The sequence below is a fragment of the Petromyzon marinus genome, chromosome 28, assembly GCF_048934315.1.
Source record: "Petromyzon marinus isolate PM22_M1 ecotype Great Lakes invasive population chromosome 28, UKy_Petmar_22M1.pri1.0, whole genome shotgun sequence".
Lineage (NCBI taxonomy): Eukaryota > Metazoa > Chordata > Hyperoartia > Petromyzontiformes > Petromyzontidae > Petromyzon > Petromyzon marinus.
In genome coordinates, this window is record NC_133694.1 from 4,977,327 (window position 1) to 5,049,415 (window position 72,089).

The following is a 72,089-nucleotide window of genomic DNA, read 5'->3' on the forward strand; positions in this document are numbered from 1 at the left end:
TTTATAATATCCCATTATCAGTCTCTATCTGAACAAAATGGTTCTGCTGTTTAGATACTCTGAAAGCCTAAATTAACCACGTGCATATAATTTCGATACACTGAGGCTCAATATGTGATTCCGGACTGTATGTCCGGAATCACATACAGTACCCTGGTGTCTACAAACTAAGTTGCCTCTGTGGCAGTAGTTACATTGGAGAAACCAAACGACATGTTTCGGACCACATTCGTGAACACAAAGCAGACCTTAAACACGGAAGGACCAACACCTCGGCCGTGGCAGATCACTGCTATAATTCAGTGGGTTCACATGACATTGACTTCTCCAAGACAGCGGCTCTTTGCAAGCCATCGGGCTACCATGAGAGTTACGTTCATGAGGCTATCCACATATACAAACACAGAGACAATTTCAACCGAGAAGATGGATTCTGGCTTAGCAATCATTGGAAGGATTTGATCAACCATTTCGGGTCTAAATTGATTGTTCACGCTTACGGTGGCTTTCAGACAGCATACATTAAATTTTCGTCTCCCCCCTCCTATTTTCCGAACATAGATGGACTCGTCCTTCTAAACAAACTATCAAATCGCTATCCATGGTGCCAACGCTTAAAAATCAATAAATGCAAACACCGTTTAAAAATAAATAAATACAAAACGCCACTTCTTTCAAATGTTTCTTGCCGTTGTTTTTTCACACCTGATGATGACTGTTTGTGTTACAGTCGAAACGTCGTGAGAATTTTATTGTTTTATATAAATTTTATTATTTTATTGTTTCCCTTCAACGTGACTTTACCGAAAGAACCAAGAATATGATGTGGTTGAATTTTGGTTGTACTGTATTTGTTTTGTGCCAGACCATACAACGTCCGTTGCCTCACCGAAAATAAATCGATCACGAATCATAACATCGACTGTGAAATCAGAATCGCGTGTTAAACAAACAACATTGTGGGGGAAAGACAAGAAAACATATCGAAAAATGCTCATTCATTCTTTTCTTTCAAAACCCGAATCAGAATATTTATTTATACTGCAGGAGGAATCTGATGAGCTATAAAGCTCTTTATCACATGTCCAGTTAGGGGCGGGTCAGAACGTTGCAACAACAAACAATACAAACACGTGATAAGGGTGCACAGTATAGGAAAGGCGAAGAAATCGAATTAAATATACAAATAAAACGAAATGTGTGATTTTTTTTCATCTTACCAGGTAAAGCGCAATGAGGTATTAACTTATCTTTCACAAGCGACCTGGCGATCACAAATAATAGCTCAACAAAGCGGCTCATCGCGTGGACATTTGTCGCAGGAAAAAATCATCTAAACAGATCTCAATGCATGGGTATAATCAACCACACGCAGATTCCCAGACGCAAGCTGCATCCCTGTAAGCCAGACGAGGAGAGCCGTAACCCCAACAGCGCGGCGCAGAGAAAACACGATTCCTGCCGCAAAAAGAAAAAAAAAACACCCCCCCCCCCAAAAAAAAAGCCTCATTCTTGTCCCGACGAGTGTTCCTCCCGAGGCCAAAGAAGGAGGAAGGCATTTTGCAATTCGACTCCAGCTGCACACCTGAGCGCGAGAGGCAGACCACCGCAAGGAGACCTCGAGGCGGGGATGGTAGTGGTGGTGGAGCGGGGGGGGGTGATGAAGACAAAGAACAACACACTTCACCATCCAGCGAGACAAAAGGCTGCTTAACATCTTCCCCCCCCCCCGGTTTTGGAATTTTTTTGAGGGTGTAAATGATCGTTCTGCTGAGTAACACATCCGGCTGTGGAGGATGCCGTCTGGGGATGGCGCGCTGGGGGGGGTGGGGGGAGGGAGAGAGAAGCCCTCCCCGGCGGAACCAGATGTCTCACCTGGGGCAGGGTTGCTATTAAGGGATCGCATTGCCCAGACAGCCCCCCGTGTTTGCCAGCAAACACGGGCAGATTTGCTCAGCCGGGGCCACCGTTAATGTCGAGCATAAAGCTCGTGATCAGCGCCGAGAAATGTCGTGCAAAATTCCAAAGTCACCTAATACCTGTGCGCGTGTGTGTGTGTGTCTTTGTGCCCGGGCGTGGTGCTGGCCACCCACTCCCTGGTGTGCCGTGCTGGGCTTCATAGGTGCTCGCTAACAGCACTTGCCCCAACAATCTAGTAAAGGCGATACGGGGGCTCTTTGTCATTGTCCGCGTGTATCTGTGTGGCAATGCGTTACTGGTATGTGTCAGTGCTTGCGAACAACACTACGGAGAGAGGTCTTTGTTATTCTCGTTGTCTGTGTGTGTACATGTCTCTGTGTATGTGCTGGTGTGTGTCTGTGATAATTACACTTGCCCCAACAGCCTGTTAAGGCTACATGGGGGATATTTGTCTTTGTGTTTGTCATTCTGTGTGCTGGTGTGTGTCAATGTGTGACAGTGTGGAGTGGTAGTGTAGCGGCGTGCTGCGCTACGAACCTGGCGAAGCGAGTTCGATTCCCGCTCACGGCCAACATCAGTGACGATTATCTGAACCGGTCCTGGGCCTCTCCTAGGTCGACTCAGCCTCAAATGAGTACCTGCTTGCGGTGCGTTAAAACATTGCCCCTCGGGAGACAAAGGCGACTGGGCGTGGTGCTGGCCACCCACCCCTTCGTGTGCCATTCTGGTCTTCATAGGTACTCGCTAACAGCACTTACCCCAACAATATGTGAAGGCTATACGGGGGACCTTTGTTTATTTCGTCTTTGTGAATGCGTGTCAGCGTGTAGCCGGTGTGTGTGTGCGCGCGTGTCAGTGACGAGGAAGCGGAAGCACAGCGAGAAGCGCACCTCGCCACAAACCTGCCCCCCCCCCTCCCCGAGTTCAATCCCCGCTTCGCGACGAACGTCAGCGACATCTATCCGAACCAGAGGCGGGCTCGCCCCTTCGTCGACTCATGAACATCGCCACTGGGGAGACAGGGGCGGCCAGGCGTGGGTTTCCGCTCACGCCACCGTCCTTAAGCGGTGCTCGCAAAAAAACAGCACTTGTCCCGACAAACCAACGGGAGCTGTACGGGGAAATCTCCGTCTTTTTTGAGAGTGTGTGTGTGTGCGCGTGTGCGCGTGTGTGTGCGTGTGTGTGTGTTTCCTGATCGTATTTCTTGTCAACGTATCACGACGCGCGACTTGGCAGCGCGGGCGCATTAAATGACACCGGGAAACAACGTTGTTTCCCTCGCATTCTGTGCTCGGGAATGAAAGTTCCTTGCCACAGTTGCATTGGCAGAGCAGGCTGTCGCGTGGCAATCCGGAGTCAGGGAGAACAAACTGCTGCCCTGTGCCTTGGCGAATTCCTGTCATATTGCCATAACCCCCCCCCCCCCGCCCCCTACCCCCCTTCCTGCTTCGCCTACGCCTTCAACTTGCAACAGAATCTCTGCCTTCGCATTCCTCGGGAACCGATAGCGGCCCGTGCGCCAGAGGAGGCAGGCTACGAGCCACGGGGAGATGATGGGACGCTGGCTGATATGAGCAGGAAACGTCCACGTCCGTCTTCAGTCGTCTTCGTTTCTCGCCGTCCGAGCGGGCGTCACGTGGCCGTCAGGGAAGTTACAAAAAACGACTCCTGATGCATGCCCCAGGGGCGCCACGGTTGGCGAGATGTTAACTACCTCGCCTCGTATGCAGTAGGTCCATGGGTTCAATGGCGGAGGCAGGATTTTCAAATAGGGGGGGGGGGAGGTGGGGGGCAACCCCTCCAGCAATGAAAAATGATAGAGGAGTTGTAAGTGAGTAAGGAGTTGTTAGTGAGTAAGGAGTTGTTAGTAAGTAAGGAGTTGTTAGTAAGTAAGGACTTGTCCCTTGCTTTTGATTCGACGCGTGTGCGGCGATGGAACAGCCATCGATCGAGGGTCGAATTCGAACCGCGTTGTGTGATCAGCACCGCGCTCACTGAAGGTGTTGATGCCTTCAGGGAAGTCGTGTACTGTATACGCAACTGCGCATAATTCTGTGAGTCACTTATAACTGTTTTGCCATTACTTATTGCCAAATTTGGACTCAGACTATTGTCCTATCATCTCATAGAGTCCCTGGCACGTAACAATATGCTACACAGTGGCAGTGGGGGTCGCAACATGCCGATATATTACTAATACACCCCAATGATCCGATCGAAATTAGGGATTTCGATTGGGGGGGGCACGTGCCACCCCCCCCCCCAACTGGCTCCGCCAGTGCATGGGATCGATTCCGACTGTGACGTCTGTATATTTGGAGGTTGCGTGGATTTTTCTCCAGGGTCCTCCGGTTTTTCCTTCCACAATTAGAATCAACGTTCATTTGTGGTCAGATCGCTTCTGAAAAAAAAGCAATATAGCTCAGTGGGTCTTACGTGGCAAAATGAAAACAATTTAGTTTAGTTATAATGGTTTCGTTCACTGGACCTGCAATCCAGTGTCGCCGGTTCGATTCCCGTCTCTCCAGAGCGATGGTTTAAAGAATTTGGGCAAGTTTAATAATAACAATAATAATAAAAAAACAAACCCCACCGCCTCCATCCGTGCTCCAGCATAAACAGGTCGTTCTGTCGAGCTGCAGGTCGTTGGGTTAAAGTGTGGGCACGCCTACCTATGTCTGGACAGTCGTCACTCTTGCAAATGAGACTCCACGCAGGTGTCCTGAGTTTTCAACTGGTTAAAACGAAATAAACCTGAAGCGGGAAACGGCGTGCAAGAGAAGGTCAACTATCCCCCAGAAGCGACCTATTCAACTCCCTCTAAACCAGCGTTCTTCATTGCAAGGCCCTCGGGCTACAGGCAGTCCCTGGTGGCCTTTAGTGCGGCCCCCGGCAATACCCAAATGTGGAAACACCCCACTTTATGCTGCTGTTAAACCCCAATGGTTTCAAATGTGTGGCAGCTCTCACACTGATGCTGTCTGATAGGGGAAAGTGCACCCCCCCCCCAACCCCCTCTGAAAATCAGTGAAGAGCACTGCTCTAAGTGGAGGCCCTTCCACCAGCAGTGACGGATGTAGTTGCTGGGCTGCGCCTTTACCTTTCACAAAGCTCGTAAACCACTCACCATGAAACTTACAGTCAATGTCCATCCTTGGAGCATTCCTGCTCGAGATCAACAAGGGAATTTTGGACCCGAAAAAGAATGTGAATTAGTTATCGTCTATTATAACTCGTTGTGCTTCTGCGTACCCAGTACCTAACGCTTGTGTCCCTCTGTGTGTGCGTTTGCGAGTGTTCGCGGGCGTGCGTTTCTCTGCGACGTTGAACGCACTGCCGGAGTGGAGGCTCGCTTAAAGGACTCTCTCGCCAACTTGTTCGTAAGAAAACGTTCCCCCCCCCACTGGGAGACTGGTGTGATGAAGACCCTTGTCCAAAACCCTAACGGGGAAAAAAAAACTTTTTTTTATATATATATAAAGAGACATCCAGCGGTGTTTGCAATAGATGCATATTCTCACTTTTCAATGTAACAAAAAAAACTAAAAGAAAAAAAATAAGCACAAGCTCGGAGTGAATTCGATCATTTCCTTCGGGTGCCGGTTTCTGGCGAGCCCAGACAGTGATGGGTGGGATTGGCTTAAGCTGTGCGCGTTTAGCAGGCTTATGCCGTTCTCGGAGCAATGACATCTTGACAATTATTTTGAGCTCTGAACGGTGTGGTAATGGCCAGCATTTCAGGGCAACGCACCAGCACTTTGATTTGCGGCTTGCACGAGCTGCCTTGTTAAGCCCAAGCGAATTCGTTCCGTCGTTCCTCGTCCTTTGCGCGTTTCTTGCTATCGCATTTTGTCATCTCCAGCTGCCCGGCGAGCCAGGTCACTGAGATGCCAGGGATCACCAAGTCGTTGGCCGGCTCTCCGGCCAGTTGGCGTGCCTTCAGTAGCATCACTCGGGTGGGGGGCGTGAGGGGGTGCCTTTCTCCCCTAACTCCCCCCCCACCCCGCCACTGCTGGCCAAATCTATGAGTTGTGTGCCTCCCCTTGACAAGCACCATGAAAAATGTTTTCAACAACAGTGTATTTACGCGATCTAACCCAAAAAACCTCTATTATGGAGTGTAAAAAGAGCCAAAAAACGCGGTTTTAATTTTTTAAAATAAAAAATTCCGCGCTTCAAGTTCCATGTTTTATTTTGCATGTAATTAGAGCAGTACGTTCATGAGGCTATCCACATATACAAGCACAGAGACAATTTCAACCGAGAAGATGGATTCTATCTTAGCAATCATTGGAAAGATTTGATAAACCATTTCAGTTCGTAATTGATTGTTCACGCTTACATTGGCTTTCAGACAGCATACATTATAAAAAATTTCGTCTCCCCCCTCCTCTTTTCAAAATATAGATGGACTAGTCCTGGGTAAACTGCCAAATCGCTGCGCGTGACGCCAACGTTTTTTATAAATAAATAAATGCGCCGTTTAAAAATAAATTTATGCAAACCAACACACCTGAAGATGACCGTTCGAGTTATGGTCGAAACGTCGTGAGAATTTTTATTGTTTTATATATATTTTATTATTTTGTTGTTTCTCTTCAACGTGACTTTACCGAAAAAACTAAGAATATAGAGCAGTACCGTTTGGTTTCCGCAAATTGCGCAAATCAAATATTGGGGGCTCCCCACCTGAACGATTGCCGTAACCCCACGAAGCTGAACATGTAGTTTACTACGCCACTGAGTGCCTCGCTTACATTCTGAATTAACTTAAAAAATTAAATATACACTTTCACATTTGCACAAATACAATTCAGGGCAGCCGCGTGGGGTCGTGGTGACACTTGGTCGCTCACAGATCTAAAAAAATGTGCGTTCGATTCCCGATCAGGTCACCTTTCTGCATGGCGCTTGTACGTTTTCTCCCCTAGCTTTCTCAACTTTCTCTCGTGTCCTCCCGTAGATTGCGAAAAAAACATAACCCTACATAGCAATCGGTATTGGCGAAAACATCACAATCCTTAAAAACTTCCTGGAATTCCACATGGCAGTAACATTGCCCCCCCCCCACCACTGCATATATTTGACAGGACCCTCTTAGAGTACGAGCCTTGAGACTCAGTGGGGATATCCTGGGTAAAAAATAAATATAATAACATTATAGTCACACCATCATTGGCCATTTGGTACTGATAAAGACTTAAACAAAAAACCCTTTCCAAAAAAATGCTTTTATCTTGCTGGTACAAGTTCAGTGGCCTGATCATAACTGCTCGCCAGTTTAGGACATAAAACAAATATATGGTAGACACATGCTGGAAGGAGATACATGCTGACACACATACGTTTTAGATAATGATACCAACATATGTAAAAGGAGTGTACGTCCAGAGAGAATTCACTTACATAAGGCTATGTTTTGCCAGTGTGGTGTTCGTTATTAAGAATAGTACATATGTAATCTATGTTTTATTTAATAATTTTATCATGACCCTAGCAATACTAACGTTTGCCAAAGTCATAATTTACGTGGGATATTGTTTTTCATCGTTTGGATTTCATTTTAAAAAATCAAGTCAATTAAAGAAAAAAAATCTCCAAGTCTATGTTATATAACACATTGTACAAAAGAGGCAATACATTGTAAAACAAGAATACAGTTTATTTATTTAAAATTGTATTACACGCTGCACAATATAAATACTGCGCAGTAAAAACAATGGAAACGTGGGAGATATTAAGATCAAGATCTCCCCTTCAAAAATCCATCTCCAGGCAAAGCTTTAATCTCCTCGTTCATCCAGCTATTAATTTTGGTCCTTGTACTATATTACATTCTTTAAAAGTGTATATTATGATACGGATTTTTATTTTACCTTGTAAAAGTCTTCCTGTGCACTACTGCTCACGCTAGGCTCAAACCATGCCTTCATTTTGACTCGCCCCACGACCATAATAATACATTTTAAGTTACGAGCAGTGGCTTCGAAAGCCACTGCGAAACACAAGTCACTCTATACTTCAAGGGTCACTTTCCTTCTCAAGTCACTCTCCTTCTGGAGTCACTCTCCTTCTAAAGCCACTGCGAAACACAACCGTCGCTCTCCTTTCTTCAGGATGAAGGCCTGTTGGTGGAAAGCTCCAACAAAGACCTTCAGGTGTGCTGGCATAATGTTCCCGACGAACTCACTCTGAACCCCTTAGAAAGATGGAGAGAGAGACAAAACAAAACAAAGATCCCCCATATAGCCTTAACAGACTGTAGGGGCAAGTGCTGTTAGCGAGCACCTTTGAAGGCTGGAACGGTACACGAGGGGGTGGGTGGCCAGCACCACGCCCGACCGCCTTTGTCTCCCTAGTGGCAATGTTTACACACCGCACCAGGTACTCATTTTAAGCTGAGTCGACCTAGGGGAGGCCCGGGACCGGTTCAGATAATCGTCACTGGTGTTGGCCGTGAGCGGGAATCGAACCCGGGTCGCCAGGTTCATAGCTCAGCACGCTAACCGCTACACTACCGCTCCCCAGAGAGAGACACACACACACTCAGATCTACGGTTCAAACCTTGAACTCAGTGTATTTGTGTTTAGTTTGTTGTCCTTCCCTCAACACCTTCGATGAGCATGGTTGGATACGTACGGTGCACAAGAAGCCCAACATACATGTACACACATACATTTGACACGAGCATTATGTACCCCTGAGAGAGAGACAGAGTGGCAGTGGTAGTTATCGCAGTGTCTTTGACGTAGACATCATGGACATTCTGCGTAATCACCAACATTAACGACATTATATATTTGCATACAGTTTGTAGATATGCAATAGTAGAATAGAGAAGAGGGGCAGTGGTTAGTGCACTGAACCACCGCATCCTGAGTTTCTGGCCATGCCTAACGTCAACGGTCAGTGAAGCAGTCCTTGCTCTGAACTGACCAGTATGATGAAGTATGGTCAAATAACCCCCATGACCGACACGGAATCGGGAAGGCCTTTATCCAGCAAAGGATTGGCAAGTAGCTGAAAATTCGTATTGTTATTATTATTATTATATACTGTACTCCATAACTCTCACTTCAAAATATATTCCATGCATAGCGTGTCGGCATTCGTTTGTCCATGCACAAGGCCGTCTTTATACCACAACAGAACCACGGAGTCCCAAAGTGCCACCTGAATGCGTTGGCCAGAACTAGCCGCGCAGCTGCGCATTCCTGACACAAAATAAACGGGGCAATTCGTCTTCGGAGTTTAAGGGCAACATTTTTGTTTTATACTTTTGGGGAAATTTGAATAATCTTCAGGAGAGAAGAAAAAAATATCTACACGAAACCGAGTGCTGGATGCCAAAAGAAGATGCAGGTATATATCATTTGCCGAGACCGTGGTGAGTTTATTCTTCTTATTATTTCACGAGCATGAAACTATGAGGATCCGATCATGCTCGTGTTAAAATGTTGTTCAGTATTTTCTCGCTCAGTCAGCTGAGGGCTGTGAGACACTGCATAGGAGCTAAATGAAGATGACATGTGACTCAAAATTCTCGATCACAGACACAATCAAACTTAAGCCCCAGCTCAAATTGATATACTTTTTTGTACGTGTTTACACACACACATATACATATATTATGATCATATTCTATTCTTCTGTATGGAAAATATGTACAGGAGCTGAATTCCAATGTTGAGATCCGCTGGCCACGACGAGAGGGCTTCAGGAGAGAGCTCCTGGAAGTGGTTTTGCTGTTCCTCTTCTTCCGTTGAAGGAGCACAGACTCCAGTAGTTTACCATGTGGTCATATGAAAGGAAAATATATATACTGTGTATAATATGATCTTATACTGAAGTCATACAAGCACCGGGAATTATGGCTCTCCGATGCCCACCCTTTGGGAGCTCCTTCAGCAAAAATTCAGTTCCTGAAGAAGCTCCCAGCACGCACAGCGTAAACGTCGGACATCGTGCCAAACAACGCGTGGCTCAACCCGAAAACAGGGAGCCGTACAGTGCAACCGCTAAAACCTAAAAAAAACTGTGTATGCACAGTAGTATATATTGTGTATTGGGGCGCAGCGGTGGTGAATTGTTAACTACCTCGGCTGGTATAGAGCAGGTCGTGGGTTTGATCCCGACCCTGAACGCCTGCTGCATATTTGGAGTTTGCGTGTCTCTCCCCATGGTCGCGTGGATTTTTCTCCGGGTGCTCTGGTTTTCCCCTTCACATTTAGAATCAACGTGCGTTTAGAGGATGTAGCTGCTCTACATTTCCCCATGATAAGCCACTTCGTTGAGCTATCATTTTGGTCCAGGTTTGCTTCTGAAAAAGAGCTATATAGCTAAGCGGGCCTTGCCTACTAAAAATAAATATATGTGTTAGTGCATATACGTGTATATTGTTCACAGCTGTGTTAGGCTTCCATTTAGAATTGTATAGATCACGACTGATGACCAGGTTTTGACTTTCAGGGTCTCACAAACAGTCAGACCCGTTAAGCAAATGCTGCTGCTGACGAAATAAAAAAAAAACACTCTTAAGTCTGGAAAGCCCATGGGCTGCCAAACTAAAATAACTGTAATTTGTATGTGGATGTTAGTTTATATTATTTATTTAACCACAGTACCCATTAAGGGCAGCATAGGGTAGTGTCGGAAAAATAATCCATTGTTGTACGGTACTTCTGCGCTCCCACGTCTACTCCCTGTCCTTCACCAACCCCGGACTAATCGAGCGCGGTGAAATATGGTCAACTAGTCCCCACGAGCCCACGCCACTGTGGATAGCTCCCCCTACCACTTCATCCAGTAGTGAATTTAGATAAGGGGCCGTACACGTCTAGCGGTCCGTTTACAGCGGGCACAATTTAGCGTTATAAGGTCAGCTTAACAACACGTGCTCACGGAAGCAATCCGATACAACCACTGCACTGTGCATGCCCCCCCCCTCACTCGCCTAGAAATGGCACCCACAAGACCATAAGCAAGAACAAACGTGGAGCAGCACACAAATTAAAGAAGCATTTGTCGCAAAGAGATGATAATTACGGGGGTCCAGACACAGGAGGAGGTGGAAGAGCAAAAGGGGGGGTGGGCGTGTCTCTGGGCTACGGGAGCGAAGGCTCGAAATCACGAGCCAGATGAAGGGAGGCTGGCACCAAACAAAAGATCTGGCATGAAAAAAAGAGAGAAGCCGGGACATCAGGTGAGGCGTGACCCTAATTGCCAGGTAGCCGAGTCGTCAATTTTTGTCACTCTGGAGCTACGGGGCGGAGAGGGCACCTTGGGATTAGCTGCGGCCCGAGCACGGCGCAAATTGCGAGCCTCAGATCCCCCCCGAAGGGGTTCTCAATCAAACGTGGGCCTCGGACCAATAAACAACACCGAGGTCGCTGTGCGGAGCGCGGAGTTCAGCCCCACAGCATTGGAGTCGGAGGAGGCTGGAGGGGGATGGCGGGGGGGGGGCAGTGCCCCCTCGTCCCCCGCCGTCGCCCCTCTCCACCCACCCCACCGCCAAAGGCAAACCCGCCTTGGACAAGGTTGTCCGGATGTCTTGTGACCCCCATTTCATTATCTAAAATGTAATACGATTTCTTTTTTTGTAAAGTAAGTTGTTTTCAAAACGTAAATTAGCATGCACAGAGGAAAACAATGTTCGGTGTCAATTCATTTTGGCCGGCGGGGGGGGGGGGGGTCACACGACATTTGGAGCACCCTGTACATTCAAACAGTTGCTCCGCACACTATGATGACTTCTCGCGCACACTGCTCACGGGCCTGCTGCTCTATCCTCTTAATCCGCAAACCTTCGCGAGACGCGCGAACTGTTTGCAGCGGCTGGAGTGGGCTGGGCAAAATCCAAACAATAAACACAGCTAAGCGATGAGCGTAGCAGCAGCCTCGTCTCTTACATACACAAGAGGTTGATAGAGCCAGAGCAAAATGCACAATAGACAAAAGTAGATCACACCATTACTCATTGTGTTAGCGGTTAACTTTGTCAGGCTTGCTTCACATTATTATTATAAATAAAAAACACAAAAATATAATAAATTTGTAACGCTGCACCGCTGCCAGGGAGTATTTTCAATTGCTCTCAAAGAGAGAGAGAGAGAGGAACCACTTGGGGACGCGCAGAAGAACCACAGGCGAGCGGAACGTCAGAGGCGACGGTGAACCGGTGTCAAATTCCCTCCAAGCTCTGTGGTCCTCTACATGTGCCAATACACCGGGTGGGCAGGGGGGGGTCGGCAAACCTGCGCACTCCGCAGCGGCGTGCTCCTGTTTAAGGACTGCATCGCGACGTCGTGTAGCAAGGACCCAACGCCGTGCCTCGTATTCACCCACCGTTGCATTGTGCGGCTTCTGAAATATTGAGGTGGGGTTTTTTCGTTTGTTTTACCGACTTAGAACAAAAAAAAGAACGTCTCGTCTTGTTATGTTTGGTTCGCCGACCTCCTGTTCTCCACATTGATTAAGTCGTGCTCCCCTCTAGCGTGTGTGTGCCCCACCCACACCACCTTAGTTCAATAAGGTCACGCGAGAGGGCCCCCAGAAGGGCTGAAGACGGTTGCTGCTCGATCGAGACCTCGACACTACAGCTGCTTCCTGGGTGTTGCTCTTCTCTCTGCTTCAAACCAAAAAACAAACAAAAAAATACAAGCCTACGGAGACATCTTTCGGACATCCTCATCATTAGCCATGATCCATCCGCTGCTGGATAAAGACCTCCCCAAGCCGGCGCCACTACTCGCGTTGCTGCTGCTGCGTAGGGGTACACCTGGGCACGCGCGCGAGATGATTTCGGCGCTCCATCTCCGCGGCCGGTCACTTTCTCTCGAAAGAGTTTCAATTTGTCGGCCGCCGGTCCGCCGTCATTCCTGAACCGTGGGCCGTCAACCCTTCAAAGGACGTGGCCTGCCCAAGCCTGGGACCAGTTCCGATATCACACATCACTCACGTGATCCCGTGGCTTATGGGTTTGTAGCGCACTGCTCTGACCACTGCTCTACCACTCCCCAATGTTGTCATACAGAGACTCCGCTTCGCCCGTATAACCTTAAGCGACTGTTGTGGCGAGTGCTGTTACAGTGAGCACATTTGAAAGACCGGCACGTAATAAAAAAAACAGTCCTGCGAGTGCGCATCCATACAGATGAAAGGAAGCTCTTCATGTGCACAATGATCAACAGTGGCACTTGTTAGCTCGTCCTAAGAGCCTCTGGCCTCGAGCAAGACACCCCTCATGACAATGCTTCGTGGCGCGAATTAAACATAATCAAGGGGGCCCTTTATTCGAATGTGCGCTCACACGCAGGCCCGCTCAACGCCAGAGATCCCATGACACCCCACCGTTGATGAAGAAAAAAAAGCAGCCTTTTGTGGGGTGGTGCCGCGTGACCAAGATTTAACTAGCGGGAATAATTGCGCGGCACAGTCCCTCCCCCCCCCCCCCACCCCGAGTGAAATGGGGCACTTGATGCCACGGAGAGACGGCCGCGAGACGCGAGCGGCTCGATGCAGCTGACACACAGAGCACGTGGGCGGGGAGGGGGTGGGCGCTCCGACCCCCCAGACCCTCCCTGGACACTCAACCACAATGGCCAGAGTGGTGATGTCTGCTTCGGGCAACCGTCACGGCGCGACCGACGTTTCCCCCGATGAGGCCTCCCTCCTCCTCCTGTGGATTGACAACGGGCCATACGTTAATACGTCAAAGTTGTTTAGCTTAAATATGAATGTAACTTTTTTTTTTGCCGAACTGCCCGCCGGCCAAATTGCTCTGAATGTGCCCGACTGTCATCGTATGTTCAAAGCTCAGCAGGTACAATTAGCCTGGGTTAGTGTTTTACGGTGGGACGCATAACCTACAAATACCGGGTGTGTGTTTTCGGCTTGGGCTCTGCTGCAATGTATTCTTGAATATATATATGTGTGTGTGTGTGCGAAGCTTTTAGTTGTATCCCCGAATTTCCTGTGGGTTTTATATAGATTCCACAGTTATTAATTTATTCGGAGATAACATCCTCACGTACGTGGGTGTGGGTTCACTCCGGTTACTCCAGATTCTTCCCCACGTGCCAAATCGCTCATGAGCGGAATTGGCCAAACATCTCAATGCAGGACCCTCTTCAAAAATAATCTTGAGACACAAGATTGAGCCGTTTCACGTACGTATGAAGCGCACTCGATTATTAGAATTATTATCATCATGCCTTGGCTGTAAAATAAGCATCGCAATCGTGCTGTTCTTAGCCTTCTTAACGGTTGCAGCTGTGAAATCTGTAAATAACGGCGTGCTATGAATACATATATACGTAACAAAAAACTTGACGGCGACTTCGGCCTATCGTTCCGTTAATTTTTTAAAATAAATTTTAATTGTTTAAGTCGTGCAATCCGCCTCGGGCACACACACGCGCGCACAAAAAAAACACAGCGCATGTCACGGACGGATAATCCGAAACGGAACCATTGGGTAGTAATAATAATAAATAAAAACTAAAGTCCCACGTGCTCTCCCGTACGATGCTTAGGGCCGCAATGCACGTGCGTGCGTGCGTGCTCGCTCTCTGCATCCCGGAACGCAACCTCGGATAAAGTGACCTCTGACCCCCGAGGAGAGCTTTGTTGAGTCTACTCGTCGGAATTTTCTTTTGTGCGTGGGGTTAGTTGGTTGGCCACGGGGAACTCGCGTGTCGGTTCACATTTTGTCGTCGTCCTCGTAGTTGTCGTTGTTGTCTCGATTGGTGCCTCGCGCGTCCAGCGATCGATCGACCGACCGACCGCGCGCCCAGTCACCAAGTTTGACGGAAACGTAACGAAAGTTTGTTTTGCCAATTTACTCAATTGGGATTACCCCCCCCCCCCCACACACACACTACGGGAAAATGAATGCTCAGATCAATCTTGCAAATTAGACTCTCTCGTGGTCTCTTGAATTCTCGCCTGGTTCAACTAAATAATGTTGACATTTGAAACGGATTCAGTCTATAACGTTGTGAAGGGCTTTTGGTCTCGTGCTCAACACAACAGTAATTTGTCGGCCGTGTAGATTTCTAGGCTAAAGAAAATGTATCCTGTTTCTGGCTACTCTACTGACACTATAAAATAAATTTTAAAATACTTTAGGAAGCTCTGGCAATCGCAAATGCCGTATAATAAAGTCACAAAAGTCCTTGGCTGCTCATCGAATCATAATTAAACAAGGTCCCTGTAATGTAACTACTGAAAGCCAGTAAATGATTTACCTGGTGCGTCTGTATTTTGTGTTTTGTGTTCGGCTCTGTATATACTGTACGTGTGTTTGGAATGGTGTGGAGTGATCGTGGCGATATTGGTGCGCTGTGCTGTGAACCTGGTGGCCTGAGTTCGATTTTGTGTTTTGTGTTCGGCTCTGTATATACTGTACGTGTGTTTGGAATGGTGTGGAGTGATCGTGGCGATATTGGTGCGCTGTGCTGTGAACCTGGTGGCCTGAGTTCGATTCCTGGACACAATTAACATGTACTGGCGAGTGACGTCTGGTCTTGGACCCTCCACCTTCACCTACCCACAGTGACCAGAGTGGGAAAGTATGGTTAATCAAACCTTCATATATGACAGGGCATTTAGGAATCCTTAAAGTACTTATATATATTATTTATACAAATTATAAGCCATTGATTTGTCCATTTACATGTAGGCTAATCGACCAAACACAACTGTACAAATGAGATACAAGTAAGTGAGAAAAATATAACGAGAGAAAAAACTAGACAACACGTTGTCGATTCTTATTTTTTTTACTCCAAATTCATCGAATCGCTCCTCAGCTGAACAATAAAACATGGTATCAAAAGCTGCTTACGTACTAATGTAACATTACCACTATGCTCGACAAGTTTATTTTGTTTAAGCAGTTGGATACATGGGGAGAAACCAGGGTACGGCACACTTGCAAGAGTGGCATGTGACATTTTTCTGCCTGCTGCTGCTGCTGCTACTGCTGCTGCTACTGCTGCTACTACTGCTGCTGCTGCTGCTACTGCTGCTCCTGCTGCTACTGCTGCTGCTGCTAGTTGCTGCTACTGCTACTGCTGCTACTGCTGCTACTGGTGCTGCTACTGCTGCTACTACTACTGCTGCTACTGCTGCTACTGCTGCTGCTGCGTGTAAATATTTCAGTTGAGTCACTTGCGGTGCCATTTTTCGAATTGAGAAAACTATGTGGACACTAACGACGCGGAACACAATGGCCTACTCCTGGGAACAACGTCAGGGCATCTTTAACGTCCACTGTGTAGTTCTGTATCGTTATTTTTTCATGATTACACCCGTAGTAATATCCGGGGCGGCCGCTTGGAGTCGAACCGTTAACCTCTGCAACAAAGCGCTAAGCCCCAAGGGTCGGAGCTGCATGCGGCTCTTGGGCTGCCCCTTTGCGGGCAGCTGTTTCTTAATGAAACAAACTTACATCTTAAAACATAATTAAACTCTTAGTGACAGCAACATGTACAACAGCCAAACTAAATTGTTGAAGAATAACTAAGTGGTACAACGAACTAAAATTCCATCACCTATGTTGTTCATTTAAGTCAGAAATGTTTGTCATCTGCTGTCAAACCTATTCCTAATTTGTTTCCATACCTGCTGCTGTGTTTGGCGCACAAACAGCTCCGTGTGCGATACGAATAATTTTGGTCAGAGAGAGAAGAAAAAAAATACATAAGTGTGTCTCTTCTTCTTTCAAAGGTTGTCGACCCACCCCCCATCCCCCTGCGCTAGGTCACGTGTCAACGTTTGGGGACGCTGGGAAACTCTCGCAATGTAACGCGATGCTGTGCGCTGAACAAACAATTGTACGTGGATGCGCACGTCAATGGCAAGAGCAATCACTCCGAAGGAGGCATGAAGGGGAAACATTGCCGGGACAGCTGAAAGTCCTTCACGGGGAGAGTTCTATCCATAAGCAAAGATTTGAAGAAGAAGAAGAAGAAGAAGAAGAAAAAAGTCTCCCGTGTAGCCTTCACAGACTGTTGGGGACAAGCGCTGTTAGCGAGTAGCACCTATGAAGGCCGGAACGGCACACGATGGGGTGGGTGGTCAGCTCCACGCACGGCCGCCTTTGTCTCCCTAGCGGCAATGGGTTTTTTTTTTTACACATCGCACTAGGTACTCATTTGAGACCGAGTCGACCTAGGGAAGGAGGCCCAGGAACCGATTCAGATCATCGTCACTGGCGTTGGCTGTGAGCGGCAATCGACATCGGGTCACCGGGGTTTTGTAACGCAGCTCGCTGGCCGCTACACCGCCTAATCACGCGCGCGCGCACACACGATGCTGTTTATTTATTTGCTTAGTCCCATCTCTGCGGACTGCTGCCACACACGCACACACACTGGTTCGTGCTGTTGCCCAACCGAGCGTAATCTCACCCTCTCCCGCCCCCCACCCGAGGATTCGATGTTTGTAACGCACTAAAAGCCCCCTCCTTCCAAAGCGCGTGTTTGTGTTTGGCGAGAAGCCGTGGGTGTGCGTCGGGTTTGCCCGGAGATTGCTGAGGTCAGACTCACGTGGTTGGCAGCGGTGTTTGGTTGGGTGGTGGTGGTGGTGGTGAGGACAAAGACAAAAGTTCCCCCCGTATAGCCTACACAGACTGTTGAGGTAAGTGCCGTGAGTACTTATTAAAGCCTACAGGGCGCGCACGAACGGGTGGAGTGAGAAGTACCGTGGCTGGACAGGTTTGTTTCGTCAGTTGCGATGGGGTTTCTTTTTATTTTTACACATTTGCGCCAGACGCACGTTTAAGGCCGAGTCGGCCATGGGGAAGTCCCTGGACCGGTTCACTCGCGACTGACGTTAACCGCAGACGGGAATCAACATCCAGGTCGTCAGGTTCGCAGTGCAGTGCGCGAACCATTGCGTCAAGAGGCAAAGACAAAGATCCCCCCGTATATCATTGACACACTTTTGGAGCAAGTGCTGTTAGCGAGCAGCACCCTATGAACGCTGGCACGGCACACGAGTCGGTGGGTGGCTAACACCACGCCCGGCCGCCTTTGTCTCCCGAGTGGCGATGTTTACTCATCGCGCCAGGTACTTGTTTGAGGCTGAGTCGACCTAGGGGAGGCCCGGAACCGGTTCAGATAATCGTCGTTGCTGTTGCGCCGTGAGCGGGGATCGAACTGAAGTCGCCGGGTTCGTAGCGCAGCGCGCTTACTCCAGCGCCCACCGCTGCACGCAAACACACAACCTGTGATTTCTTCCCAGTCGTCTTGACATATATATTATATGTGGAGAGCATGCACACACACACACACAACAAAACATGGCATTCGCTACTAAGTGACGAAGACGTCACCACAGCGCTTGTACCAGGCTAGGTTCACTGCGAAGCCAAGGGATGTGTCGTTAATGGTTCGCTGGCAGGAGGCAAGTTACAGAACCAACCCGAGGTGACATCGTAATAATAATAATAATAACTTAAACTCGTTTAATTCTCCTCTCCCAGAGAGCATGAAACACTCAGATGCGCGAGGAACCACAGACCACAGATTTATTGGCACAAATAACAAAAACCCTGCAACTCCACAAGTCAAAAACCCCTGGCCGATGAAACCAAAAAAGTAAAGAAACAATACGTGCCGTTCCCTCCGCTCTGGTGGAAGGGCCATTGCCCAAAATATCAACTATTGCACGTTAGTTCCTGTTTTAGGGGGCAGCTTTATTGCGAACGTGGGGAGTCGTTTCGTTTTCATTTGTGCTCGCCACTGCTCACCCAGCAGCAGCAGCCAGCAGCATCGCCAAATAATTCGTTCCCGTACTCGGTGACCGCGCCAACACACACACAAAGACAAAGATTCCACCCCCCCACTATAGCCTTGACATACTGTTGGGGCAAGTGCTGTTCGCGAGCAACTATGAAGGCAGGGACGGTACACGAGGGAGTGGGTGGCCAGCACCACGCCCGGCCGCCTTTGTCTCCCCAGTGGCGATGTTTACACACCGCACCAGGTACTCGTTTGAGGCTGAGTCGACCGAAGGGAGGCCCGGGACCCGTTCGGATAATCGTCACGTGGTGTTGACCATGAGCGTGAATCGAACTCGGGAAACGCCGGGGTCGCTGCGCTACCGCTCCCCGCGCCAACGCACTCACGCGCGCGGCACGGCACGGTTCGGTGTTCCGCTGGGATCACAAAGGGCGAGGAGGCGACACGCTCCTCGCGGCGTTGCGCAAACACGGGCGCACGCCGGGGCAAGCTCGGGCTTGACGGAGACGCGACCCCCGCCGAGCCCATCACCCAACCCCTGCCACCCCCCTCCCCTGCCCGCCCCCCCCACTGTGGACCTTGGCACAATAGAAGCTCGCAGGGAAGAAGCGAGCCGTCTCGGCCCCGTCTCGCTACGCGCCGGAGTTCCCGTTTGCTCGCTCGGTGCTTAGCGATAAAACCGTAGCCACCACCACAACAGCAGCATGGTTACCAAGCAGTAACTACACCGCGTTTCATAAACTCCGCATACGCACGTGCACATCGTACTGGGGGTGGGTGGGGGGGAACACTCCACGTGGACAGTTCGTCCGTCAGTGATCGCCAGCACCCGAGTAACAAAATGTTGTGCGTACAAAGACCCCAAAAATGCATAATCAATTACTCAATGGATACGTGCGAGAATGTATCAAATCGCTGGCAAGCGGAGCCGTGACATCCATTGTGTAAAGCTAGCGCGTACTCGAATGAGGTATTTAAGGAATAGCCACAGTGCGATTGTGGCCACGCACCCCAAATGATTGGCAATACGGTAAACCATTGTAGTCTGTGCTCCTTTAACGGAGGAGGAATTGCAAAAAAAGGAAGTACCACTAAATCGATCCTGAAGCCCTCTCTCTCTCGCATGGCTCGCAGACCTTGACACCGTCATTTAGCTGCGTGTTGTACTCAGCTAAGTTGTCCACCTGTGAGTGAGCGTGATGGTCACGGAACTTACTTGAGCAATTTTCGTCACGCGTCCTTTTTTGGACTAAATCAAAGAACCAGGGGGTATGTTTTATTTAACACAGTTGCTGAGCACAGGCCCGAAAACCAAAAACACTTCCAAAGGACCAGGTGGAATTAGCTTTATTCAACACACATTAATTGTGCAATATATAGATTAGGATTGGAACAATTTACATCTCCAGAGATTCGACGAATTTTCGTGATTTAGGGCCACAACCCGATTCAATGACCAATTCATAATAAAATATAATGATGATGACCAATTCATGTTTTGACGTTAGAGGGAATGGTACTGCCTAAAGCGCCTGCAGGGATGATATGAAACTGTGGCATAAAACATATACATAACAAATAATATTCTTACATACGAAGTTGAATGCGTGAATAATGCAGTGGAAAATCAATATCAATCGATTAATCGATGCACCCTTAATATATGCTTACATCTTACTGTTTTAAACTGCATGATTTAAGAAATGCCTCGCATTATACCAACATGAAAGTCTTCCTATTGTTTTTTACTATTATAAATTATTTTTACCATAATACGCAAACACCAAAACTTACCTGTGAGCCACATGGCCTTCGTCGCTGATCGAGCCTTACGAGGGAAGAGAGAGAGACGCGGAATGAGCAAAGGCTGAGCTCATCGAAGAGACAACAAAGGGAGGAACGATGCACGCGGTTGTTTGATTTGTGTTGCGGGTCACCTCTCATGCCTCTCAACAGCATTCTCGAGGCGTTCACGTTTCATGGGTCAGAACGTGCGACTGCGAGCGTTCTTTTTGTGAGTCACTGCCAAGCCGTCTGGGAGGGCGATGTTTAGGATTGCTCCCTGGCATCCCGTTACAGTCCCATTAGCCTTGCCACAGGGCGCGGCAAAACCCCCTAAGCGTGAGTCATATTTGATTTCACCGGTGGAAGAAGACGCGCGGCTCGGAAGCCTTCTTAGAGAGATGGAGGCTACGGTTGTGAGAGAGGGAATGAACGTGGTCCAGGGTGCAGCCCTGAAATAACGCGTTCACGCCACTGTTGGTGGAATGGCCTCTCTCAGCAGGGGGAGTTCTAGAGATTACCCCCTCTAAAGCATATTTTGGCCTACTCCTCCATGCTGGCCAGGCGTCTTGGAAAGGTGAGAGTGTCCACACTTTACCCCACTGCGCGTGACCTGCCGATCGACTGCCTGTGCTGAACCCATTCATATCGCTGGGTGGACAGAGGCGTAGGAGGGGGATTAAAACTGTCACGCCGGGAGATTGAGCCGAACCGGCGGCCTCTGGGCTGCAGGGTCCAGTGCGCTGACCGTCACATCGCGGCAGCATCCCAGAATCAGAATCTGTATTTATTCCTGGAGCAATCCGATGAGCTGTGAAGCTCTTTTTTCACAGATGTCTAGTAGGGGCGGGTTACAAAGTTACAAACAACAAAGAACACAAAAAACCGATAGGTGTTGCGACGCATAGGATGCACAAGCAAGCCACTAAAAAATTAAAAAAATAAAATATGGGTATATATTGCAGAAGTATATCAATTCCTGTCGATTTTTTTTAAACATCAAATGCAAGCTTGGGCATGGCAGCAGCAACAAAAACAAACCCATTCCCAGACCGCAGCAAGAAAAGCACAGTGTCTGAATAAAATTGCACATTGCTCCGTCAAAAAGAAAATGTTTGCACGTCTCCCAAGAGAGGGTAGAGAGAAGAAACGTCGACAAAGGAGAGTAGCGAGTGCAAGAGAGACAAAGAGGCGAGAGACGTCACGCCGAGGGGCTCGGGGGGGGGGGGGGGCGTTCTCCAGCGTCTGAATCAAAACTAAAAGAGAAACCATCCTCGAGCCATGCACTCTATTTGCTTGGATACCACAGGCCCGATTTAGGACCAAAAATCTCTCTAACACCCGGAGTGTTCTTGCCGTGAATGATGTGGTGGGTTTGCTTTGGGGATGCTTTCAGTTTCATCTTACATTCAAAAGTATCTAGAACGAAAAAAAAATCCACAAGGTATTGGGCCTAACACACACACACACACGGATTCTCATGAAAAATAAATACGTTCCCGAAACTCAGTCAGGATTTCTTGGCTATACAAATAAGGGGCAGGCACTGTTGAGTACGCTTGTATGTCATCCAGCAATGTGGAGACAATTCATGGTGGATCTCGCACGCACACACAGACACACATAGTTGTTAAACGCCCCAAACGCCACTCGGGCCCCAAGGTGACCGAGAGATGGCAGTACTGCAAGCAGGTTGAGTTTTTATCTCGCACATGCATGGGTTCATTCTGGGTGCTCCGGTTTCCTCCCACACATAGCAAAAAAAAACATCCGCTAATGAAAATAGGCCAAACATCCCAATGCAGGACCCTCCTACATAGGATTATTTAAAGGTCAGTGAGGGTTTTCATGGATAAGTTAAGGTCATTCGTATTGCAACTGTGGACTTATGCGCACCAAAATTGTTTCTCTCCTTTAAGTTATTTGCAGCAGACCGTATTCATTATTCTAACGGCAACAATAACATTTGTTAATAAAGATTTGGCAACGTTGCCATTGTATTGATACATTTCATGCTTTTTGTTCGCTCCTTCTTCGATTGTGTCCATAATTGCCTTGGAACATCATTTCTCGTTTTGGAGAGAATATTTGGAGACTAACAATTCACTCGCCTGGCAGGATGTTATTAGGAAGTGTTCACAGCACCAGCGGATATCCTTTGTTAGCTAAACAAGACATTGTTCAATTCTAACAATAATTATATTTTTGTTCTTTTATAATTTCAGCTACAAGGCACGTTCATGCTGTGCGGGCGATTTCCAAGAAAGGGCAAGACAGGGCCTTGATTCACAAACACTGCGGTACTGTGCCATATTTAATTCTATTGCATTGTACGTCGTTTTTAGTTGAATGGGTGGGCACGGAACACAGAAACCCATACTGCTGTCCCAAGGCCCCGGCAATCTTTTGTTCGGCCGTACACTCAACAATTACCCCACACGCCGCAAACAACCTCACGGAAATAATAATAAAAAAAATATATAATAACGCGCCAGACCTCCCAGCAGTTACAACGTGTTGGGGCTTGTACGTACGCGCACATTTTGAATCATTATAATAACGAGGGACAATGTCGCAGCTGGTGATGGCCTAAAACATTTTCACGAGCTCGGAGCTCGAAGCGCAACACACAACATAGGCGACTTAATTTTGTTGCTTTTGTTGTTGTCTTTGCGTTCTCGGAGCTCGAAGCGTGACACGCGAGTTTTCCCAGAAACTCCGCCGACCGCCACTCGCGCCGTGCGTTTTGTTTTTCGTCCACGAAGCTCCGTCGCGGTCAGTTTGGCCATCTTAACGGCGATTGAATCAGAATGTTCCTTCGTATTTCTGCTTTGGCTGGGGGCGGGAGGGGTTGCGGTGGCGAGATGTTAACTACATCGTCTGGTGTACAGGAGGTCGTGAGTTCGATCCCGACCCTGACGCCTGCTGTACATTTGGAGTTTGCGTGTCTCTCTCTTATCACCACGGTGGCTAGGAGATGTTAACTACATCGCCTGGTATACAGGAGGTCGTGGGTTCATGATTTCAGCCACCTATGAATAAATACGTTCTGAAGAGTAGCGAGTCTTTGGTGAAATTCCATTTCTGGAGAATTGATGTTTGTTGGTTTTACTGCGAAGTGATGAACAATTGCCTGTGACTGGGCATCGGGAATAGCGCTCCACCCAGTATATGTAAATAAAACAAACACGATGTTACTTCAACAAACGAACATCAGAAGCATTTCACAGGCCGTTCTCGAACACCTTAAAGTGACGCACTGTGCTATTTGAGTTCTAAATGGAGACTGTGTTTGATGACGTTATGGTAACACCATAATATAAATAAAATTGCGAAAAGGACCACAAAAATGTAAAAGCAAGTTCCACAATGACAAGTCAAACTCATGCTTATCACAAGAGGTGAAAGGATAATGGAATTTTTAAAAAAACAGGCACGCACAGAGCAAGCATTTTCTTCTATTACACATTTAATTTTAATATTGGAGCTGGAAACAAATTATGATAACTTTATGATAATTATCATAACTATCATACAATTATCATAATTCTCTATTTCGCCCACAGAATAATTTTCGGGAATTTTCTCTCCATTTTTTTCTGAAGGTTCTTCATACTCGTGGCCAGGGTGCTCACCACAAAACCAGCACCGTTCGTGGCCTCAAAACTTGTCATTAATATGCATCATAGGGGTGAGATGTTAACTCAGTTGCCTAGTATAGAGGAGGTCGTGGGTTCGATCCAGACCCTGACGCTTGCATATTTGGAGTTTGCATGTTTCTCCAAGTGGCAGTGTGTTTAAAAACATGTCTATGCCCCTGCCCCCTATTTTTTCCTCGTGAGCTTCGAGTATTCATATTCGCAGATGTAATATACGCGCCGTTCCCCAGGAACGTACCACCCGCGAATATTCAGGGTTTACTGGAGTGCCATTTGCTTCATATACGATTATTCCTACAATAGTTAGTAAGAGGTGGATGCTAAAAAAAACACGGATGCATTATCCATCGTTCGTAAGAATCGCCAATTGTTTGGAAGCAGTGGCCCAAATTATGCCTAAGTTTACTATGACCCACAATGACTCATTAGCTAAAATATATATATATATTCCCACTCAAAGAGTTGACTTTATTTCTCCATAAGCAGAATTTCGGAGTTCACTGGATCTCTCCGTTCAAGTTAGCCTGAAAAATATATACATGAATGCATAGAAGAACACATTTATCTACCGAAAGAGCAAATTAACTGTTCACTTATTTAAAGTAACTGATTCTACCAATTGACAACGTAGCAGTGGGTAGGTATAATGCAACGGATACATTTTTACGACCAGAATTACTTTTGAAGCCGAGGCATAACAAGGAGGGTGTTGACGTTCGAACTGATGATAACGTAGCCATTCTCGATCCCGAGAAAGCCTCACCGAGTCTCAAGACAATTTTTTTTTAATGAAGGGATCCTTCTTGAAGACGTGTGGCCCATTCCATCGCCGAGCTATTGGGGACAAGGCGCCTGACAACCCACGCACAAAAAAAACAAACACACACACACAAAAGGGGGTTCACGACTTCCACTCATTTTCTACGCAACAAAGAAAAACCCTGCATATTTACACCGCGTGCGCGCTTGTGAGTTCGGACGAACGTATACACTACGCATCGATATATATAGAAATACACATATTTAGAAAGGCACTTTTTTTGTTTTAAAACCACGCCTTTAGAGGCACGTAAACGTGCAGAGTTACAGACGGTTAACTTCACTTAGCTCAAGGCCGTGGTCGGGCAGAGGTAATGCTCGGTTATGCATCATTCCTCCCCACGACACCGCCGCCTTGCGTGGCCTAACCCCCCCACCCTCCTGCCCCCTACCCCACCGCAATACTCGAGTTATTCACAGCCCCCTAACGAACAAAAACCGCTGCGTGCTGATTGCTCGGGGGATCTGGGAGGTGGTAAAGGCTTTGGTCAAGCCGTGACGGCCCCCATGATGTAAACAAAGTCTGAAAACATCACCACCGCAACAAACAACACCACCCTCCTCTCCATTACTGGCCGGGCGCCCAGTGAGCTCGCGATCTGTCTGAGCCAGAGCCAAAAAATGAATGTATAATATATACGTGTGTGTATACAAACAAGTGCAGAGATCTCAACTATTTGGTGTGATTATAAGTGTCGTGTTATGTGCCGAGCGATTGTGCAGTGTGATTTTAATCGTACATTATAATGAGTTGCAGACATTGCACGTATGTATGTTGAACTTCTTTTGCACCGTACGCCGTCAACAGTGCTAATCGGAGGTGCGGAGGAAGGACAACAAACTACACGCAAAAAGCAGTTCTAAAGAAATACAATTTCAATATATAGCTCCAGTGGCTTCCTAACATCGGAAGGGAAGAGCGTTCCAGACGGGCGCAGAAGCGCATCTTTGCTCGATGGCGAGCAGCCAAACGTCGCCGCCGCTGCAGCTGCGGGGATGAAGATCGGAGATCTCGCGATGATTTACGCTCCTTGACGAGGTCAGCAAGGTAATCGCCAGCTCACACCCTGTTCTTCTTGATTTACCTCGGTGGTGACTCTTGATTAAAGTTTGCCGCCACCATCTCCAATCTTGAGCCTCGTGTTAATTGCATCGTACGGGGGCACCTGCTGCCTCGCTTGAAGTCACCACGCGGCTTCCTGTAGTTCTACTTCATGGCAATTTCCCCCAGCATTCATCCTTGTGTAGCAAGCCCTCATCCCTCTGACAATATGCCTACGACAGATCTCTTCCTGCCTTCTACGAATTGGTCCAATTAGACGTCTCTCCTTGTCAACCCATTCCCTATTTTCTCGCTATGAACCCACTCTGTATTATCTCCTTGTGAACCCACTCTGCATTATCTCCTTGTGAACCTACTCTGCATTATCTCTACGTGAACCCACTCTGTATTATCTCCACGTGAACCCGTGAACCCACTCTGTATTATCTCCACGTGAACCCACTCTCTATTCCCCACTCTATATTCCCTCCACGTGAACCCACTCTGTATTATCTCCTTGTGAACCCACTCTGTATTATATCCACGTGAACCCACTCTCTATTCCCCACTCTGTATTCTCTCCACGTGAACCCACTCTGTATTATCTCCACGTGAACCCACTCTCTATTCCCCACTCTATATTCCCTCCACATGAACCCACTCTGTATTATCTCCTTGTGAACCCACTCTCCATTCCCCACTCTGTATTCTCTCCACGTGAACCCACTCTGTATTATCTCCTTGTGAACCCACTCTCCATTCCCCACTCTGTATTCTCTCCACGTGAACCCACTCTGCATTATCTCCACGTGAACCCACTTTGTATTATCTCCTTGTGAACCCACTCTGCATTATCTCATTGTGAACCCACTCTGCATTATCTTCACGTGAACCCACTCTGTATTTCCCACTCTATATTCCCTCCACTCTGTATTATCTCCACGTGAACCCACTCTGTATTATCTCCTTGTAAACCCACTTTGCATTATCTCTACGTGAACCCACTCTCTATTCCCCACTCTATATTCCCCTCCGCCTCTGTATTATCTCCACGTGAACCCACTCTGTATTCCCCACTCTATATTATCTCATCATGAACCCACTCTGCATTATCTCCACGTGAACCCACACTACACACCCCTGCTGCGAGGATGACGACCGTGGTTCTCGTGATGGTCCAATGCTCCTTGCCGACGTCGGCGAGCTGTCGTGGCTCCCGTGTGCCAAGCACTTTGTGTGTGCAACAAGCGCCACCTTAGGACGCACGCGTTCGGCGACCGGAAGCCAATGCTGCCCGGCGAGCAGCCGAAGAACCACGCTGGATGAAGGCCTCCCCCTGCTACTTTAGCCATGAGGGTTGTTTGACCATATTTCACCGTAGTGGTCGGCAGGATGCAGAGCGGGGGCACGGGGGGGGGGGTGAGAGGGCCTTCAGAATTGATTTCAGACGCCACTTGCCACTGGCCGGCTTGCATTTTAGAACTCCCTGGAAAGGGCGCTTTGTAAATCCCAAATAGAATGGACCGTTAGCTGTGATCGAACTCACGTCGGTGGCAGCAGGGTTTGTAGTGTCCTGTCACGTGATAAACATTGCGTTCCCACTCCACATTACTGCAATAATACGATGTATCCAGGAAAGCTGAATTTTTTTTTATATTTAAGCAGGGATGTTTGGCCAATTCCTTTAATGAACGTTTGGCTTCGTGTGGGATGAAAGCAGAGTGGTCACATAAATGTATGTACGTCGAACATCTTTATGCACCGTAAGTAACCGACAGTTCTGTTTAAAGGTGCGGGGGAATGGCAACAAGCTAGACACCAAAAGCAGTTCTCAAGAAATTAGGTCGTGTGATCCTACGCATACGCAGGAATATTTACTCCAAATAACAGGACGACTGTGTCGTTATATCTAATCAATTTGTGTTCTTACAATTATAACTACCCGAGGTGCATATTCTTTGATTTGTTTCCCAGTTGTCCCTCAAAACAAATAATACCTTCATTTGATTTAAAGCTTTCGTGACTGCAGTAATTCATATTCTTAGTTCTTTCGGTAAAGTCACGTTGAAGGGAAACAATAAAAGAATAAAATATATATAAAACAATAAAAAAATTCTGAAGACGACCATTTGTGTTATGGTCGAAACGTCGTGAGATTTTTTATTGTTTTTATATATTTTTTTATTTAATTGTTTCCCTTCAACGTGACTTTACCGAAAGAACTAAGATTATAATACCTTCATTTGTCAAACTGGCGTTCTCTCTCTCTCTGTGGCCTTTCTCAAAGACGTTGGCTATCATGGCATTTATTCCATTGAGCCCTGCGAATGATATTTACTCAAAATCTTTCCATCCGATGCTCCTCCCTGTTGCATCCAATTGTTAAAATTGCTCGCGTAATTTAACTCGCCGTCTTCCCCAGATTCCTATTGTAACTATAACTTTCCCCGTCGAAATATTAAAGTCAGTCTCCGGTTTTCTCATTACATGTCCAAGAAATATAACTCTCCGCCTTTCCCTAATAATTCTCATTAATGTTCTGGTTGTGTGCCCAACTGCTCTCCGTGATACATTCATGTTGTTTATCTATGTCTGTCCATTAACTTTTTGACATCCTTAAAAAGCACATGTCTGTTGCTTCTAGCTTGTTTTGTAATGTCCTTTGTAATTGTCCGGCTTTCACATCCATAGAGGAGAACGGACCATATATAACAATGCAGTATTCTAAGTCAGAGAGAGAGATAGTGGTATTTAAATCGGTAAGGCAATGCCCTAAACTCGAACGTGTTCGACCCTTATTAAGCCGGTCTATGCAAGTGGCAATAATGAATAAACCCCTTTTGCTTCCAGATAACACCTGGCATCGTACCGTAACTCTGCCAAGCAGTGGACGCGTGACCTCCCCTCGCCAGAGAGCTCGCCAAACCCTGAAAGAAGCCGCAAATTTACTGCGCGGGGGTGGGGCGACAGAGAGGGAAGGGATTGAGTGAGATGGTGGCGGGGGGGGTAGATGGAGAAGGAGGAAAGAGTTCGCCATTCGGTCCTTTCGCAAAAGGGGGTCATGCCCTGCCTGGGTCAACTCGGGGGATTGGAGGGCGAGGGGCGGGCGGGCGGGGGGGGGGTCAAACAAACACGACAACAACAAAACATTGCGATCGAGGCGCCCGCGACCTTCGGCGGCGATAAACTGTCCCAGGGTGGGGCACCGCGAGGCATATGGGATGCGCGCGCGGGACAGGGTAAGCGTGGCGGCATTGTTGCAGCGTGACAGCGGTAATAGGGTCGCCCAAACAGCGCAGGCGGCCCCCATCTACAGAGTGTGCGGCCCGTTCGCTCGCTCGCACGCTCGCACGCGCGTGCGGTCCGCGAAAGCAGGAAGCCGAAAGGCAAACGTGACCCCCGCGGCTTAACCCCTTATCTGAGAGTACTTGAGGAGTACTTCACAGCGCAGTCACTATTTATTCAATATACGCTACGCGCGCACGCGCAGATGAAAAAAAAATCTCGCGCGCGTGCATCCGGCATCGACACGCGACTCACGGGCGCGTAGCGATGCATCGCGCATCACGGCGTTCACGAGTTTGGGTGATCTCTTGAAACAACGGTTCGATGTTGACTAAAGTCGCGTGCGCACCGAGTTCCGTGTTGTTTATTGGATCTCTGTTTTTCATTTTTTTTTTTTTAAAGTGCTGCCCTCTCTCTGTGTCAACCCGCTGCGTGATGACGCGTTGAACCCAGTCACCTCGCGGTGAAATTTCTGCCCTGGCTAAGATGAGCGGCAAGTGATGCCTATCCAGTATTGGTCCACCCCTTCAGCAACCTCCACAGACACACGTGGTGAAGTATGGTCAAACTTAGTCCCTCATTACATTTTAAATAATAATGGTTTACCTTTAATATCATCTGGGATGCTACTTAGATTGCAGCGTCGCTTAGTGCGAGCTGGGCAACTCTATCGGATGAACTCTTGAACCCCAAAAACTTGGTATGTATCCTCCCGGAGAGACAAAGAAATGCCAATCTTCCATGAATACAATCATCTCCCCCCCCCCCCTAGAGGAGGAAAGGTCGCCCACTCTTCAAGAGGTATGGAGGGTGTCTCTATGCTAGCTCACGGGCGTATATTTTGCCATTCAGCTCTTCCGCAAACTAAATTACTTGAGGCTTAGCCTGACGTACGCACGCAAACCTGACGCACGAAGAACCTCACACGGCCACTGGGTGAGGCAAGAGTGGCCGGCTATGAATGTATAGCTATATATGACCGATGTATGAAATGATTATGTATTTTGATTATAGTGCGCTGCTACTGATCTTGTTAATCCGGCTGTTACGGATTGACTTATGCAGCTCGCGAAGGACGCTAGGTTCAGTGGTGTGTGTTGTGTGTGCCGCTATTGTAAACTTTTAATCACATTTGTTGGGAAAACTGTTACGTCGTCTAGATAGCATTGTTTTAGTAAGTTTTAGAGGGGCTTGGTTTGGCCCGATTTTTGTTTTATTTAGTATAGATGTATACTTAAAATTTTGATCTGTATTGTATAATGATTGTTATTGGGATCAAACATTGAAATTAGAATGTTTGCACTTTTTGTACGCAGCATGGACGGTTGGTGCTTTTTCTGTACGATTTTATTGTTTACGTATGTGATGTTTAGATTTGTGTACATTTAATTTTAGGTGTATCTTGTAATTTTATTGTTTGTTGCGGTTGCACCCAAATCAAGAGCCGAATGGCTCACAGGGTAAATTCTAACAAATGAAACTGAAAAAACTGAAACTGAATTTTGTACGTACGTATGCTGAACTTTGTTCTCGCCGTACGTAGCCATACCGTGAGTGGGTGAGTGAGTGGGTCGGTGAGTCGGTGAGTGTACGTATGCATGTAGCACTTCTTTCACACCGTACGTAGCCAACCGTGAGTGAGTGAGTGTGTCAGTGAGCTTCCTTAGCACCGTACATAGCCAACCGTGAGTGAGTGGGGTGAGTGCGTGGGTGAGTGTACGTATGCATGTATAACTTATTTCGCACCGTACGTAGCCAATCGTGAGTGAGTGAGTGGGTGAGTGGGTGGTTGTACGTATGCATGTATAACTTCTTTCGCACCGTACGTGGCCAATTGTGAGTGAGTGGGGTGAGTGCGTGGGTGAGTGTACGTATGCATGTAGAACTTATTTCGCACCGTACGTGGCCAACCGTGAGTGAGTGGGTGAGTGAGTGGGGTGAGTGCGTGGGTGAGTGAGCTTCTTTCGCACCGTACGTAGCCAAGAGTGCCAATCGAAAGTGAGATCGTAAGAAAGTGTGCAGCGGGTTCCGCAGTGGTTATCGCACTGCACTGCAAACCCCAACAACATGAGTTTGATTCCTAATGCGGGTAAAACTATGTTGTGCCGGTGCCTCCGTTCACTTCACCAACCCCCCCACTGACCAGCACGATGAAGTGAGATCAAACAATCCCCCCGATGAACGACACCATCTCGGGAGGCCATCATTCATTACCTGATCAAAACATTGCATTGCTCACCTCTCCTATACTGTGCGCCGCTATCGTGTTTCCGTACTGTTTGTTGTTGTAACGTTCTGACCCCGTGCCCCTACCGGACGTCAGCGAAAAAGGAGCTTGAGAGCTCATCGGATTCTTCCAGTCTAAATCAACATTCTGATTCTGATTAATGAACCAGTGGATTTTTTTGTTAAAATAATAACTGATTAAACAATTGCTAACAAAAATCGCAAGGAACTGTATCACGAGAACAATTTTTTTTAATCGTAACAAAAATGTAAGTTGCGCTTATATCATAACAAACATGCCATATACGCCCCTGAGTTGCAACGACTGCGGTTAAAATGCCGGCTTTTGAAGCTGCCTAGAGTAAAGAGCCTTCGGTGCTAAGAGGTTATCTCACTGATAATCAGGAAACCCTTCGACTCTATTCCCAGGTGTAGTAAAACCCTCTTCTCCGAGCGGGGCTTTGATGTAACTCTTAGAAACATACCACAGCCACTTCTGAATGATCACGAGCATGGGCCCCACATGAGTGCACAGACATGATATGCACTCGGGGATTTCAAAGCAAGCATTTGTCTGTATTGTTCTAACCTAGATGTTGCGTATGTGGCTTAACGTGCAAGTCGGCTGTTTAAAGCGGGGCGTTTGCAGGAGTAGTTTTAACAATTTAGACCCCCAAGCAACAACGCGTAATAATTGTTATTATTCTCCACCACAAATGGCATCGTAAAATGTTCAATGTCATCAGCCGCCGTAGCAATACGGCAACCTGCCCATACATGTGTTTGCCTGATTTAAAGGCGCACGACAGGACTTCACTTTACAGGCGCTTTGGCGAACGTGACCCGAACGTATCCACAGTGAAATGGAAATGTATTTGCCTGTTTGCGATGACGCAGGGACCTTTATCGTGTCGGGAAATCTCTTGAAATCAAGTGACCAAGCATGATGGTCAAAATAACAAGTTAAAATATAAATGAGGGTTAAGCAGCCGTGGATGTTTTGGAATGCGCTTCTGCGGCCGTCTGGAACACTCTTCCCTCCGATATTAGAATGCCACTGGAGCTATGCACATTTAAATGTAGATAGAAAACTAATTTCTTTAAAACTCCCTTCTGTGTTTAGTTTGTTGTGCTCCCCCCCCCCCCCCCAACTTCTGATTAACACGGTTGGCTACATGCAGTACGAAAGAATTTCAACATACATACAAACTTACGATGTCACTCCATATACAATAACGCACTCCTTGGTGGCAGTGCTCAACAACAACAGCTAAGTGGCGGCGACATCGCCGCACAGCATTTGTGCCAGGCTAGGTACACTTTGGACGGGCGACGAAGTGATGGACGGGGTGTGGGTGTGTGCGAAGGATAGAGAGGCGACGGGCACGGCAGGAGGACGGGCGACGAAGTGATGGACGGGGTGTGGGTGTGGGCGAAGGATAGAGAGGCGACGGGCACGGCAGGAGGACGGGCGACGAAGTGATGGACGGGGTGTGGGTGTGTGCGAAGGATAGAGAGGCGACGGGCACGGCAGGAGGACGGGCGACGAAGTGATGGACGGGGTGTGGGTGTGGGCGAAGGATAGAGAGGCGACTGGCACGGCAGGAGGACGGGCGACGAAGTGATGGACGGGGTGTGGGTGTGGGCGAAGGATAGAGAGGCGACGGGCACGGCAGGAGGACGGGCGACGAAGTGATGGACGGGGTGTGGGTGTGTGCGAAGGATAGAGAGGCGACGGGCACGGCAGGAGGACGGGCGACGAAGTGATGGACGGGGTGTGGGTGTGGGCGAAGGATAGAGAGGCGACGGGCACGGCAGGAGGACGGGCGACGAAGTGATGGACGGGGTGTGGGTGTGGGCGAAGGATAGAGAGGCGACGGGCACGGCAGGAGGACGGGCGACGCTGCCGCCGTCGTCGACAGAGACCGACGGCGTGTTCGCGAAACGACGCGAAGGGGGAGAGAGGCTCGCCGGGTTTTTGCTCCGTGTGTGTACGAGGCAACGTTTCGGGCAGCGGCTGTCCCCGGAACCGACAGCGTTCATGGCAAACGTCCACAATAGAGGTTTTTTTTTTGGGGGGGGTTAGATCGAGTACATATAAGTGTGTCGGTAAACCCACCACCACCCGACACGGCCAATTCGTAAGGTTTGTCACGTAAAACTGAACGTGCCAATTCGTTACTAGTACAGCAACACCGGTGTGTTGGAGAGTAAACACACAACATTTACCATCTGAGTGCGACGTTTCCGCAGTAACTACAACTCGCATCGTCATTTGACAGCCAGATTGGTAAATGTTGTGGATTTACTCTCCAACACACCGGTGTGCTATACTAGTAACGAATTGGCATGTTGTGTTTACGTGACAAACCTTATTAATTGGCTGTGTCGGGTGGCGGGGGATTTAACGACGAATTTATATCCACGCGATCTAACCCAAAAACCTCTATTATGGAAAATATTGGTGGCGAAAGCCGAAGTGTTAAACTGGCAAACGTGTTGAGCTCCGATTAGCACGGTTGGCTACGTTTTGGTGCGAAATAAGTTAAACATAGGTAGTTTCAGATCACCTGCAACGCACCATCTTCAGGCTCAACATGAGCTGTTAACTGCCTCGTTCAGTATACAGGAGGTCGTGGGTTCGACCCTGACGGCTGCTGTAAATTTGGAGTTTGCATATTCTTCCCGTGGTCGCATGGATATTTTTTTCGGTCCCCCGGTATTTTCCCTCCACATGTAGAGTCGACGTGCGTTTAAGAGTATTTGGCTGCAAGAAAAAATGTCCACATTGGCAAGCCATGTCGCTGAGAGATCATTTGTGATAGCCAGGTCCGCTTCTCGAAAAATAGCTCTTACAGCTCAGTGGGCCTCCTTACGTGGCGAAATAAAAACAAATATAAAGTTAACAGTTTTATATTCTTGGTTCTTTCAGTAAAGTCACGTAGAAGGGAAAAAATAAAATAATAAAAATATAAAACAATAAAATTCTCACGTTTCGACTGCAACACAAGCAATCATCATCAGGTGGTTTACACCTGATGATGGTTTGCACCTGATGATGGTTTACACCGTTTTACACCTGATGATGGTTGCTTGTGTTGCAGTCGAAACGTCGTGAGAATTTTATTGTTTTATATTTGTATTATTTTATTTTTTTCCCTTCTACGTGACTTTACCGAAAGAACCAAGAATATGAATCCCTGCAGTCACGAAAGCTTTAAATCAAAATTTAATAATTTTAGTTTAGCCTTGTGAGATCGGACGCGTCATTCGGGGACACGCGTGCATAAACTTCCACTTCCAGCGGTAGTCTCTGTTTGAGAGGTTATTCTTTGTCACGCCAACAGTCGAGTCACTTTCTCAAATCCCTATCGGCGGTGGCGGCGGAGGCGGTGGTGGCTGCGGAGGGCAGCGAACAGCGCGATGCCACCCCCGCTTGCTCAGTTGGCTTTTGTTTTTTTGGGATGCCAGTTTAATTTTCCCTTCTGCTTTTCTGACCCCTGTGAACCTACGGCGATCTGCTTATCTGCTGCGTTGGCCGTAAATACTAAGGGGTATCTTCCTTTCCGTCTCTTCTCTCTCGCGAGTATGTGGGCACTTCACAAGTGTTTGTAAATACATGTAGTTTATATATCAATAATATCAAGATGTTTGCAGTTGAAGCAGGGGTATTATATTCTTGCGCGTGATGGCGGAAATATGTTCAGGAGCTAAATGCCGATGTCTAGGTCTACTATGGCCACGACGAGAGGGCTTCAGGAAAAAAACACATTTTGGTGGTTTTGCTATTCTTCCATTGAAGGAGCGCATACTACAGTGGTTTACTCTATATTCGCTGTGGTCCATAGAAGCAGAGTATAAGCACACTGTGTACACACACAGCACGTGCTTACATTATAACAGTGATGCTTGAGACTCGGGGATGCACCAAATGATAATTTTGTTACGTAAATAAATGGGAAGGGACCGTAACAAAAAAGTTAAAAGCGCAGCCCTGCATTTTTTTGGCTCGAGCCATTGCTGTCAGATGTACCTCCACTAGACATAGCTCCAGGAGAGCCTCTCTATAGAGAGTATTTGGCCAACTCTTCCAAGCTCGCCAAGGATTCTTGGAAGAGATGGGATTACCCACACTTCACCCCACTGCACGTAAACCCGACGACCAATTGAAAAGGAACCGTCCTGTAAATTGAACAAAAACGCATCGTGTACTCTCGTGGGGTATTGTGTGTCACAAAAGAAATGATTATTTACTCACATCCATGTCTCTATTTAGAATGCATGGTATAGAATTAAACTTTAAACTGTTTCATTTCAGCATGTAAAGCCCACTTGCTATATGCAGCTCTTTTTCAGGAGCGACCTGGCCACAAATGATAGCTCTAACGAAGCGGCTTATCACGTGAAAATGTATAGCAGCCAAATACTCCAAAGCGCATGTTTCTAAATGTGAAGGGAAAAACCAGAGGACCCGGAGAAAAATCCAAGAGACACGCAAAGTCAAAATATACAGGTGTCAGGGTCGGAATCGATCCCACGGCCTCCTGCATAGTTAACGTCTCACCACCGTGGCAGTTGTATATATTAGTCTATGGGACTACAGGCCTTTCCTGCTCGTGAGAAAAATAAAGTCAAACGTGGTCCAGAGTTGTCTTACGTAAACCAATGCTGTTGGATGGCTTGAGTCTGGAAGGTCAATAGGCTGATGAATGACATTATTTTTATTGACCGAAAAGTTCACATTTAAGAATTGGGCAAATAATTATCAAATGGCTGCATTGTGGTGGTGCACAAGCAACAACAAAAAAATCAAGCTACAATAATTATTTCTCATTGTCGCCACGTAATCATGAAAAAACAAACGCTGTCCTGCAGAGTAAGCTGACGATTCGGACAACGGCCATTCGTCCACACAGAGAAGTTAACTTTTAATTTGATTTAACCACTTTTAGTTTTTTTTTTCCAATGAGCAGCCGCATTTTTTTTATTCCACATTCTTAAAATATATGTAAAATTTAAAATTCACATTGCACAAGTACAACTAAGTCAAAGGATCAGGCCACCAAGGAGATCCATGGGCCGCCACAAATGCGTGAAATAAAAGCGGTGGATCATTAGGTCAACTCCCATTCAAATCCCTATACACATAACAACTAATAAACATAAAAGCCAAATTATCTCTCTCATATCTACCTGGTCTGCATCTCTCTCGTTTCATCTCGCTACACATCTCTGTGTGTCTACGTGTCTTATCTCGCGACATCTCGATCTCCTGTCTGTTTCCCTTCTGTTTGACGTGTATCTGCTCGTGTATCTTCTGTTGACGTGTCTCTGCGCTTGTATGTCTCCGTGTCCCCGCATCGCTCTGTGGCCGTGTTCTCGTGCCAATGTGTCTCCGTGTTTGAAATGGGCACTGCTGAGGGTACCATCAGACGAGCACCACCACTGCACAAAAAGTAAACTCCACTTGTGGTCGTTGAGCCATTGCCCCCAAAAGGTACGTATTGGTACCTTGAAAGGTAACAATTGCTAACAATGACTTTATTTTACGAATGTAATCTCTCGATCACAAATACATATGATAGCAGTTTCACTGTGGTAGCTTTATCGGAGAAGATATCGCATATTCCATGTAAAATATCATTTTGTCGAAAAGAAAAAAAGTAACTAACGTGATATATGCAACGTCTACGGAACACCGCAAATAAATGGGCATTGCGTCTATAACAACAGACGCTGTTTTTCCCCAGAAGATTTCTACTCGTAGCGCGGGAGACTGGGAGCATTTTTGCCAGCCCGGGCGATAACCGACCTTCGCAGCGAGCAACTCTCGTTGGCTCATGGGGACTTCGCAGTAACGCCTCGAAGCGAGAGGGCCACTCACGTGCCCGCGCGCGCGCGCGTGCGTGCGTGTGTGCGCGTGCGAGCAGGAGCAGAGGCAGTCAATACGCGGCACGTGCCTTGCGCCCTTCGGGGCGATTGGCAGCGGCCTAGAGGGAGAGAGAGAGAGATGATGTTATCACCGGCCAGTGGCAGGCGGTGGCAGAGCGTGAGAACGGAAACCGCGGTACAGGGGCCCCTAACTTTTTCACCTTCCACTTCCCACGGACGGAAGGCAGCGCGGGAGGGCGATGTGGTCACCCAACCCGCAAAAAGGCCAGAAGTCGATTTGTCACGAACACGATATTTTACATCTCACGACGTGACAGCCACGGCGATATCAGGTGACACTCTGCAAATGTAAATTTCACCAGCAAAAAAAAAACCGCGTCGTTTCGTTTGTGCGCTCTGAGCCGCAGCAAATTTTGTAGTCATGAATATGGCCGAATAGTTATTCAGATGCAGTTCACTCACTCAGAATTCTGCCAAACTTATAGCAATAATTCCAACTTTACAATCGACAGCGGTCATAACGCACACGCTGGCAGAAAGTGAAGGCGTCATGTTATCGACGTGCCGTCAATTACTCCTTAAACATTATTACTAAGCAACAACTTACATGAAGACAGTATATGTACACTTATTATTTCTAATCACAGTTGTGAACGTTATCGTTACTTCGCGGATATTTTAGTTCGTCTGGAGATGAAACTTCGGACAAACGAAAAATTTGCACCAGCCAATTCCATTACGGACACGACGATATTTTGCTAAACGATTATCGCGGATTTTACATCGTCTGGCGTTTCGTGGAATTGCCATGTCCGCGGGAGCCAACAATGTAACGTCTGTATCTCGCGAGTAGCACGCGGCCACCCACTCACTCACCCACCCGTGACTCACTCCCCTCGTTGGAGCGTGGGACCCAGCGACGAGATGCGGGCAATTACATTACAATTATTCGCGCGGCGCGAGCGCGTATACATTTTCCACGCGGCTATTAACGCCAAATTCTGTAGTCTGTTGGTTATCGGCAGAAATGGGGTTTTTTCATCCCTTGCAGATTTCAGTTTGCTGGCATTTCTGCGTTATTAAATGACTCATTTAAACTTTTTACCTTTGCCGGCGAAGGGCTTTAATAGCCACTGCATCTCTGTGTGTTGTGCTTCATTGTACATTAATACTGAAACCCCAAAAAAACGATCATGTATTTTTTTTGTGGCATATCCAATTTAAGGGTGAACAGTGGCGCAGTGAATGGTGAGTGCACCGTGCTTTAAACCTGGTGAATTGTGCACTTTTAGATCGAGATTTTAAACTATTTTCTTTAGAACGGCTTTTCGTATTTAGTTTTTTTTTTTATCCTTCAACCTGCAACTCCGAATACCGCGGTTGGTTACGTGTAGGGTGCCGAAGAAGTTCAGTAGACATACACACGTACATGCGTACCACAGGGCAAACCGCAGGAACTATCACTCAATGCGATCCCCTGGAATTACTGGTGTGGGTTTGTGGCGAGACATCTGCCACAATGCGTCTATGACAATCGCGCAACAGGGAATGACTACATTGACAGAAATGTGCAGCGATAGCAAAAACAACACACACACACACACGCATACGCTGTACAGACCGCATGACAAAAACACAAATGTGTTTTGTTTTTTAATCCGTACACCGTGTTGTACGTTCACGTTCAGCGCTTTTACGAAATGAAGACATCCACGTGACGTTGGATAGCCTCCCCCACACCGTGCGAGTCTTGGCGGGTATTTTACCATACTTCAGTTGAGGGTTGGTGACGGGTTCCGTTACGAGGTCGCACTCACCACACACAAGGTTCCTGCCGTAAATGAACCGCAATACCTCGCCGATCTCGTCAAGGTGCGTAAACCATCGCGCGACACTCCGGTCATCCTCGCAGCGGGCTTTGGCTGGCCACTGAATAGAGGTGGTCACCGCATCGCGCGCTTTTAGATGCACTTCTGCGGCTGTCTGGAGCGCTCTTCCTTCTGATATTTAGGAAGCCACTGAAGCTATGCCCTTTTAAATCTTGATCGAGAACGAATTTCTTTAGAACTGCTTTTCGTGTTTAGTCTATTGTCTTCCCCACCAAACCTCCGATTAACACGGTTGGCTACGTACGGTGCGAAAGTCGTTCAACATACATGCATACGGCGGGGTCGCTAACTGTTTAAAAATAATGCCAATGGTATATACCTTTTTGCCAATTTTTTTAAAATAATACAAATAAGAATGGGGTTGAACCCTTTCTGCCAATAAAGCAAGTGTTAAGATATTCAAACACCGAATAGATACATTTTGGAAGGAATCAAGTCTGCATTAACCACACAGAGGACTTGTGGTGAACATTCAAACAAAACATTGCTCTGATAATACATGGGCCTTGTATTTGAAACTGATTGGCCGACACCAGAGACAGCCCTATTCATGGCCTTGTCTCACCATCGTCAGACCATAGAACGCCAAATGGCGAACAGTACGAAGGCAATGCACGTATCAGAGCGTTTATAGCTGGGGGGGGGGGGGTGAGCAGCGATATCACGAGACCGTTTTGCCAGCGTCCAAAATGATGCCCCCGTATCTGCACGCGCCTCGGGAGTGGGCGACACCGAGGCAAGTAGCCACGATTGCACTGCCAAAAGTTTTATTTTTTTTGCGTGCTGCGTGGAGACACGGCGGTGTGAGAGCCCTAATGGGGAACACGTGCTGGAGTCTCCGCGTTTGCGGTTGTTGCTTTTTTTTGCCGCTTGTTCAGAAATAAAGTAAGGGTGAGAAAAAAATCCGTTCCACATTTTCTATATTGTTGTTTGGTAATAAACCCACGGGGATCGGTCTCGTTGTTGGGGTTCTTTCTTAACTCTTCGTTGGCCCTCACTCCCTCTCTCTCTCTCTCCCTCTCTCGTCTTTTTTGAGTGACAACTTGGGTGTATAATGACTGCTGTCAATTATTCAATTGCGCTGCATGGGGATGAATGTATTGGTTTTGGTTTTAGAGAATATTTCTCTTGACATTAACTGTCACCCCAATAGACCTCGGGACTCTAAGTTTGGCAGGATTAATCTTATACCAAATTTCCCTTGGGCCTGAAAATATCACCTTCATTTCCAGCAACGCATGCGATCTCTTACCAGCTAACCAAAGTGAAATGAACAAACACTTATTTCGGAGCTGTCGCACGGGGTTATGGGTCGCAAAGATCCGCATTCATATTTTCGTCCGGATCTTTCACACGACGCTGGGGTGACGACGCCTTTCTCCAGCGCTGCCCCGAAAACCTGGAACTCCCTGCCCCGTGTGCTTGCCACCGGACGTCCAAAACATACCGAGTGACTCTCAATTAAACTGAAGAACATGATGATGAAGAAGCTGTTTCTTTACTTATTATTTATTGTATGCACCACTTACCCTTTCTTGTGATATTCTTTGCGCACGGCTGCACTTGATTTTGTGTGCGGTTGCAATTTACTTTGCTCAGTCGGTGTTCACTGCTGAGGTCGTAACGGCCTTCTGTTTTCAATCCAAGCTGCTCAGTACCCTCTGTACCGTTGTGTTGTCACGTGCACTGATGCGTTACTTTATTGAGGGCGATTGAATCACGTGTCATTTTAAAAGTCCCTTTGTCCGTCCATAAATACATAAAATAAAACAATATCTCATTCCAATCAGCCTACTTCCATTCCAAACCATTAGCACATGGAAGTCTACTTAAACCATTGGTTCAGAAGGCCCATGGGCTGCTGGGCTGAAATACGATTTCATATTAGTCGTATTGGAAAGCAGGCAACTCCACAAGGATGACTGTAAACATCTCCAAACCAACGAGTGATGCCAAAGCATCTCTATATTTGTCATAAAGAGCAGCCATGATCTCTATCCACCGCTGGATAAAGGCTTTCCCAAGCCATTGCCCACGAGGTCGCACTCATCACACACAAGGTGCTTGCCACAAATGCCTCGCTGATCTCGACAATGAGCATGAACCATCACGTGACACTCCGGTTCATCCTCGCAGCAGCAGTGGCTATTGGCTGCTAGCCATCGAACAAAGACGGTCACTGCATCGCGCGCTTTCACATGTGTCTTTGTGGCCATCTGGAACGCTCTGCTCTTCCTTCCGATATTAGGAAGCCACTGGAGCTATGCACTTTTAAATCTAGATTGGAAACTATTTTTTTTGTGAACTGCTTTTTGTGTTTCGTTTGTTGTCCTTCCTCTGCACCTCCCACTAGCACGGTTGGATACGGATGGTGCAAAAGAAGTTCAACATAAATACGTTGCCATCTCGTTAGTTTCGCGATGCAATGATCCATGCTGGCTCCTGCACGTGAACTACGTTTTCAAAGAGTGCTCCACTCACCTGCCATTTGTCCGTCTCTTTACTCCATCATTTGGATTCCCGGTTTATCTGTAACAACTGCTCCACGAATTAAGAGCCCGTGTGCATTGTCTCGTGAACTTCTTGTACGTGACTCTTGTTTTCCCATGTTTATATTGAACCCAACTTCGAATGCCTTTCGATCGTTTCCTGTTATTCAATAATTTATTGTACATTGTTTGAAAATAATCGATTGAAGTCCACTCTTGTGCTCACGAAGCATACGTGTAATCGCGCGTGCGATAATTGACTGATTTGCTATTTACAATGGACTCTGTGGCGACTGCACCAACAGGCCTGAGCAAATGAGAACAACGCAATTAAGAGGGTGGAAACTCGGTGTATGTTGAACTTCTCTCGCACCATACGTAGCCAACCGCGCTAATTGGAGGTGCGGTGAATACAAAATAATTCTGAAATTCGATTGTGACTCTTCCCGAATCGTGGTGATTCTCTTAATCGGATGACGGAGTGAGGGGCGAGTGCATCATTGGCAACCCTGATTGGCATGGTTCGCTACGTACGGTGCGAAAGAAGTTCAACATACAAACATTACGAAGGTTACCGCTAGGTAACACCAATCAGGTGCTGCACATTCTAAGGTTTGATTCCTATCACTGCCCTGCAATTCATAAAGGTTTTTTTTTGTTACATCGCATATATGTAAATGTGTCGTTAACCCACCACCACCACCACCCGACACAGCCAATTAGTAAGGTTTGTCACGTAAACAAAACGTGCCAATGCGTTACTACTTCAGCACACCGGCGTGTTGGAGAGTAAATCCACAACGTTTACGATTTGAGTACGACTTTTCGCTGGTGATTGCAGCCAGCTTCATCAGGCAATTTTCCAGAATAGCTTCCAGTCTTAAATAGAGTAAGTTTATTTCACCACTATTTTTTTTATTGGTCACGAAAGCCTACGTGTTAAAGTGCCCTGCAATGCTGCGTACGGAACTACTAAAGCACACCGTAGAGATGGAAGACCCTGTGACGTTATTCACAAGTCAAGACCACTATTACTTCAAAGCCAATAGTTTCAGTGCTTCTAAAAAGTAGAACGCAGAGGAGATTATGATTATTATTGACTATTACTGTGCTTAAATTTTGATGTAAATCTTTCGTGATTGCCGTGATTCATATTCTTGGTTCTTTCGGTAAAGTCACATTGAAGGGAAACAATAAAATAATAACGTGACTTTACCGAAAGAACCAAAAATATTACTGTGCTTGTTTATCCAGGAAAGCGTCGCCAAGACTCAAGATTCAGTTGTTGTCAGGGGGGGAAGGGGTGTCCTACCACCAAGCAAGCATTCGCAGTGTTCGAACGACATCGCGAGACATTTGACGCACACCGTGAGGCAGGCTGCGTGCATTCGTTACGCTTGATACGGCCGCAGTGTTAATCAGGGTGGCCACTTAGTTTCGAACCTTGAAGCTTTGCGACAAGTGCCGCCGTGGCTAGGAGATGTTAACTACCTCGCTTGGTACACAGGAGGTCGTGTGTTCGATCCCAACCCCGACGCCTGCTGTATATTTGGAGTTGGTTTCACGCTCCCCGTGGTACCGTGGATTTTTCTCCAGGCCCACCGGTGTTTTTCCCTCCACATTTAGACTCAACATCGCGCGTATCGAGTGTTTGGCTGCTTTAAATGTTCACGTGATGAGCCATTTCGTCGAGTTATCATTTGTGGCCAGGTCTCTTCCAAAAAAATAGAGCTAAGTGGTAAAATAAAAATATAGTTTTGATTTTTAGTTTAGGATGCACTATCGCTTGGCCATGTACCTGCTCCGTTACGTACCGGGGCAGTGTGCAGGTACAGGGTTTACCTCGTAAGGTCCAAACTACTTTAGTTTCATTTGTATGCATTGTTTAAGTCATTTGTTTACTTTTCCTATACTTTGCACTCCTATTGTGTTTTGTATTGTTTGTTATTGTAATGTTTTGACCTGCCCCTACAGGACGTATGTGAAAAAAGAGCTTGAAAGCTAGTCGATTTCCTCCAGTATAAATAAATATTCTGATTCTGATACAGAGTGGTGTATACACATTGGCAGGGCCCTTATGTGAAAGGCTTGTCTGTATCGTTATCATTATAACATCGAGTTTAAATAATAAAAAAAAACATTTAAATGGCTGCACAAGTTCCACAAAATCGAAAACACATGCACTCATTTGCAATGCAACACTGAAGTTGCAACTGCCTCCATTCAGCAGTGGAAAGAGAACGGCGAGTTGTGGACAATTTTTCCAATGTATTCCAATTAGCATATCGACTGTACAACGTGAATAAATAAAACATCTAAGGTGTTGCCAAACATAACCCCCGAACGCAATAGGCCCGAATTGCATTGCGATATAAAGGCATACAATTAAATCTGTTACGGATTTCTAGGCCCCTGTATTTAACGGGACAAGTATATATTTAAAAAAAGGAAAATGTTCTCCAGTATTGTTTTGGTCGCATAAACTTTATTGGGACCATTAGGATCGTCTCTGTTGTGTAGGCAAATGTGCCCCTATGTCAAGGCATTAAAAATACCCAGCTGTGGTCAACAGCAATGACATTGAAATTGCATTGCATATTTGTCTAAGGCAGCGGTCGGCAACCAAAAATAACAAGAAGCGAACAAACAAAAAATCGAATTCGGTAAGTAAAACAAAGTCTCAAGATCTGCAATGCATGTGAATGCGAGACTGTGGTAGTCAATAAAATAACGCACCTCCGATTAGCACGTCTGGCAACGACAGAAGTTCGACAGACACAGTCTGTCTACGAAGACGCAGGGTTGTCCAAGGGCTTGTGCATGAGCTGGGACGAAGGCTGTAACCCAAGCTTTTATTTGTCAAATGAGGGTCTGCTTTGGAGAAGGGTTGACTCGACGATGATTTACGGCCCTTTGTCAATCCACTGATAGATGGCTGCCTCCCCCAACGTCGTGTCAGAGATGGGAGGGGGGGGGAGGGGCTTTTTGACCATACTTCACCACGCCGGTCAATGCAAACGCTGCCGTTATGTTGAACTGTTTCTTATTTACATTTGCTATCGTGATCTGCATGTTCCAATATATTTTTCACGCATTTTTTTCAATGATATTACATTTAAATTTTTTTTATTTTCTAATACTAAAAATGAATTCCAATAATTATAATAATACATTTCATAATAATTATAATTATAATAATAACGTCTGTATGTTCCAAAATATTTTTCACGCAATTCCTTGAATGATATTACATATTTTTTAATGTATTTTCTAATACCAATAATACATCCCAATAATTCTCATAATAAATTAAATAACAATTCAACTAATAATTCAAATCATAAAAATATCATCTGTATGTTCCAATACCTTTTTAACACAAGTTCTAATAGAAATAATAACAATGATAAAAATAATAAACGGTTCTTCATAAATCCACCAATGAATGAAAGCCTCCTTCGCCCCATGCCATCCACGGCGGCTGCTTGACCATACCTCACCACAGTGTTCAGTGTCGGTTGGTGAAGGGGTGTGCGGATGTGGGTGCCTAGGACTGGTGAAGAATATGACTCACCACTGATGTAAGCCATGGCTGGGAATTGAACTGAGGTCGCCAGGTTCGAAGCGCAGTGCGCTAACCCATGCTCCACGGTTTCCCCGTGGAGAAGGGTACCGTGGGAATGTCACGTGGGCATAGCGATGTTGTTTTTGTTGTTGTTTTCCTTAACCTGGAAAAGTCGCAGCGAGTCTCAGGACCGTCTCGCAGGAGGGTGCTACTTGAAATGTCCGGCCAGTTATTTGTATAATCTTCTAACGTAAGCAGGAGGAAACTGGGTTACTCGGAAAAAAAAAGAGAGACACTCAAACCTATTTGCTATACTGCCCTCTACAACTCCATCTTCAAGTCCGGTCATCCTCGCAGCGGCGCTTTTTGTCTGGCCATCGAACAAAGACAGTCGCACGCTTTAAGATGTGCTTTTGCGGCCGTCTGGAACGCTCTTCCTTCCGATTTTAGGAAGCCACTGGAGCTATGCTCATTAAAATCATCTAGATTAAAAACTAATTTCTTTACAACTGCTTATTGCCTTTGGTTTGTTTGTCCTTCCCCCTCCGATTATTACAGTGACCGGCTACGTATGGTGCGAAAGAGAGTTCGACATACAATGCGGTGCAATGTGGGCAACGCGGTTGGCCCAGCGGTGCCCGCGTCACCTGCACGTCTCAGACGACCGACGATCATCAACACGAGCTTGGGGAACGAGTGGCACCAGGAACCATTTCAGAGACATCCCTCGACAACTGATGCAAGCCCGAACCGGGATTAGAACATTTGCGGGCGAGTTCGGAGCAGGACACGCCAACCGTTGTGCCGCCGCTCTTAACCCCTTCAATTTATTAGCACTCGGGGGCGAAAGAAGGTAAAAGTAAATGGGAGTAAAGATGGGGGGGTGGGGGGGTGGTGGTGCAGGGGGAAGATGGATCGATGCTTTCAAGTCTAGAGCAGAGAGAGAGAAAGCAGAGAGGTTAGGGAAAGTTAAACCTCGGCCTAAGGCCATCATCACGCCACTCGCTGCAATTGAGCTCGAGTTAATTGAATACCAAGTAACGCAGGGCACCCTCACCGCACAACCCCCATCATCCTGAGAAAGAAACATTGCACACATACGTATCTTGACGTTTCATGTCTACATATATAGAAAGTAAGTTCTCATGATTGTTATTTTAGTTGCTGTTATTTTTTAATTCGTTGCTTTTCAGTAACAACGCAGTGAGCACAAATTGAGTGGTGGTAAGAAAGCGCCTGGACAGCACGCTACGGTCAGCGGATCCAAACACAGCAGAGCGCGTTACGACCAAACGCATTATACAGGAAACGCATTGGTCTGTCGTGGAAAACTGCCAGCGCCTAGCTTTCGGTTGGCGAATAGCAATCCATGCGTAATGCACACCGGTGTTGCAAGTGTGATCTAACTTCTAATCTTGATATCACTCTGTTAAACAATTTGGAGAATGCACAGCACATACAGTGAGGGAAAAAAGTATTGCATCCCCTGCTGATTTTGTACATTTGCCCACTGACAAAGAAATGATCAGTCTATAATTTTAATGGTAGATTTTTTTGAACAGTGAGAGACAGAATAACAACAAAATCCAGAAAAAACTCATGTCAAAATGTTATAAATTGATTTGCATTTTAATGAGAGGAATAAGTATTTGACCCCTCTGCAAAACATGACTTAGTACTTGGTGGCAAAACCATTGTTGGCAATCACAGAGGTCAGACGTTTCTTGTAGTTGGCCACCAGGTTTGCACACATCTCAGGAGGGATTTTGTCCCACTCCTCTTTGCAGATCTTCTCCAAGTCATTAAGGTTTCGAGGCTGACGTTTGGCAACTCGAACCTTCAACTCCCTTCACAAATTTTAGATGGGATTAAGGTCTGGAGACTGGCTAGGCCACTCCAGGACCTTAATGTGCTTCTTCTTGAGCCACTTCTTTGTTGCCTTGGCCATGTGTTTTGGGTCATTGACATGCTGGAATCCCCATCCACAACCCATTTTCAATGCGCTGGCTGAGGGAAGGAGGTTCTCACCCAAGATTTGACGGTACATGGCCCAGTCCATCGTCCCTTTGATGCGGTGAAGTTGTCCTGTTACCTTAGCAGAAAAACACCCCCAAAGCATAATGTTTCCACCTCCATGTTTGACGGTGGAGATGGTGTTCTTGGGGTCATAGGCAGCATTCCTCCTCCTCCTCCTCCAAACACGGCGAGTTGAGTTGATGCCAAAGAGCTCCATTTTGGTCTCATCTGACCACAACACTTTCACCCAGTTGTCCTCTGAATCATTCAGATGTTCATTGGCAAACTTCAGACGGGCATGTATATGTGCTTTCTTGAGCAGGGGGACCTTGCGACCGCTGCAGGATTTCAGTGCTTCATGGCATAGTGTGTTACCAATTGTTTTTTTGGTGACTATGGTCCCAGCTGCCTTGAGATCATTGACAATATCCTCCCGTGTAGTTCTGGGCTGATTCCGCACCGTTCTCATGATCATTGCAACTCCACGAGGTGAGATCTGGCATGGAGCCCCAGGTCGAGGGAGATTGACAGTTCTTTTGTGTTTCTTCCATTTGCGAATAATCGCACCAACTGTTGTCACCTTCTCACCAAGCTGCTTGGCAATGGTCTTGTAGCCCTTTCCAGCCTTGTGTAGGTCTACAATCTTGTCCCTGACACCCTTGGAGAGCTCTTTGGTCTTGGCCATGGTGGAGAGTTTGGAATCTGATTGATTGATTGCTTCTGTGGACAGGTGTCTTTTATACAGGTAACAAGCTGAGATTAGGAGCACTCCCTTGACGGGGTGCTCCTAATCTCAGCACGTTACCTGTATAAAAGACACCTGGGAGCCAGAAATCTTTCCGATTGAGAGGGGGTCAAATACTTATTTCCCTCATTAAAATGCAAATAAATTTATAACATTTTTGACATGCGTTTTTCTGGATTTTTGTTGTTGTTATTCTGTCTCTCATCGTTCAAATAACCCTAGCATTACAATTCTAGACTGATAATTTATTTGTCAGTTGGCAAACGTACAAAATCAGCAGGGGATCAAATACTTTTTTCCCTCACTGTAAGTGCCCTGACCAGTGTGACCATGCAGTCATCACCAGTAATCTATAAAACGATAAACTATTTTTTTCATATTCTTGGTTCTTTCGGTAAAGTCACGTTGAATGGAAACAATAAAATAATAAAATATTTATAAAACAATAAAATTCTCACGAAGTTTCGACTGCAACACAAGCAGTCATCATCAAATGTTCTTGCCATTGGTTTTCACACCTGATGATCACTGCTTTTGTTTGTCGAAACGTCGTGAGAATTGTATTGTTATATATATTTTATTATTTTATTGTTTCCATTCAACGTGACTTTACCGAAAGAACCAAGAATATGAATCACTGCAGTCACGAAAGCTTTAAATCAAAATTATTATATATTTTTTTTACCAGGTATAGCCCACTGAGCTATATAGCTGGCCACGACTTATAGCCCAATGAAGTGGCTTATCATCTGGAAGTGTATAGCAGCCAAGCACTCGAAACGCAGGTTCATTTTAAATGTGGAGGGAAACCCCAGGGGCGAATCCACACGACCACGGGGAGAGAGACACTCAAACTCCGAATATACAGCAGGCGTCAGGGTCGGGATGGATCCCACGCCCTCCTGCATACCAGGCAAAGTAGTTAACATCACACCACGGTAGAATCGAACTCTGGTCGCCAGAATCATGGCACGATGTGCTGAACACTGCACGTTATTTTTCCAAAAACCTGCAGAGAGTTTGTAAATCACCTGATTTTCACCTAACACTCGTGAGATTCTGTTAGCTGGTCCAAGACACGTAGAGAGAGAGAGAGAGAAAGAGGCAGTCATACTGAACCCTCAAGGATATTCCATGGTGTTTACGAAGCTGTAGATGGCATTGGCACCCTTGTCTTTGGTGGAGAAGGTGAAAGGCAGAATACACAGAGCGTAGGCTGGCTCAGATTCCATATTAATGAGAAGGGGGCGGGGGGGGGAAACCTCAACACAGTCGTCAATAACACCGTGGCCTGAAACAGAGAGTAATACAAACTGAGCAGTCACCGGGTTAAGAACCTAAAATCGTTCCTTGAGACCCGTGCGTGAGTCCAGCGGTTCGTAAGTCGAGGACCGCATTCCAGCCATAACCCCCCCCCCCTGTCAATTAACACCACGACCCGATTTGAGTCGCCTCGACCCCCCCACACACACACTTCACGTCGCTGACAACATCGTCGTCCGTTCCTTTCTCGTTATCCCAAACCGTTTCAACCCATACGGTTTAGCCCGGATTCTTGCACAGGGGAATTTAGTTTTCGGGTCCCTACGGCGTACGGCCGTTTCAATACGGGACGAAAAAATATATCTATAAATATATAAATATATATGAATATCTATAAATATATATATAAATATATATGTTGTGTTTGTTTGTGTTTCTCCCTTTTGACGGGACTTTGTAGGATGAATGTTGAGATTTTTAAGGGGCACGGGGTGACCAACAAGCTCTGACTTGGTCTGTAATAAGGTATGGCACTGATAAGGGGTTGACAGGTATTTAGTAGTGTACAGTAGTGTAGTGGAGTGTATAGTAGTGTAGTGTATAGTGTAGTGTATAGGATGAACGTTGAGATTTATAAGGGACACGGGGGTGGCCAACAAGGTCTGCATGGGTTTGTAATAAGGTAGGGCACTGATAAGGGGTTGACAGGTATTTAGTAGTGTATAGTAGTGTAGTGTATAGTGTAGTGTATAGGATGAACGTTGAGATTTATAAGGGACACGGGGGTGGCCAACAAGGTCTGCATGGGTCTGTAATAAGGTAGGGCACTGATAAGGGGTTGACAGGTATTTAGTAGTGTACAGTAGTGTAGTGGAGTGTATAGTAGTGTAGTGTATAGTGTAGTGTATAGGATGAACGTTGAGATTTATAAGGGACACGGGGGTGGCCAACAAGGTCTGCATGGGTTTGTAATAAGGTAGGGCACTGATAAGGGGTTGACAGGTATTTAGTAGTGTATAGTAGTGTATAGTAGTGTAGTGTATAGTGTAGTGTATAGGATGAACGTTGAGATTTATAAGGGACACGGGGGTGGCCAACAAGGTCTGCATGGGTCTGTAATAAGGTAGGGCACTGATAAGGGGTTGACAGGTATTTAGTAGTGTACAGTAGTGTAGTGGAGTGTATAGTAGTGTAGTGTATAGTGTAGTGTATAGGATGAACGTTGATATTTATAAGGGACACGGGGGTGGCCAACAAAGTCTGCATGGGTCTGTAATAAGGTAAGGCACTGATAAGGGGTTGACAGGTATTGATATCCGTCTCCTCTCAACCTCAACCAGCCACGACGACTACGACTAACCCTGCAAACTGCGTCCAATCAACGCCCCTTTCAATATTCGTCGTCGAACTTTTCAAGAACGCATCTCCCCCCCGCCAGCCCAGCCCAGCCCCGATGTAAAGCTGTGTATTGCTCTATTAGAATCCAGAGAGGTAGAGTCCTCTCTGTGTGCTGTGAAGAAGAGCCATTCCCTGAAACGTCGCCTTATACAGTTTTTTTGTTTAATGCCCTGGTGTTATTGACGAACGCGTTGAGTGTTGGGTTTTTGTGCGTGTCATCTTTGCTAGCGCACCCACCTGCCAACGCGGTAGCAGAGTTGAAGCGTGATTCCGGATTAGATTGAGATGTAGGATGTTGGAATATAACGCGGATTATTTAGGAGATGCAGCATATTACACACGTCACATTTTGATTGATATTGAGTTTGCGAGAATTAATTGAGTGAATAAATTAATGAACGACGCCTTCGACGAATGAGCATCAGACCGGGGGATGTACAATTTTCTGGGAGACATACAGACATGTCTACATGACAGACAGCCAGACACGCAGCAAGACACGAACCATAGGCAGACAAGCAATCAGATGGTTACATGACAGATACAAAGACAGACAGGGAAATATATAGGCAGACAGACATATCTCCATATACATAAAAGGCAAAGTTGTGAATGTGTGTCTTTTCAAAATGTTTAGCGTACTTCCCGACATGCAACAAACTGGAAATTTGCCATGTTGGTACTTTCCAGACTGTACACCATGCAAAAATTATTAAAATACACATTTTTTTGGGCGGGGGGGAGCTCAATAATGCATGTTATTTTTTTGCACGGCAAGTGAACTGTGACGTCAAATCTGTCACGTGACCCGCGCATGTGGAAGCATAACGCATTGTAGTGTAGTGGTTAGCGCTACGCGCTACGAACCCGGCGACCCGAGTTCAATTCCTGCTCACGGCCACTACCGGTGACAATTATACCGTATATAAATTAGCAATACATATACTGTATATAGCTGGGAAATTATATAGAAAGAAAATGACAGGCAGACCACTAAAGCATGGACACAGCTGAGCATACTGATATATAGATATACAGACATGCATACATATACTCTGGACAGATAGACAGACGAGCAGCTAGTTATACATACATACAGACAACTCGCCACGAATTGACATGTAGACCCATACACAAACAGTCATGAATGGCCATATATAATGTATACAGTCAATCAACTTGCTATACAGACATATATCGAACACTAGACATATATACGCAAACTACAGGTAGACCCATAGAGGGCCACATAGCTAAATGTATAGATGGCCATATAATGCAGACGGACAGCCAGTCCGCTGAACAGCCAGCTCACCAGACAGACAGACAGTCCACAAGACAGACAGCTCACCAGTCAGACAGACAGTCCACAAGACAGACAGCTCACCAGTCAGACAGTCCACAAGACAGACAGCTCACCAGACAGACAGTCCACAAGACAGACAGCTCACCAGACAGACAGTCCACAAGACAGACAGCTCACCAGACAGACAGTCCACAAGACAAACAGCTCACCAGTCAGACAGTCCACTAGACTGACAGCTGACCAGACAGACAGTCCACAAGACAGACAGCTCACCAGACAGACAGTCCACAAGACAGACAGCTCACCAGTCAGACAGACAGTCCACAAGACAAACAGCTCACCAGTCAGACAGACAGTTCACAAGACAGACAGCTCACCAGACAGTCCACAAGACAGACAGCTCATCAGACAGACAGTCCACAAGACAGACAGCTCACCAGACAGACAGACAGTCCACAAGACAGACAGCTCACCAGACAGACAGTCCACAAGACAGACAGCTCACCAGTCAGACAGACAATCCACAAGACAGACAGCTCACCAGTCAGACAGACAGTCCACTGAACAGACAGCTCACCAGACAGACAGTCCACTAGACATACAGCTCACCAGACAGACAGTCCACAAGACAGACAGCTCACCAGTCACACAGACAGTCCACAAGACAGACAGCTCACCAGACAGACAGTCCACAAGATAGACAGCTCACCAGACAGACAGTCCACTAGACTGACAGCTGACCAGACAGACAGTAGACAAGACAGACAGCTCACCAGACAGACAGTCCACAAGATAGACACAGCTCACCAGACAATCTGCGAGACAGGCAGCTCACCAGTCAGATAGACAGCTCACCAGACAAGACAACCCGCTAGACAGACAGACAGCTCACCAGGCAGACAAACAGCTCACCAGACAGAGAGTCCACAAGACAGACAGCTCACCAGACAGACAGTCCACAAGACAGACAGCTCACCAGTCACACAGACAGTCCACAAGACAGACAGCTCACCAGACAGACAGTCCACAAGACAGACAGCTCACCAGACAGACAGTCCACTAGACTGACAGCTGACCAGACAGACAGTAGACAAGACAGACAGCTCACCAGACAGACAGTCCACAAGATAGACACAGCTCACCAGACAATCTGCGAGACAGGCAGCTCACCAGTCAGATAGACAGCTCACCAGACAAGACAACCCGCTAGACAGACAGACAGCTCACCAGGCAGACAAACAGCTCACCAGACAGAGAGTCCACAAGACAGACAGCTCACCAGACAGAGAGTCCACTAGACAGACAGCTCACCAGACAAACAGCTCACCAGACAGACAGACAGTCCACAAGACAGACAGCTCACCAGACAGACAGCTCGGCCGTACGCACACAACACGTCACGGCTACAGCACGGCAATTGCCTCCCTCTCTCTCTCTCGCGCGCACAGCGGGGGTGGGGAGGGGTGGGGCTGCTCCTGCCCCTCCGCGAGATGCCCACACGTGGCCGAGCGAGCGGGCGTGTGCCGGCGCGTGCTGGGGGCTGCACGTGCGTGGGCGACACCCGAGACGGCCCCGCTCGCTCACTCGCTCACGGGGGCTCTCCCACACAGTCGCTTTCCCAATCGGGGATACTGCATGGGGCAGGGCTAGTGGTGTGTTTGTGTGTCTGGTGCGCGCGCCCGCGCGCGTGTGTGTGTGTGTATGTAGAGCTCCGTGTGTGCGGGTGTCGGTTTGTGCGTCTTGTGTGTGTGTGTATCTCAACTCGAGTCTGACCACGCGTGTGTGTGTGTCTCTGGGGAGCGGTGGTGGAGCGGTTAGCGCGCTACGCTACGAACCCGCCAACCCGAGTTCGATTCCCGCTCGCGGCCAACACCGGTGACGATTTTTTGAACCGGTCCTGGGGGCTCCCCTAGGTCGACTCAGCCTCAAATCAGTACCCGGTGCGGTGTGTGAACATCGCCACTGGGGAGACAAAGGCGGTCGGGCGTGGTGCTGGCCACCCACCCCCTCGTATGTCCGGGCCGTCTTTCACAGGCGCTCGCTAACAGCACTTGTCCCAACAGTCTGCTACACGCTATACGGGAGATTTTTTGTCAGTGTGTGTGTCTGTGTTTATCTCAACTCGAGTCAGCCCATATGTGCCTGTGTGTGTGTGCGCGCGTCAGCCCTTGCCCCAACAGTCCGTTAAGGCTATACGGAGGGGGTCTTTGTCTTTGTTTTTGCGTGCGCGCCAACATTTATGTCTCTATGCATGTGTACGTGTCTGTGTGTTCGTATCATCATGGATGCATACATGTGGTTCTGCCTGTGTGTGTGCCTGCGTGTGTCTTTCGTGTGTCAGCCAGTGGTGTTGTCTATGTGTTTTAGACTTTGTCTCTGTATTGTAGCATGTCCAATTGTTTGTCTGTTAAGGCTATTGGTGGGGGGGGGGGGGGTTATCAGTATACGCGTCTTTATGTGTGTGCGCGTTCATAGCTACTAACTCGCGAACAGCACTTGCCCCAACAGTTTGCTGAGGCTATAGGGGGATCTTTGCCTTTGTATATTCGCGTGACGTTCACAGCGCGTGTCTGAACAGCGCGCGCTCCGCTTGGAAGCTGCCAAATTAGCGCACACAACGAAAATAAATAAATAAAACACTCCGTAATTATACAATTTGTACATTTTCCTCTTTCACGTCATCATTATTATTTGGCAGCAAACAACAACAACAAATCTCTGCAAATATCTTGCCACGATGCTTATTCTCGCAAGTGTTGACTTTCAGTTGTCTACAGAACGCATCGCAAGCCCCAATAACAATAATTGCTCATCATCGTAATTTACTTACTGCCCTTCGCTCAACCACTGACGAATAAAGGTCAACCCGATGCCATCTCGCTCTCGGATATATTTTGACCTTACTTCACCGCGCCCTTCGATGACGTTTGGTGAAACGGAAGGTGCTAAAATCCAGTGCAGTTATCATCCATCGAGTCCCACTGATGGCTCGCTGCGATTGGATGAACCACGTTATGTATGCCGATGATTTGGTAAAAGCTGCTCATTCAGAGGAGGAGTTGTAGACTCTGCTGCTGCTGAGACTGGAGCGTGCCACTAAGAGATGGGGCCTTACCATCAGCCCGTTTCAACTCAAAACGTATACGTTCGACGTTTTGATATTCATCTTAAACCGGCCCTTGATTGTCAACCCGTTGTCAACACGCTGCTGGATGAGCTTCCTCCACACGCGAATCGGTCAAAAGGGTTGCGTGTTTTGTTTTTTTAAACCATACTTCACCACACTGGTTAATTGGTAACCGGTCCACACGTCACTCGCCACTGAGGTTAGTTAAGGCTTAGCCGCAAGTCGAACTCGGGATTGCCAGGTCCAAAGCTCTCAGCTCGTTAACGGCTCCCCCACCGCCCCAGCCGGATAGATTTATATAAAAACACAACGACACGGAGACGTTCAGTAAACATTCGCGTTATGTTTGCAAGTATGCTAAGCAATTTTTTTTTTCAGTTCGATAGTACTCGCGAATTTGTATCCGTCCCTTCGACGATATCGCAAAACCAATTTCAGACACCGAACAACAACAACAAAAAAAACAAATCTGGCGCTCGTTCAAAAGAAGAAAGTGAAATGGAGAGCAGCACACACACGCGCGCGCGAGAGAGAGTGAGTGAGTGTGTGTGAGTGTGTGTGTGGGTGAGTGTGAGAGTGTGATAGCGTGCCTGCCACGGCGGGGGAAGTGAGCATGAAGGATGGATGGGTGTCAGTTTGGTGCCACGCCGCGGTCCGTACCACGCCTCCCCAGGAGCACGGGGCGGGTGGGGTAGTGGTGGAAGTGGTGTGCGTGTGTGTGGGGGGGGGTGCAGCATGCCGTCTCGGAGTAACACAGCGGCGGCGATGGGGTTGGGTGGAGTCGCGGCGGCGGCGGTGGTGGTCGTAGGGGAGGCGTGAGAACGGAACCCGTGGCCGTTCGCATGGCGGTGCGCACGGAATTCCAAGGGAGCTCGCAGCCACTCGAAACCCAACCCCGAAGACCACACGGCCAGGCGCGCGCACCCCGCAGCCCTCCCCGTCCTCCCCCACTAATCCTCCCTCCCTCTCCCGCAAGCCGCCAGACTCTTCCCACCGCTCGCTTCCCTACGGCATCCGAGCCTCGGCCAGAGAAGTCCTCGTCTCCCGCCCCCTAAAAGCTCCGATCGGCATGAGCCCCCACATCCACCCCCACGCACCCCCCCCCCCCCCCCACCGCGTCAACCCCACCACACATTGCTCCGAGCTCCCCCACCCCGCATCGACCCACCGGCCTCCCAGCAGTCCGGCGGTCTCTCCCCCCTCCCCCCCCCCCCCAGGCTTGCGATGTGGAAGAGCGCCAAGCGCGCTCCTGCGCCACCCTCTCGGCATCCGCGGCGGTACCACCCCACGCGCGCGCGCGCACAGCCACGCACGTGCGGGCGTTAGTACTCGAGTGTGGCTTGCGTGCGTCCAAATTGTGCCCAACGATTGCCAAGTCGCCGGTGCTAGGTGAAGGAGCAGCCCCTGCAATCGCTCGTCTCGATACCACTGCTGACAGATGGGGAAGCTCGATGGAGGGCTCCCCTCTGTTGCGTTTGGCCTACTCTTCTACGCTGGCCGCAAGTCTACTGGACATCTGTGAGAAAGAGCTTAACAGCTCATCGGATTCCGCCAATATAAATACACATCCTGATTCTCTGATCTGATAGTTGTGATACCCGAACCATTACCTGACCACACGCGACCTGCCGATGGACGAAACTGTGGTGAACACGTCTATCCTGCTGGGTGGACCAGAGGCAGGCGAATTAAGAAACGAGCGTCGTTCCGTCAACTGCCGCAGTCCTCAGGTCACCACTGCTATGGAATTGTCGTGAGGACAAGAGCAAGCGGAAAACATGTGCCTAGACATGTCCTCCTGGGTTGCATATCACTCTCTCATGAGCCACTTTGGATGACCACCAATCAAACTAATGGGCAACCTGTCACGCATGTGGCTGATTTGGGCCATGAAATTCAATTCAATATGTGTTGACCGTAACTGCATCGTATGAATGTTTTCACGTGTACATTGTTTTTGGTGCACAGGAACACGGTAAGCGTGGTGTGAATATAATTTACCGGACTATAATGCACTGTAGCATTTTACAAAAAAAATTACAGCCTGTTGTCAATTTACTGCTTGATGAGGGCAACCTTATTCCCTGTCAGTGGTCGGGGTCGATTCACGAAATTTCATCGCTGGTCAGTGTGGGTTGTGGAAGCAGGTGGCCTGAAACAGCTCAGTCATTACTCGCCACTAATGTCAGCCGTGGCCCCGGAATCAAACTCCGGTTTGCCGGGCTCACAACTCGCACTTTTTTTTTCCTGTGCATATTCATTACTGTTTTAAATAAACTTTACTTAACAAACAAAAACCTATTAAATGGGAGTCGCAAGACAACTGGATCACCCAGAACATTTAAAAAAATCAACCATCGTTATACCCAGGGGTTAATCAACACTTGCCCAAAATAATCCACACAACACAGAATTATTGAGGTGGCTAATTGACACTGGAAACCCCGTGTTAACGAGCCAGTAACTGCCGATACCCTGGGTTCGAATCCCAGGCGCCTGCCCGTGATTCAACGAGGTGACAGAGAAGAGGCTGCAACGCGACCCAACGCTGTCTCTCTGTGTGTGTGTGTGTGCTGCGTGAATTATGGCCCGCAATTTTCCGAGTCGTGGCCGAGTCACGTGGGGTTTTGTTTTTTCATACATTAAGCGGCAGTAAGACGTCTGGCCATTATAGCGATACATTTGTAATTCATAACCGAGCCCCGCCACTGGAGAGCCACGATAATTCAAATCTGGGTTTCAGCTGCCCGTGAGTTTTATCGGTTCTCGAGGTGCAGTGAGCCAATGGTCTCGGCCCAGTCACCAATGACCGCGCCAAAAAAAAAAAAAAACTCCACCGTAGTCAATGTTGTTCTGCACTTAAATTCGTCTATTTCAGCACTGAGAATTAATGCGTTTAATCAGATTTACAATTGATAATAATAATACAACTATCAGCGGTATTTTTATTGTCAATTTTTTTTAAATATTTCCAGCGTTATGCATGCGAACTGCATCTCGAAACCACTCCGGCACATGCAACACTCACAGATTCGCACACGGAGCCGTGGGGGGTGGGGGTGGGAACCACAGACGAGGCGATAAAAACGGCCAGAACCGACGCCAACATTTGATCCTCATGGGGTACCAAATAATACAAAAATGGCAGAGGCAATAAATATGTTATTTCTAGGACACTATTTTTTTCTCAGGGGTGTTACTTAACTCCGTGACTGGGGTACCAATCAATCTGAAATCAGTGCCACACTCCGCGATGTCGAAACGCAGCGAGGACGATCGCGCCGAAACCCCGAACGCTCGCGGTACACACCGTGGTGGTACATCGCAGTGTACAGCTCGTCGAGATGAGTCGATTGCCGTATCGCCGACCATCAACAGACTAAAAATGACTGCGTCACGGACTTTATGCGAGAGCCGGGGTACTATGGTACCCCGGGGTACCGCCATAAGGTTCACTTGGCCCAATTATGTGGCGCTATATTGGGACGTTTGGCCAACCGCAAATTGATGACGACCGCTTGTGTTGCGATCAAAACGTCGTGATTTGTTTTATTTTATTTCTAACTACGTGACTTTACCGAAAGACCCAAAGAGGACACGTGCCTTGCAGATGCCGCCGTGACCTCGTGGGGGGGCAGCAGCAGCAGCATCGCGTCCCTTTTGCTGTGACCAGTGCGGTGAAGTATGACCAGGGAACACACGCATTTTTCTTTGCTTTGACAAAATATTTGAAAGAACCAAAGAGTATGGATTCCTGCAGTCACGAAAGCTTCAAATCAAGATTGATTAACGTTATCAGTGGCATGTTGTGTCCCGTGTGTGGATAATGAGGCATATTTGAATTGACGTCATGCGGAGTTAACGCGATTTCATAGGCCACGGGCCGTTCTCTGACACTGGCCAATGCCCAGCTATTTCTGGGTGACCTCCAAAAAATGCATTTCTTTATCAATTATACGACTCTGTTAGCGCAAATAGAATCGTATTACAACCACTTGAAATTCACTGTGGGATGAAGGGCTCCCCACGCCGTGTCACTCTTATCGGGGCTGTTTGACCATACTTCACCAAGCCGATCATCAGTAAAGGGCTTTTAAAAGAGGGGGGGGGCGGTCTAGATATCACGCTCCAACGACGTAAAAAAAGACACGGCCGGGAATGAAATCCACGTCGCCGCGGTTCATACTGTATGTGTCAACCAAACAAACAAACAAGAGTCCAAACGAGCGTGTAGTAAACCTTCATCAAATGCAAGAACTTAACGCACAAGTTAGCCGTGGGTTAAAAAAATAATTCGTGGCCAAGTCAGAAGACGGAGAACAGATGCCGCAGAATTCCCCGTGCAGGCGCGTGGAGTTGCGTGCGTCCGTGCGTGCGTGCGTGTTTGCTCGGTGAGACCTCACCGGTCTGGCGGCAATAAGGCGTCCCACGTGTTCCTCATTCCCAATAAGGCAGCGCCGCCACCGAAAGTGAGGACACGTGCCTTGCAGACGTCGCCGTGACCTCGTGCGCGGGCAGCAGCAGCAGCAGCAGCATCGCGTCCATTTTTGCTGTGACCAGTGCGGTGAAGTATGGCCGGGGAACACACGCATTTGTTTTTTTTGCTTTGACAAAATATTTGGCGACGCTGCTGTTACTGTTACTGTTGCTGCTGCTGCTGTTGCAGCGATGGCAGCGGTGCAACAAGCACAAGTTAACCGAACGAAAACTCAACACATACGCCAATAACACTGTGGCCTTAAATAGAAAAGTGTATAATGGGAGAAAGTTCTGGCAACTGCCTGTCTTCATAGCACATCAATAGAGGGCTTTCTTTTGCTTTATTTAATTAACACTGCCCCCCCCCCCCATGCATGAAATCCTCGCTGAGCTGCTTTGGCATTCGGTTGCAGAACGAATACAATATTATCCATAATAGAGGTTGTTTTGGGTTAGATCGCGTGGACATAAATGTGTCGTTAAAACCCGCCACCACCCGACACAACTAACTAGTAAGATTTGTCACGTAATCAGAACATGCCAATTAGTTACTAGTACAGCACACCGGTGTGTTGGAGAGCAAATTCACAACATTTACAATCTGAGTACGACGTTTCGCCAGTAATTACAACTAGCTTCATCAGGCGGACAGCCAGATTTTTGGAGAAATCCTCCCGTTTCGTTCCTTAAATAGCGAGGTATATGTGATGGCATCACTTGTGAGCTCTTCACGTGCGAAGACGCCGTTTATGTTTACGCGATCTAACCCCGCCCCGACCCCCCCCCCAAAAAAAACCCTGCATAATGGATGATATTGGTCGCGAAAGCCTACGTGTTAAACCGAATACATTATTTTAAGGCCGCACTCGTTACACACACAAAGAACTTGCTACAAATGAACCACAATACGTTGCTGATCTCGTTAAGGAGCATAAACCATCGAACAAAGACGGTCACCGCATCGCGTCGCTTTCAGATGTGCTTTTGCGACCATCTGCAACGCTCTTTCCTTCTGATATTAGGATGCCGCTGGAGCTATGGACATTTAAATCATCTCGATTGAAAACTCATTTCTTCAGAACTGAGCTGTGCATTTAGTTTGTGGTCCTTACTCAGCACCTCTGATTAGCACGGTTGGCTACGTACGCTGCGATAGAAACGCAACATACGTACACACGTGAAGAAAGGCATACGCGGAAAAGACGCCGTCTCACTGACTCGCGCGACCAATCGGCGAGACGGAGAGTGCAGCCTCTTAGCGTGGTGAGGGCCGCTTCCTAGATTAATTCAGCCCAAAATCGAGCACGTGGTATTCCTTTCGCACTCCACAAAAACAAATTCTCGTCTGTAGCAACTCTCACCTCACCACAACACTCCGCCCGAAAATGTTCAAGTCGAGGTTTCATATTTGTGGATTTCCCCCCCCCCCCCTCTTTTATTCGTACTTTGTGGCTCTACTACAACAACAACAAAAGGCCAAACAAAATATCCTGTTTGAAATAGGAGATGACAAGGCTGTTTGGCTTGGCAAAGGAGCCTAATCTGTTTACTCTTTTCTTTCACTCTCCACCCCCTTCTCTCTCTGGCTCTTGCTCGCTCTCTCCAACTTGCGCTGGAGTTTACTTTAGAGAGCCGGCAGGGGGTGCGTATGGGGAGTTAACGATGCTAAGGGGGCAGCGCGTAGACACGGGGGGAAACTGTGCGCGTGTGTACGTTGAACTTCTTTCGCACCGTTCGTAGTCGCTAATCGTGCTAATCGGGGAGGACAACAATCTAAACACAAAAAATAGTTCTATAGAAATGAGATTCAAATATAGATTAAATCAGGATAAAAATATGGATCCATAATATATGTATTTATACTGTGTCCAGCAAGACATCTGTGAAAAAGAGAAAAAAAGCTGAAAAAAGTATTGCTCCAATGGCTTCCTATTTTGAAGGAAGAGCGTTCCAGACGGCCGCAGAAATACATCTGAAAGCGCGCAATGCGGAGCGACCGTCTTTGTTTGATGGCCTGTCAAAAGCCGCTGCTGCAAGGATGACCGGAGTGTCGCGTGATGATGGTTTATGCCCCTTGCCGAGATCAGCGAGGTATTGTGGTCCATTTGTGGCAAGCACTTTGTGTGTAATGAGTGCGACCTTATAATAATGTATTCGTTAGGAAACCGGAATTGAGGGGTGACGGTGGAAAGGTCTGCAGGGGGCCCAGATTATTGCCGCACCTAACGCCACAGCAACAGCTTCAACAACAAACGCTCAGAACCAACGCCCTTCAATTATTATTATTATTTCCCCATCCCCCTAAAGCCCGGTAACCCAGTGGTAGAGTATAAAGGGTTTGTTAATTAACATCGGACCACATTTCTTGTCCGTGAAATGCAAGTGGCGTCTTGTCCTTCCTTGCCATGGGCAAAGATTTTAATTATTATGATGGTGATAATGAACATTTTATGGACATGTTGACACGGTGAAACGGTTAGCAAGCTGGGCTTTCACGTCACAGATTAAATAACACCTCCCAGCATTGGCAGTTGAAAACAATACTGCACATTTCTTGAATCTCTGTCCACACAACAGTGCAAATGGGTGACATCACAGTTAGTCTAATCGGCAGGCCGCGTGCTGCGGGGTAAACTGTGAGTAACACTCACCTGTTCCAAGACGTCTGGCCATCGTGGAAGAGTTGGCCAAGTACCCTCTGGAGGGACTCTGCCTCGAGCTCACTCTCTAGTGGAGGCTTTTCCGCCATACAGTGGCCTGCACCTTTACCTTTATTATGATGACGGTGCATAATTCTGACTTGAACCTCATTTCACTGAGTGGGTGACTTTTTTTAAAAATGCCAACGCAGGATCATAATGCAAAGATAAAGGACTCCATATGGAATTCATAAAGTTGTACTATCTCAAGGACACGTTATGCTCAAAGTCATAAATGTCATAAATCACACCACATGAAACAAGTGCGGACCCGTTGCACCCATCACCGCTGCAAAACAAAAGAATAACAACCCCTTGTCCACAGACTCCCAACTTGTGAGAACTTCAGTTCGCTCGAATAACGAACGGCCTTTAGACGTCTGCAGTCAAAACACCGAACGTCTATTAACACAAAGCAACAGTGGTCATAACGAGAACCATCTGTCTCTAAACCTCTGACCTCTGTACTCAACAGATATGCCCTTCTTAAGCCAGGTCCAACTCAATCACCCCCACCCCCCCCCTGCAAACCTCTAACAATCGTCTACGGTCCCGTGCACGGGCACACGCGGGGCCCTATTGACAAGACGATCGTCGCGGTTGTCCGCAGAGGTCACCGGCCATCGGAGCAAACCGGCTGGGCGAGACAGAGCACAACAAGCGGGTCAAACACGCACGCATTTGTTTCTGTCCAATTAGGACACCTTTGGGTGTGACCTCGAGCATGCGACGAAGTCGGTTTAAATAGCGAGGAGCGTTACGTGCACTCGGCCAGTTTTGAACTTAACGAGAAACGATCGTAATTGCTTCCAGCCCTCACTCTAGCGCAGGCCCCGAGGCGTAAAGGCTCACAAACGCACGCTCACGCACGCTCACGCACGCTCACGCACCGCGTACGCGCCGCGCAACACTTTGGTGATTCGGGGCGCTTCTGACCAAACTCCACTTGCGCTCTGCGGTTTGGTTCCAATCAACGTTAATCGCGGCTAAAGTGGCCGAGCGCTGTGGGTGTACAGCCGAGGGTTTGTAAAGTGCTGCTCGCCAGCGCATATTGCGGGGCTGTCAACTGCTCATTGTGCGGTGGCGTGGCCAATATCACGCCACCCCCTTACCACCTTTGTCTCCGCGGTGCTGATTTGTGCCACGCTGCACCAGATTTTCAACGTAAACTTGGCCACCCAGGCGGACATCCGAGCAATTTTCAGATACCTGTAACCCAATCACCCTGAATGTGCCCAATATTGTCAGATCTCAGGAGCTAAGTGCCATTGAGCCCTGGTTCAATAACTGAATGGGAAGACGAGATCGACATCCCGGGCGTAGTAGGCTTGGGGGTGTGGCGTTGCTAGGAAGGCCGAAGCAATGGAGTTGATATCTTTGAATGTTCGGAGTATTCTCCCCTTGTATGTGCGGGGTTTTTTTTTCCGAGGTAGCTGAGTTTCATCCTACAAGCCGAACGCTTTTTAATGGAGTTTGATACAACATCTCAACGCAGGGTCCTCTTGAAAACGAGCAGAGAGACTCGGTGCGGCTATCCTGGATCAATATCGTTATGTCCTCGGCTCTTGAACAAACAACAATAAAAAAATAAAAAGGCATAAATTATCGATATTACTATTGATATCAATTCCCGCTTGAGTTGTACATCATAGCCAAGAATCAACGCCAGGCTTCCCGGAGTGTAGCCGTGTGTGTACTGTATGTTGAACTTCTTTCGCACCGTACGTAGCCAACCGCGTTCAATCGGAGGTGTGGGGGAAGGACAACGAACGAAACACAGAAAGCTGTTCTAAAGTAACGAGTTTTCAATCTAGATGGCTTTAAAGTGCATAGCTCCAGTGATTTCCTAATATGGAAAGGAAGAGCGTTCCAGACGGCCGCAGAAGCTCGTCTGAAAGCGCCGCGATGCAGTGACCTGCCGTCTTTGTTCGATGGCCAGTAGCCAAAAATCCGCTGCTGCTGGGAGGGTTACTCCGAGTTCGCGTGATGGTTTACGCTCCTTGACGAGATCAGCGAGGTATTGTGAAAGTAAACCACCATTCTAGATTTGAAGCTTTCGTGACTGCAAGGGTCCGTACTCGTTGGTTCTATTCGGTAAAGTCACGTAGGTAAAAAATAAAAACCACCATTGCCACTGCTCCTCCCAAAGGGGCCGTCTATAAATGACGTCACGCACCTGGGGGGGGGGAGGGGGGTCAGACATTTGTGACGATGTGTGACGAGGAGTGGGGGGGGGTTTGAGAAATGTGACGTCACATCAACATGCGCAGCTTTAAATAAATATAGACAACACGTTCTACTTAATTAAATACTTTTTAATAAATGTTTTCTCCTACAACATCAGAGTGCAGCGCCACATTAAAAACGCACTACAATGACAGTCTAAAGCGATTTGAAGCATGTTTTTTTTTTTGGGGGGGAGGGGGGGCAGAGCTTTGTGACGTCATATTTGAGGGGGGGGGGGTCTGACTTTTTGTGACACCGTGTGACGATAAGTGTGGGGTCAAAAATCGTCAAAAAATCGCTTGACGTCATTTATGGACGGCCCCAAAGACAATGGGGTATCACATGGTTGAGACGAGTGCTGTTAGCAAGCGCCTATTAAGGTGGCGCGGCGCACAGAAGGCGAGTGATTTTGTGGCCAGCACCAACCCCGGATGTGATTCACACACCGCAGCAACAGCAGCAGCAGTAACTCACTTAAGGCTGAGTCGACATCGGGGAGGCCCGGTTCGAGTTCAAATATCACTCGCCAGTGGACATTAGCCGTGGCAGGGAATCGAACTCGACTCACAAATGTTGATAGCGCAGTGAGCTAACCACGATGCCAAAGCTGCCCACACTCCCCTCCTGGAATACAAGACAAAGATCAAAGCCCCCCCCCCTGTATATCCTTTAACAGGATGTTGGGGCAAGTGCTGTTAGAGAGCACACATGAAGGCCGACGCCGCACACGAGGGGGTGCGTAGCCACTAGCCAGCACCGCGCTTGACCGCCTTTGTATCCTCAGCGCTGATGTTCACACACTGTACCAGATACTCACTTAAGCCTGAGTCAACCTGGGAGGCCCAGGATCGAAAGACAAAGAAAGATACCCCGCATAGCCTTGAAAGGACTGTTGGGGCAAGTGCTGTTAGCGAGCCCCTATAAAGGCCGGAACGGCACACGAGGGGGTGGATGGCCACCAACACACCCGTCCACCCTATATCTCCCTAGGAGCGAGGTTCTACACACCGCACCACGTACTCATTTGAGACTGAGTCGACCAAGGCAGGATGCCCAGGACCGGTTCAGATAATCGTAAACGGTGTTGGGCCGTGAGCGGGAATCGAACTCGGCTCGCCCGGCTTCGTAGCGCAGCCCAGCGCTAACCGCTACTCTATCGCTCCCCGCACGGACACACGCACGTGCGCGCGCGCGCGCGCACGATGTGTTTGTACAAGTGCGGTTGATTCATTCAGCCGGGTATGCACGCCGCCTTTCAGCGAGCGCTTATGTGCAACGTAGCATTCAGAAGCGACCTCCCCCCAATTGCCCTTGGGGGGCTCTGAAAAGGAGCGAGTGAGAGCGATCGGCGGTGGTGGTGGTGGAGGAGGGAGGAGGAGGAGGAGGGAGTGTGCGGGCAGGGCAGCGATAGAGGGAGGGAGCGAGAGGTGGGAGGAAGGGAGGGGAAGGAACGGGATTTGGGGGGTTGGGGGGGGCGAGAAGGGCCTGAAGATTACCGCAAGCCGTGCCCAACACGCTCCCCCTTTGTGTGCCCGTCTCAGCTCCCCCATTCCCCGAGCGCTGTTCGCCTTTGTGTGCCGAGGTGCAGGGTCACGCTCGTAACATCCCCGCCCAATCAGCTTACAAGTCCCCGTGGCTTATTAAATGGTAGGGAATGCGGCTCATTAATGGGCGCCGAGCAATTCGTGGCCAAATGGTCGTCCAGATTAAAAGTAATGATTTCAAAATGAGCCACTTTTGAGTGGCGTGTTTTTTTCTTCTTCTTCTTCTTCTCTTGAGGCGCCGCTGCCTCTCTGTCCCGTGACGCGCGCGGTGGTTGTAACATCGGCGATGAGTTTGACGGTGCGTTAAAACGTTTCTCGTTATTGTTGTGCTAATTTTTTTGTTTAGATTGTTAATGCCATTTTTTTTTACAGCCCCAATATTTACGGGACTTTTTTTTGTTTTCTTCCTCCGTATACACTGACACATGTGCACGCTGGAAAATAAAGGTGCATATTTTCAACATAAATCTTGTGTTTTAATTAAATTCCGGTCTAACAGATCTTAAAGTATCATCTTTGTGTTCTGGTCTTTTGCCCAACTTCATACCAACGTTGCTATGAGCATCACGTGATCATAAGTAGTATCCATCAACAAATGTCAGGGATCCGCACGTGCGTGTGGAGATCACAGAACTACGTTTGAGATCTCTCTCAATTCTCCTCTTTTTCCCGCAGAAAAGCATTTCAATTGTAACCAAACATTTTAACTTTCACAACTGTAACGTAGGCAACTGGTATTAGAAACAAACTGAAACACAGAAAGCAGTTCTAAAGAAACTAGTTTTCAATCGACATTCAAAAGTGCATTTCTCCAAGCGGATTCATGACGTCGCAAGGAAGAAGGTTCCAGACGGCCGTAGAAGCGCATCTGAAAGCGCAACGATGCTGTGATCACCGTCGTTCTTCAATGATTGAGCCAAAAGCCTCTGCTGCTGCGAGGATGGTTCATGCCCCTTGACGAGATCACACAAGGTTATTGGTGGTTCACTCGTGGCAAGAACTTTGTGTGTGTAGCGAGTGCGACCTTATCCTGTATTCGTTCGGAAACCGGAAGCCAATGCAGCTCGGCGTGCACTGAACGGACATGGTCTGCTCTTGCAGTGCCCGTCAGGACAATTTTATAATTGTCGCAGACAAAGTTCGAGGGCCTACTAAGTCATGCCAAGTGCAGGAAGCTGTTTTGTTTCGGACACGTGGCCAGAATGAACCGTTTTTTTGAAGGAGGGCGATGGAGGTGGACACTGGAAAATAACAGAAAAGAGAAAAAGCAAAGACCACGATCTGACCGGACGTCAAACATCGAACACCGGACGGGACTGGCAGCCGTCTGAGTTGAAAGACGCAAGGACGCGACGCGAGAGAGAGAGAGAGAGAAGTAAAAAGAGCGCTGCAAGGAAATATCGGCGATGAAAATGGTTATGCCCCATCGGGCCGAAAGGCCAAGAGATTAGAACAGGGGTCGGCAACCAATATAACAATTAGAGGACATTTAAAAAAAAAAATCCAAGAGCCGCAATGCACTGCGGTGAATACGAGACGGTACCCCTTAATAAATAACGACAATGAGGCGGTCCAGAAAGAGCTGCGTGCGGCTAGAAGAAGCTGCCCCCTGGACTAGAAGAAGCGGATGAGATTTCGGATTTGAAAACTTCTCGCCGGTCTTCCCCGTTTCGTGATAATAACAAAAACAAACAAAACACAACAGCGACGACGAATGTTTGTCCGCTCGGCGACCGAACCTCCGCTGACCGGTCGCCGCTCGGCCAAACACCAGAATCAGAACCTTTATTCACACCGGAGGGATCCGATGAGCAATGAAGCTCCTTTCTTTTTGTTTCCACGGATGCCCAGGAGGTACACCGCCGGGGACAGCTCGCGGCAAGATTGCGCCCACCACGGCAAGCTGCGAAAGAGTCAACACATCGATGTTGTCGCGCGCTCCGCGGGGAACTCTTGCAACTCTTTCCCATGGAGTGAGATGTCAAGTCGCCTTCTATTTACGCTGGAAGAACAAACACGATTCTATTTAACGAAGGGGGAAAACAAACAACTGCATCGTGGATGTTTATTTGGAAAAACTTTTGACTTTTCTCTCTTAGACGATTAATGTAACACGTGCACATTATACGTATTAAAAAAAAATTAGAATGTATGTCCCCCGCAGAGGAGAGCGATGACATCGTATCGTGTGCAGGTGTGCCTCGGTGGAGTGTAGCGGTGAGCGCTGCGCTACGAACCCGGCGACCCGAGTTCGATTCCCGCTCACGGCCAACGCCAGTGACGATTATCTGAACCGGTCCTGGGCCTCCCCTAGGTCGACTCAGCCTCAAATGAGTACCCGGTGCGAAGTGTAAACATCGCCCCCGGGGAGACGAAGGAGGCCGGGCGTGGTGTTGGCCACCCACCCCCTCGTGTGCCGTGCCGGCCTTCGTTAGGTGCTGCTCGCTAACAGCACTTGCCCCTACAGGGTGTTACAGGCTACACGGGGATCTTGGTCAGTTTAACGTCGCTGGACCGTGATAGAAGATTTGCGCTCTCCATACAGCTGTGGATTGGCTGATGATATTTTTGTCTCATCTTATATATATTTATATATATAGCATCGTATTCCAAGGCGCTTTACAGCAATAATACAATTGTATATGAGGTGATAGTGGTTGAGATAAAGAGTGAGGTTAATGAGAGTGGTGGTGCAGTCATGGCTACAGTTAAGGGAGGGGTAGGAGTAGTGATAGTGGCAGGGGTAGTGATAGTGATAGGGGGTAGTGATAGCGATGGGGGTAGTGATAGTGACAGGGGTAGTGATAGTGACAGGGGTAGTTTTAAGGGTAGCGGTAGTGATAGTGACAGGGTAGTGATAGGGGTAGTGATCGGGGTTGGGTGTAGTGATAGGGGTTGGGGTAGTGATAGGAGTTGGGGTAGTGAAAGGGGGTGGTCTTAGCTGGGGGATGGGTGAAGGTAGCACGAGTAGGATGGTCATTATGGTTTTTAATGTTGATATTTTTTTGTATTAAAAATAATTATTCGTATATAAACAAATGCTCTGTATTTTTGCGTGCAAAATGTTCAGCTGTAAAGTCGCAATGCCTATATCACTGCAAAATTCAGTATTTAACAATAGATAGAGAGGCATTGCTTCAACAGGTACGACTACATAGAAGGCATTCAACCTCTCGCAGACTTTAAATTGCCTTGATAAACATCACTCTGACCACAGCTCTTTAATGACAAACAATCGCGTGCAAAGAGATGTTTAGGTGTATAGAACACCGCATATATTATTACCGTGACTAATTATTATTATTTGTACAACTTGTGTTTAACAAAACCAGACGAAACGATTAAATAACGCGACGCAGCATCGGGGCGGCCCAATTCGAGTTCAAATATCACTCGCCAATGGACATTCGCCATGGCAGGGAATCGAACTCGGCTCACAAAATGTTGATAGCGCAGTGGAAAAAAAAGTGCACAGCGGGGCAGACGAGTTACGAAGCCGGCGAGAGAAAGAGAGGGGGGGGGGCTTTTTAAACGGATTTAATTCGAGTTTGGAAACGCGACCGACACACACACACAGCGAGCGAGAGAGTGAGAGAGAGAGAGCACGAAAGAGTGCCACGGGGGATTTCGTGGGGCGATGTTGCCCGGGGCTATGGGCGCCTCGCCCAACGGGCGCTGGGGAATGCCGCTCCCCCGTGGGTCACCGGCAGACAAACCAGGTTGGGCGTCCAGCGACGCACAATCGCACCCCCCTGTGACTCCCACAATAAGGGACCGCACCTGCTTTGTCCTGAATGCTGTCGCCAATGCGATGGTTATTACTTTGGTGGGAGGTGGGAGGGGGGGGTGATGTGGGGGGGGGGGGGCGAGGGGCATTTCCTCTATCCTGCCACTCTCGTTTTGTTGGTGCAGCACAATACCCCGGTTTACGTCGGGCGATGCGTTCCTGGGAAAGGTGCGACGACGGATATCGAGGCGACGTGCAGGGGTAGCCGTCGGTGGAAGGCGAAGGCTGAGGGGTGGCGACGGATAACGAGCGAGGGCGGACCACGACGCTGCCGCGAGCCGGTGTGGGTTGAGACCAGGACGCAAGTCGGGCGGCAGTGTTCATAAAGTGACGACGCATTGGCGAAACGACGTTAAAACTGGGGGTCTGGGAGGGGGGGGGGGGGTGATGAGGAAGAGGAGAGGAGGAGGAGGAGGAGTGGGGGGTCACGTAAATGTTGACGTCGTTTGATTAGTTTTCTCAGCTCCGTCTTCTTCTCCATCGTCGTCGTCGTCGTCTTCGCATGGCTGATGTTGATGCACAGAGGCGACTCGCGTGGTCACACCGAGGCGTCGGAGAGCGAGATGAGTGCACCCCCGATTGGCGCCGTGGGTCCCCACGTGCAGCGCGAAGAGAATGTCAACAACGTACGTGAGCAGCGGCGGAGTGCATCGAGCGAGAGTCACTGCTAACTTCTTTCGTGCGATTCCACTTTCTCGCGCTTGTATTGAGTCGGGGTCATTTTGCATCCGTGAGTGAAAGGCCACGTGAATTCGGCGCGGCCTGTGATATTCCAGTGGAGCGGCTGAAAAACCACAGGGGCACAAGTTTTGGAAACCTAAAAGTTGCAAATGTTTATTCTAGGACTTAACTTTATTTGTTTTTATCGTAATTATTATTATGAGAATACATTCAACCACGTTTGTGTGACAAAACAAAAAAAAACAATCTTTGTCGCCTTTCCAGAACCGTATTAGAAATTTGCATCGGTCACTTGCTCGTTCGGTCATGATTCTGGTCTGACACTGGTGAGACTAGGCCATCAAGACTGTGGTGTAGGCCAGTGAGTTTCAAAAGCAATGCCGGATATTAACAGGTCCCTGCAGGGTGGGCTGGTAGGAACATTGGAATTTTTTTTACACCCAACAGCACGAGATTTCACTTCGTTAAAGTATTGAAAGGGGACGGACGGACGGACACATTAATCTATTGCAGGCTGGTACACTCAGTTTACAACTTCGTTCCTACCAGTATCAGTTTGTTTGCATGTTCACCACAAGTACAATACGTGGTTAATGCACGCTTGATTCCTTGCGAAAGTTATCTATTTGGTGTGTGAACATCTTCGCACCTCCTGTTTCATTGCCAGAAAGGGTACAACCTATTCTTGTTTTTCATACTCGCTCGTGGTTGTCTGCGTATACGATATACACCGCACACACACACACAACCATGCCCCTTGCCTTGCCCTGATTGTATATTGGCCGCTAAATATATACTTAATTATCCCAATAATAAGACACCCAGAATGCGCCCTGCGTAGTGGTTGAATAGTTGAATAAAGAATTCTAGTAGGCTGCTGCAAGGCAAGTGAAGCAAAGGCAGTGAAGCAAAAACATAATCTATTGTTGTACTGTATTTGGCTCACACATCCATGCTCCTTGCCTTGACCAATCCTTGCTGACCAAAGCGAAGTATGGTCAAACAACCCCTCCCCCTACGACCCGCACGGGCGTGGAGAGAGAGAGCCTCATCCAGCAGTGGATCGACAAAAGGGCTGTGACATGTGTACATGCACAATTGGCATTCCAGATCTAGAGACGCAGCGATTCAGCATCTAGCTGTAAACAAAAGAAATGAAACTGGGCATTGGCCAAACATCTCAAAGCTGCAAAAAATTGTCACAAATCACTCAATTTGGGATGACATGAAACAGCAGCAGCAACATCGCCTCTTGATACTGCAAAAAAAATTGACGGGATCCTACTGAATTAAAAAAAAGGTCTTGAGACTCAGAATCGGAATTTAAATTTATCCTGGATAAATCCGATGATCTATGAAGCTCTTTTTTATTACAGATGTCCAGTCGAAGCACGGGGTTCAAAAAGTTACAACAAACAAACAACACAACTCAGCGAGGTTTTCCTGAGTAAACAACATTCGTGTAAACTACGTTCAATACTGACGACGTCCCCGCTCAGAG

General features: G+C 47.7%; 1 long non-coding RNA gene across 2 annotated transcripts; it reads left to right on the forward strand.

Annotated features, from left to right (window-relative positions):
- Positions 1 to 16,919: 16,919 nt before the first annotated feature.
- LOC116946940 (uncharacterized) lies at positions 16,920 to 48,104 on the forward strand. Of its 2 annotated transcripts, XR_004403621.2 has the most exons (4): positions 16,920 to 17,563; positions 22,677 to 22,751; positions 24,057 to 24,142; positions 25,738 to 27,116. It is a non-coding gene; the product is annotated as an uncharacterized LOC116946940 (long non-coding RNA). The 2 variants fall into 2 exon arrangements; XR_012945532.1 differs by lacking the exons at positions 24,057 to 24,142; positions 25,738 to 27,116 and adding an exon at positions 45,876 to 48,104.
- Positions 48,105 to 72,089: the final 23,985 nt, after the last annotated feature.